We start from the raw sequence: 51741 nt of genomic DNA, 5'->3' as shown, positions 1-51741 counted from the left end.
CATGATGATATCTGGAGTTTAAGGTAGTATCTGGTTTAAGTACACTTCTTCGAGAAAGTATGTTCTGACCTTGTAAATTGTGTACCTCAGTGGGTAGGTCAAGAGAGCAGACAGGTTTTACCTGTAGGTACTGTTCAGGAAATATTTTACTTCAAGTGAATCTGTCACTAGAATTTAATTTAGCATTGCAGAGAAAGCTCATACTCAAAAATACCTCCTTGGGTGTTTCTGTACTTACAACACAAGGAGGAGTTTGCCGATTGAATTATAACCAGCTATTTATTTGAAGAACAAAAATAAAAAAGGAAAAGCAAAAGAAAAAATGAGATTAGAGTTATCCTGTGTATACAATGTTTTATACCTGAAATAACTTGGAATTTTTTATTTAGAATCAGAGTTTTGGTGCTTCTCCCCCTCTCCTAAAAAGTAATTTAGAAACAGTCATTACCTAGGCTAGTGCCGGTTGGTAATACTTCCATTTTGTCTATGAAGAGCTCTATGTTTTGTGTGAGATGCAGAATAATAAAGGGTAAAAGTAGCTTAACCTAAACCCTACCTGGTACCAAAGTTTGTCTTTGCTTTGCATTAAAATTGGTTCCAGTCCACTGGAAGAGGAAGCTTGAAATGTCCTGTGAATTAACAGATCGACAGAGTTGGAGGTTCAAATATATTCCCTGTGTGTTGTTAAAACTACAATGCACCTGTTACCTCTTGCAGCACAGTGTTAATTATTAAAAGCGCGTGTCCTAGGCTTGTCCACTCGTTTTTGTATTTGACCTCTCCAGCTCGAATTTGAGGCACTCTGGGTGCCCCGTTATGCGCAGGGGCGGAACTTGCTTTTGAACGGGCTAAACGCACCTTTCTTTGGGGGCCACAAGAAAACTCTCATCTCTTCATCTCTGCCATCCACCCCAAATGGTGAGAGGTGCCTGGGAAGGTCTGCAGGGGCTCCAGCTCCTTCCTGCTGCCGCTGCCTGGCTGCCCTGTCTCTGCTGTTAAGAACACCTGGTCGGCAGCCGCGGGGGCGAGCAGCGGGATCCATGGCCATCGGGCTTTGCCACGTGTCCTGGCACCCGGTTGGTGCTAGGACCCAGGGTGGGACCGGCAGCTACCGGGTGCTGTAACTTCGCCGCCTTCTATTTAAAGATTGCCCTGAGTCAGGAGGAGCGAGAGCTGCTGGGGATGACAGTTGCTTCAGGCAACCCTGGGGAGGACAGGGTCGGAGGTAAAAATCACCGGCGAGGGCCTGAGCTTGGAAGGGCATGGAGGGGTACCGTGGTGCCGAGTGCGACAGGGCGTCTGAGACCTCATCCTTCGTAGAGGATGAAGAAGAAGAGGAAGAAGAGGAGGAGGAGGAGGAAGAAGAAGAGGAGGAGGAGGAGGAGGCTGTGGACCCAGAGGAAGCGGAGGAGCTGACTAACAGGTACTGCCCCCCAGGGACTCGAAGCCCTGGGGAGTGGGGGGAGCCGGCAGCTCCGTCCCTCAGCACCATCCCAGGGGGATGCAGGGATTGGAGACAGGTGTTGCTTTTAGTGCCTTTCCCCTTCCCTTCCCTTCCCCTATTGCCACGGATAAAAAGGGGAATTGGGAGGGGTGGGCGTGGGGGGCTGTTATTGAGGTAGTTTCAGACTGGTATGGTGTAATTAAGTTTTATGCAGTAAACGCCTGCCCTGAGCTCCCTGAAAGCCTTTCTATTTAAAGATCCTCTGGCGTGCCAGCTCAAGTGGCATCTCCGTCTGCTCCTCCCTCTCTGGATGACTCTTTGTCACATATCAATTTTAAATGCTCTGCTGATTTGCTTGTCAGGGAGAAAATGGTCAAGGATCATAAAGGCGGATTGAATTTGTTCCTTTTTACGGCCCTTTCTTCCTTCCTGCTTGTCCCTCCCTCTCCAGTCTCTTCTTCCCCAAAAAAGGAAAAACTTGTGGTACGTGCTTGCCACCACCAGCCACGATTTGTGCAGCTGATTTTTGGGGTGCAATGAGGAATATTTTATCACTTTATTTTAATTTATTTTTTATTTATTTATTTATTCTTAATAACTCTTGCACCTAAACGGTTTGTTGTCCTAATATCGCGCTCCTACCATCAGGAAAATAACGAGCTAGGCAGTGGCCCAGCGCCCAGCACATGGCACTGGTCCCACACGGGATGCGGAGGCGTCTGCAACCCGATCCGCACGGACGGACTCCTCCGGCCATGCCAGTGCTGGTGGTTTCATAAAGAGACTGTGAGGCCCAAGAGTCCGCCGGTGTGTAACAGGTCGCGAAATTTATTCCTTGAGTAAAGCCTACCAGTTTGGGGTGGATACTGCAGGAAGAACCAAAGGTATTAATGCTGACAGCTTAAGATATTTCCAGAAACCATTTTTTTAAAGAAATTTCTGTCATACAGTTCCTAAAGCGTAAGTGCTGTGGAGCAATCCTGTGTTGACAAACCGCTCCGGGTGTATCAACAGTTCAAAGCTCTTTCTAAGGTTTCTGGTGGTCACTGGGAGACAAAAAGATGGGAGAGGAGAGATGAGGAGGCTCTGTGCAGCCTAACCCACCCAGAGTGCTGCAGGAACGAAAGTCAGGGAAACACAGCCCAGGACTTTAGGAAAACCTCCCTGCAGAGGGAATGGAGAGCTGGTTTTCCAAAGAAGTGGGGGACACTCCTGATGTGTAACGCTGCCTGTCTCCGGAGGCAGGTGTTGACTCTTCAGTCCTGTACAGGCAGAGAGAGGGCTTGCATGCTGATAAACACCAGTTGCACATGGGTGCAACCCTACGAGAAAACCATCTGAAGTCAGTGGAGTGGAGCTACTCACTGCAGACAGCTAAAATACTGGGTATTCTTTAATGCGATCTGCAATTAAATGGCTAATAACAAAACTCGAAATGTAGAACGTAAGTAGGAGTGGCTAACTTTTCCCTTAAAGGGAGGGAAATCTATGTAGCCTCGCAGTTATTCACTGCTTGTGCTGGGAGGACAGCTTCTCCACAGGTGCCTGTTGGCAGCAACCTGCAGCTGGGTCTTGCTTCTGGCTGGCAGCCTCCGCAACGCAAACTCAGGCATTGCATTTCACCGCTTAATTAAATCACAGCAAAATTCCCTTAGCTAAAGAATAGCAGAGCTAAATTCCCTTTAGGATAAGGATAAGAGTCTATCTCTATCCTTAGCCACCTTACTAGTAAGAGAGGTGGAGTCTACTGGAGAGGTTTTTAACAGCTATGCTCAGTGGTAACTGAGTATATTTAAATCCATTTGATTAGTTCAGTTAAGGTTAAAGGAGTAAAATGTTGGTTTTGTCACAGGTACGGTAACTGCACCAAGCACTCAGCAATAGCTTAGTAAAGTTAAATAAAACTGACTCTCTAACTGCTTAAATGTCGTTGTTGCAAATGTCAGCAGGGTTGTTGAGCTTAAGGACTTCTCCTGTGCCGAGTGCCTGAGCAGAGCTCCTGGGAGGTGCCAGCGAAGCAAGAACAGCCAGGCTGAGCCCCTGGGACATACTTACTCAGGCTGTGAGCTAATTATTTGTTGATAACAGGTTTTCAAGCCCGTGTTGCAGAACACATTGTGTGTGTGTGCGTGTGTGTGTCTGTGTCTCTGTGTGTGTGTCTGTGTGTCTGTCTGCATGCGCTTTGAAAATGTAGTTTAGAGGAGGTGTAACCAACATGCAAACTTGGCTGAAGACAGTCCGTCCTGGACCCTGCCGTCACTGATTTATTTTTAACAACGCCAAGCTCTCTGCTGCTTTTGTCTTCCTCCTCTGCACGTTGTTGAACAGCACCTAGTCAAGCAGCGTTCCAGTCGGTGTGAAATTCCCCATTGGCTCCTATTTCCACCTTTCAAGCACACTGAATGTCCTCATATCTATTTTATCAGAGAGTTACGCAGCAAAGTGGCTGGCCCAAGGTCAGAAACTGCCTGAGTGAAAGAAGCAGAAGAGCTGTGGTGTTCCTCCAGGACAGCAAGCCCTGAGCCCTGACTGACCCACTACACTTCCACACCCACCCCTCTGCAGCAGCCATGGTGTATAAAATCCAAAACACTGCAGCAGATCTTATGACTTGCCCCAAAATTGTGATGTGTGCACATAAAAAGCAGCAAAGTTCGGGTTTCATGTCTTTGCTACCTTTTTTAATGTAACCTTTACATAATTTGGTTTCCTAACACAGGTTTTTATGCAAGTAATGAGACCTGACCTGCAGCATCAAAACCTGTTATAAAGATGCGATAAGGCATCATATCTTTGCGGCATAAATAACCCACTGATCTTCAGAGGGTTCATGCAATACTCTTTTGCCTTTGGGTATTTTACTATCTGAGATAGACAGATTGTGGCAGATGTCTTGTTTCTAGCTCCAAGTAGAATTAATCATCTAAACAGGGAAAATATTTTGAAAGTATGTATTCTGTATTTTAAGGCAAACATGAATATAAAGTTAATAAGTTTTAATTTTTGTGTTGGTGATGGTGACGATTAAGTCTAGCTATAGGAAAATCGTTTACTGGTTAACTGATTTACACACCCACTGGAATATCCATGTCTCTAACAACTACGTGATGGGTGAGCTGCTCTGACATAGCTCTGTCTTTCGGACTATTCCCAGCTGATTTCCTCTTGCAGCAGCAAGGTCTCTGGACTTGTCTGTGTGCAGGGCTTACACAAAAATGGCTCTGCAGCTCGTTCATACATGTTTCTAAGTAGCTAGTTTGCCTGGAATGGGTATGGGTCTCGCGTTCTATCTATTAATTTAGTGGTGACCTAAGGCTGGTAAATGGGGAGAAAGTCCTGGTGTTCTGGGATTATTTCTGAAGTTTTTTTTTTTTTTTAAATGAAGCAGTTCTTCCACAAGAAGATCAGAGGTGTGGAAGCTTTAGAGCCAAGCCTAGCTTAGTATTAGTGGTGAAATGGATGAAAGGGGAAGCACAGCAGAGATGGGGAGTGCCTGCACGTGGCACTGCAGCATCCAGGACAGTGAAAAAGTGGAATGATAGGAAATAGGATGACAGGAAAGAAGAGGTAGAAAGGGAAGTGCTGGGGATCTGTCTTCCCAAGGGAAAGTTTGCTGTAGCCTCCTGAAAGCAGAGCAAGATGTGGGGAAAGGGTGTGTGATTTTAGTTTTCTAGATGAGGCAGCACTTGCTTTGGGCCAGGGTGAAAGAGGTTGGCAGGGCTGTTGCCTGCTGCTAGCTGCAGGCACCTGCATGGGGAAGGCAAGAGCAGCAGAGGGCCCAGGCTTTCCATCTGGAGCGTGGTGGGGCAAGGCTCAATGGAAAGGGCAGCGAGAGCCGCTGCGCGGGGCGAAACGCCGAGGTGGGGTGTTGCCGCGGGAGCGGTGCAGCTGCCAGCCCCACCACCCATCCCGGTCCCTGCCGGCAGCTGCGGCGGGGGGCTTTGTGTTTTGTTTCTCTTCAGCTTTTTGGATAATATTAACTGAGTTCTTGATAAAGCCTTACATAGCAGTTTGGATCTAAAATAACACTCAAACTTCAAGAAGTTCCCCATTAGGTCTCAACAAAGCGACTAAATTTCTGTGTAAAGGAAGTTCCCACCCAGACCTGAGTGTTTGTTCAGTATCTGTGCTCCCTCCATGACCTGTACGGTGGGAAATCCAGAACGCAGGAGCAAGGCAGACCTCTGTGATACCGAGGTGCTGCCATTTCTTAAGCAGCCTCTGAAGCTGCCACTGGCAATGCCACCGGGCCATGCCACCACTCCATCTCTGGAAAAGAGACGGGCACTGCAGCAGGTTGTATCTCTTACCAGACATTTGCAAATGGAACAAAATGTGTGAGACAGGCCCAGCTGCTGGCTCCCAGCTACTCTTAATAAAAAACAGCTTTGTAGCAGAGCAAGCAGCCATCTTACTACTTTTAGATAATTATTCATTTGAACTTGGAGAAGTGTGCGAGCCACACTGTCTTGCCAGAAGGGACATCGTTAACGCTGCACGAAGTTAGCAGTAGGTTAACAAGTGAAAGGCTGGTTTTAAAACAGTAACTTTCTGTAGCTGCTTATTCTCTTACCCTGAAGAAGGAGATGGACGAGCTATAGCTCTAGGGAACGCAGAGCAATAAGCAGAGACCTCGCCGAGCATACTGATCGCTGCAGGGGGAAAGGGGCAGCGTGGGAAAGGCAGAAACTACAGGAATGTACGGAACAAAAGCACAAAGACAGAAAAATAAAGCACTTCCTTCAACGGGGAAGGCAAGCTGGACAATACTGATTTTCACCCCTGCTGCGCTGTGCCTGCAGGGCTGAAGTAGGAGCCTTCTGGGAACGGGAGATCCTGTCCGTGCAGGCTACTGCTGCTGCTCGGTCATTTTGCCTGGATTGTTTTCAGCTGGCGAGGTGTTATGCAGCAAACAGCCACAAATTTTGATGATACCAGGAGTGATGAGGTCTGATGTGAAGAGGACAAAGGGAGGCTCTGGAGGATTTTAGAAGGCTGATGAGCTGGCTGTGCCTCTGCAATGGTGGTGGCACGGCACAGACAGAGAGACCTCACCCGGTGTGTCCGAATGTGACTGCTCCGGCAGCTGGGGAGGTGAAAACTCTTCCCCGTGATACATAAGGGAGCAGGCTCCCAGCCTGCAGAGCTGGGCTAGAAACTTGAAATGCCAGTGGACACAGCACGTAAGTTGTAGTGAGAAGCAGGAGGCTGTGAAGAGCTGGAGAAGGCAATAAGAAAAATCTGGGTTTGAGCTATTATGATAGGAAGCACGAAACCAGTTGTAAGTGTCTTCAGGAATTGTAAAAGGTTTGAGTCCATGTCCTAGCAGGGAAATAACAAACTGACAGCACATGTGACGACAGGGTCGGGTGTGAAATGTCTGTGTGGAAAAAAGGCAGCACTGGCTTTTGTCCCTGGATGTCAGTGGCTCTGCATCTGCATTTATGGAGCTGAAACATTGCAAATGTCTTTTTGCAGTGGCAGACACTTCCTCTGACTAGAAAGGGGCCTTTCAGCTGCTACTGTGCAGCATGCAAGTTGTATACAAAGCTTGCATACAGAGCAGCATGTGGAGGTATATTGGAAGGAAATGCTTGACTTATGTGTCTTTCATTCTGGTCTTAAAAAATCTAAAGCACTGCCTCATGGCACTGTAGACAACTATGGACTGTGACTGCAACCTTGGAAATGAGACAATAATGCGAGTAATTCAAGCTTTTTGCATAGCCAGGTCAAGGACAGCCCATTCTTATCCTCTAATATCAGCTGAAGTGGGAGTGCTGTTCCGTTCTGCATGGTTTATTTAGTAACACCAGGTAGTGCAGAAAAATAGGTTTAAAAATACATAAGGGTGATTTAGAAGTTGAAAAATCTAAAAAAAGATTAGTCATCTATTATTGTAGGCTCAAATAAGACCTGAAAGCTTCCTTAGTACTATCGCTATTGATTTATCCTTCCCTTCCCTTCCCTTCCCTTCCCGGCCAGCCCTGTCACCACAACCGGCTTTAAGCCCCAGTGCTGGACTTTAATACTGTGTTGTCCCACCACTGCTGGGTCAGACTGTTGTTCCACAGGGTGACTTCAGTCTTCAGTTTGCACCGAGGATGTCAGAGATGAGCTGGTCTGTGCATCAGGTTGCATAGACCTCAGCATGGGCCAGGCCAGGGCAGCCCTTCTTGTTGCGCGCTGTGGAGAGCAAATTCATGGAAAGGGAAGGCCAGCACTGCTAGTATCAGGATTACCTTTTTCTTTCCAATAGGTACTGAGCAGTTTTGCTTAGTGCTGTTTACAAAAACCTCATGGTGGAGAGTTTGCTTGATGGAGTGGTTATGGCTGTCCTCAGGATTTCCTCTTCTCCTCCTTTGAAGACCTCTGCCTTCTGCCAAGCGCTCGGTGCCCTCCGGAGCAATGCCAGTGGCTCTTCGGGGGTGTCCTGCAGCCTGCAGTGTCTCTGCAGCCTGCAGACCTCTCTGGCATCTGCATGGTGCTAGGTCACAGCCTGCGGCAGTTGGACAGTCAGATTCTGCTTCTCTGATCCCATGGTCAGGAGGCAGATTTCTTCACACTTACTGAAGAAGTGCTGTACCCTAATCACCTGGAAAGTGACCCTTCCCTCTGTTCAGTGGAAGTAGGGCATTGTGTGGCCGTAGGTGTGCATCCTTCCAGGGGAGTGACAGGGACTTCACCAGATAGATCATCTGCTCTGCTGAAGCCTCTGCCTTTGCCAGCAAATACTCCGCCTTCCTTTCCATCGGCTACTAATATGATTTCCCTAAATGAGCTATTGTCTACTCAAGAAATACTGGGGTTAAGTGTTTTGATTACCTTTTCTATGCTTTTTTTGGAATCACAATTGAGACCCTTTCTTTAAAAAAAAAAAAAAAAGTCTTTTAATTGTTTTACTATTATTTACGCTCGTATGTGGTTTTTTTTTTTCCTAAAGCTTCCCAGAAAACATTTCTTTGGCCTTTTTTTTTAACTGAGAGAGATTTGATTGCAGTGTATGATCGTGTACTGATTGCATGTCATATGGTTTAAAGTTAGCTTTATAAAACATTTTTATTACATCTGAGGAGGGCTTAGTATATTATTATTGTTGAGTGTATTCTAAATTACTTTGTTAAATATGTAGAGTGCTGCAAGGATGAAACATATGAGAAGACAGTAACAAACTAGTGAATAGATTCTCTACTCATTTGAGCACTGTATAATCATTTACACTTAGGCAAGGCAAGTGTGGGTGCTCTTAAGACCCCGATAGTATCTTTTAAGTGTTTAATGCAAGGTTTAAACTATACGGTGAGATAACCACACATTGAAGAATAGTCCCAGAATCAGCTCAGTCTCGCACTGGCAAAACAAGTTCAGATCAAAGACTGTTTTTCCTGCATTGTCAAGAGCATTTAAACAACTCTCCTTCATTGAACTAGCCTTTCAACATGCAGCTTTACAAAAAATGTTATCTAAAATACATTTGTCAGATGAAATATGACTTTGCTCATGCTTGTGTTTCAAAACCTATGCACATGCAGTATTTTTAGAACTTTGAAAAGTAATTTTGCTTTAATGCAAAAACTTTAGATTCTACTGCAATGATTTAATTTGTTATGTGTATTTACAGCATTTTTTTTTCTTTTGTTCTTCTTGTTTTTAGTTTAAAAGATGTTATCCAAAGTGGAGATGTGAAACCCAAGCTACAGTACATCATGACTAACCCTTCCTTTTCTATGGTAACAGTTCAAAGTGAAGACAGTGGGATAACCTGGGAAACCAGCTCAAGCAGGTGTTCTACTCCCTGGGCCTCAGAAACTAGCACAACTTCTGATCGTTACAGTATGGAAAGTTCACCGGTAGGTTCTCCTCCAGGAAAAGTGATCTTTATTTTGGATGAAGGTAAGATTGTGCGGAAAAGGAAGCGCAAATCTTCGAATAGGCTGCCGATGGCTGCAAGCCTGAAGGGAGGCCAGGGCAATAAAAAACGTGACTCTTCTGGAATGCAGAGGCAAGAATCAAGAACTGTTCTAGGAGATGTGCAGGCCTCCATGTTGAACGTTGAACAGGTGGAAGCACAAGACACAGACGAGGAAATGCTGGATGACGAAGAAGATCTAGAGAACATCGCAGAAATGCCAGTAAAACGTGCTCCCATAAGATCAATATTTAGAGAGAGCAGACTGAGAAAAGTAGGACCGATCCTTGGAGGACCAGTACAAGCTAGAATCCAGCTGTTCAACTCAATTTTTGGAGGGACCGGGCCAGCCCCTGAAACATTGGAGAAAACCAGAACGCAGAGAAGTAGCTCTGTTTCAGATGCTGAACAGTTCCTTGAAATGTCAGTAAAAGAAAGATTGCAGCAGTTCAGTTCATTTTCAGAAGCAACTCGTCCAAAACCTTTCCAGAGAGCAAGAAGTGTAACTCTTGAAACACCATCGGAGAGAAGAAGGCAGCAACGACAACGCACAGCACATACAAATCAAAGCTATTCTTCGTCAACAACACCTCTTGAAGAACAGCTTACTAATAAAGATGATGTTTCATCCGAAAATATTAAACTCATTAAAATGAAAGATCAAATAAGCAGATTTTCAAGCTTTGGTACAGAAACAACTCTTCAACACGAAGAAAGAAAAGAAAGACTGTCTCTTTCTGAGGCTCCAAATAAGGTATCGAGACATTCACTGAAGTCCTGCCCTCCTGAAGAAGTTAGGAAGCAGGAAAGTTATTCACCTGCAGCCAAGACATCAATAACAGAGCAAACAACTTCTAATTCATTAGAATCTGATGATAAATCAGAGAAACAAGTGCCGCTTCTCTCAGCTGAAAATGCCAACAAGAAACCAGATCAATCCCTGCTGACATCATCAGATCATCTAGATGAACCAAAGGTGCAGGAAATTCATCCCGATTTTGCACAACGGTCTGTTTCAGCAGATTTTGTTAATGAATTAGATAGACAAAATACCCAACCTATTTTGCCTGCAGCATCTGTGTCAGAACATGCTGAGAAGGAAGTGCAGAAGTCAGCAGTTCAGTCTTACTTACCTAGTGCTCCACCATCTAAATCCATATATTCCACTCCATCTGAAACAAGACAGGAGGATATTGCTTCTCAGTCATCAGAAACCACACAGTGTGAGTCTGAACACATGCTTTTACCACATTCTCTAGATGAAACAGAGAAGCAAGAAACTGAGTGTCACTCATCAACAGCACTTTCAGAAACTGAGCCTTCAGGTCTATTGTATTCTGCTGAAAAAAGAGAGGGTCAAAAGACCCCACCACCAGGAAGCCTAAATGTTCCTTTAGAGGAGCAAACAAAGTTCAAACAAGACTTTTCCTTCTCCCTTCAGGAAACAGAGGAGCAGCAAATTAAACTTCATTCACCTATTCCTGAAAAGATAGATTCTAAATATTTCGGCATTTCATATCCTATTCACACAGAAACAGAAGAAACTCAGAAAACTTCAGCTATAAACAAAGCAATAGATTTGGATCACCCTGGTTTTTCCATTGAAGAAACCAAAGAAGCAGAAAGTGTGCAAATGGAGATAGAGCATTCAGATTTCTCATATTGCAGCAAAGACACTGGAGAATCAGAGAGAACACAGATGAAGACAGAGCATCCAGACGTCTCTTTTTCCAGGAAAGAAACAGAGGAATCAGAGAGTGTGGAAATGGAGATGGAGCATCCAGACTTTTCTTTTTCCAGGGACAAAATGGAGGAACCAGAGGGTGCACAACTGGAGATAGAACATCCAGATTTCTCATATTCCAGGGAAGAAACAGAGGAATCAGAGAGTGCAAAACTGGAGACAGAATATGCAGAATTGCTTTTTTCCACAAAAGAAACAGAGGAATTGGAGAGTGCCCAACTGGAGACAGAGCAGCCAGATTTCTCACATTCCATGAAAGAAACAGAGGAATTGGAGAGTGCAAAACTGGAGACAGAGCATCCAGAATTTTTTTCCAAGGAAGAAACAGAAGAATCAGAGGGTGCACAGATGGAGATGGAGCATCCAGACTTTTCTTTTTCCAGGCAAGAAGTGGAGGAATCAGAAAGTACACAGGTGGAGACAGAGCATCCCGATTTCTCATATTCCATGGAAGAAACAGAGAAATCTGAGAGGGCAAAACTGGTGAAAGAGCATCCAGATTTTTTTTCCAAGGAAGAAACAGAAGAATTGGAGAGTGCACAGCTGGAGATGGTGCATCCAGATTTTTCTTTTTCCAGGCAAGAAATGGAGGAATCAGAAAGTGCACAGCTGGAGACAAAACATACAGATTTCTCATATTCCAGAAAAGAAATTGGAGAATCAGAAAATGTGCAACTGAAGATGGAACACCCAGATTTCTCATATTCTAGCAAAGAAATTGGAGAATCAGAAAATGTACAACTGAAGATGGAACACCCAGATTTCTCATATTCCAGAGAAGAAATGATACAATCAGAGAGTGCACAGTTGGAGATGGTGCATCCAGAGTTTTCTATATTCAAGGAAGAAGTGGAGAAATCAGAAAGTGCACAGCTGGAGACAGAGCATCCAGATTTCTCACATTCCATGGAAGAAAGAGAGAAATCAGAGAGGGCAAAACTGGTGAAAGAGCATCCAGATTTTTTTTCCAAGGAAGACACAGAAGAATCAGAGAGTGCACAGCTGGAGATGGTACATCCAGACTTTTCTTTTTCCAGGCAAGAAATGGAGGAATCAGAAAGTGCACAGCTGGAGACAAAACATACAGATTTCTCATATTCCAGCAAAAAAACTGGAGAATCAGAAAATGTGCAACTGGAGATAGAGCACTCAGATTTCTCATATTCCAGAGAAGAAATGGGAGAATCAGAGAGTGCACAACTGGAGATGGTGCCTCCAGAGTTTTCTATATCCAGGGAAGAAGTGGAGGAATCAGAAAGTGCACAGCTGGAAATGGAACATCAGGAGATTTTATTTACCAGGGAAGAAACAGAAGAACAAAAATCTATTCATTCTGAACTGGAACACCCTGAAGATGCAGAGCGAGAAGAAACAGCACAGCTTGGACTGGTACCTTCAGATTTATCGTGTTTGATGGAAGAAGCAGAGAAAAACACTACAGAACTCCAGTTGGTACACCCAGATATATTTGATTCCACTAGAAGAGCTGAGACACAGCAAACTGGGTATCTGGAAACAGCACGTTCAGATTTACCATATCGCACAAATGAAACAAAGCAGCAAGAATTAGTACAAGCAGATTTGGACAATTCTCTTACGTCATATTTGGGTGACAAAGGAGAACAACCGCAGCCTGTACAGCAGGACTCACAACCTGGAGATAAGCTGTATTCCCCTGCCAAGGCAGTGCCAGGAGTAACTACTCAACTGCAGTCAGAGCATCCAGTTTTGTCATATTCTACTGGAAAAGAACAGCAACATAAAACCTCACAGCTGAGGGCAGAACAGCCGGAGACATTGCATTCTACTGGCAAAACAGAACAACATGAAATACTTCAACCAAAGTTGGAACAAGCAGATTCACCATATTCCCAGGGAGAAACAGCACAAGAAGCTGTACAAAGACACTTAGATGGTACAGGGCCATCATATTTCATTAGTGAAGCAAAGCAACATGAAAATGTACAACGAGCTTCAGAAAACAGGGATTTCTCATTTACCACTGGAGAAATAATGCAAGAAGGAGTGGAGTCAGGATCTTTGAGCTCCTCACATTTGATTGACAGAGCAAAGCTCTGGGAAATGGCACAAACAGAGCCGGAGCAGTCACTTCCCTCCTCTTCCACTACTGGTAGTCAGCAACAGGAATCAACACCTCTGGATGTGACCCATCCAGATACATCATATTCCTTTAGCAGAATGGAACAACAAGATACAGTACAAAGAGAGCTGAAACAGGAAGCAGCCCAACAAAAAGTTACGCAAATGGAAATGGAGTATTCAGATTTGTCAGAAATCTGGGGGAAAGAAGAGCCACAGGTCACAGACCAAATTAATTTGTCACAGCAAGAAATAGCTCAGCCAGAGTTTGTACATCCATCTATGCCGTACTCTTTCAGTGAACAAATGCAAGAAGAAATGCAAACAGAGCCAGCATATCCAGAGCAGGCATTTTATGTAAGTACAAAAATGCGGGAGGAAATGGCACAACACAAATCAGAGCAACCATTTCTTTCATGTGTTGCTGGCAAAACAAAGCAACAAGAAACAGTACATCCAGAGCTGGAGCAAACATTTTTGCCATCTTCCAGTGGAAAAGAACCTCCACTGGAAAAGGAAATGAGTTCAGAATATCCAGAATTGTCATATTTCTTTCATGAAGCTGAACAACAAAAAAAGTTGGAACATCCAACCTTACCATTTCGTTTGAAGCAGCAAGAAACTGCACCACTGGTGATGGAACATCCAGATTTTTCACATGACAGTGGTGAAGCAAAACCAGGCAACATCACAGAGCGGGAGTCGGGACATCCACAGCACTCATACTCTGTGGGAGAAACACAACAACAATCAGAACATTTGGATTCACCAGGAACCCTGGGTGAAGCAAAACCAGGCAACATCACAGAGCGGGAGTCGGGACATCCACAGCACTCATACTCTGTGGGAGAAACACAACAACAATCAGAACTTTTGGATTCACCAGGAACCCTGGGTGAAGCAAAACCAGGCAACATCACAGAGCGGGAGTCGGGACATCCACAGCACTCATACTCTGTGGGAGAAACACAACAACAATCAGAACTTTTGGATTCACCAGGAACCCTGGGTGAAGCAAAACCAGGCAACATCACAGAGCGGGAGTCGGGACATCCACAGCACTCATACTCTGTGGGAGAAACACAACAACAATCAGAACTTTTGGATTCACCAGGAACCCTGGTTGAAGCAAAACCAGGCAACATCACAGAGCGGGAGTCGGGACATCCACAGCACTCATACTCTGTGGGAGAAACACAACAACAATCAGAACTTTTGGATTCACCAGGAACCCTGGGTGAAGCAGCGCAAGATGAAAGTATGGAAGTGGAATCTAAATACTCAAGTTTGTTATGTTCTGATGGCCAAAGAAACCAGCAAGAAACTTCACATTTGGATTCAAAATATCCAGATTTATCATTTTCCTTCGGTAAAGCCAAAGAACAAGCAATTCAAGAGTTTGAGTCTGAACATCATGAATTACCTAAAGCGGCCAGAAAAAGAGCTTTTCCAGCAACTGCACAAATAGAGTCAAAACATCCAGATTTGACATATTCCCCTGGCAAAGAAAATGAGCCGGAAATTGCAACATGGGAAATGAAGCATCCTTATGTGTCACATTCCAGTGATGAGACAATCCAACAAGAAGTAGTACTGTTGGATCAGAAACACAGAAAAATTTCTCTTGGCAGAGAAAAGCAGCAGCAAACCACAAAACAGCAGTTAAAGCAAGAAAAGTTACCACACACTCCTGGTAAAACAGAGCAATTGAAACACGCCCAAGAGGACTCGGGTCAACCAGATTTATCGTTTTCCATTGACCAGCCAGAAGATGAAATGGCCCCACCAGAGGCAGAGCACACTGATGTGATGTATCCTCTGGACAATGAAGAGGCGCAACAAAAAGTACAACAAGAAGGAGAGCAAACTTACCCCTTTGGAAAAGCAGAACAGAAAATGGTTCAGCCAGAAGTGGAAATTCCACCTTTGGCCCATTCTGTGGGTACAGCAGAGGAAGAAATGGCAGAACCAGGGCAGAGACATCCTGACTTGCCTCATTCTGTTTTCAAAGCAGGAGGACTGCAAACTGCTCAGCTGAAACCTGAACACCCTGGTCTAGCACATTCTCTTGACAAAGTGCAGGAAACCACCCAGCTGAGGATGGCACAGCCAGACGCATTGGGTGATCATGACAAAACAGAGCAACTCCCACCTGCCCAGCTGGAGCTGGGCCACACAGACCTGGCATCCCCCACCGAAAAAGTGAGGCAGCAAGGGATGGAGCACACAGCCTTGGGACATCCTGATGAGGGACAGTCTGTCAGCAGAGCAGAGCACTCACAGGCTGCAAAAAAGAAACTAGGAGCTCCAGATGCATCATCTCATAGCAGAAAAGTGGAGCAAAGAGAAATGGCAAAACCAGAGCCAGAGCATCCTGATTTGTCTTATTCCATTGATAAAAGACAAACAGAAGAAACTACACAACTGGTGTTAGGAAAACCAGATCTATCGTTTTGGCCTGGCAAAACAGAGCGAGCACAAACTGCTCAAGAGGAGCAGTCAGGCTTCTTGGATTCTTTCAAAAATGCTGCACAAGGTGAGAAAGCGCAGCCAGAATTGGGACATTCACAGTTATCTTATTCTGTTAGTGAAGCTGAACAAGAAACTGCACTTGCAAAATTTAACCATTCAGATTTATCTGCTAGCAGATTAGAACACTGTGAAATCATACAACCAGAGGCAGAAAGAATGGATTTATCATGTTCAGTTGGTGAAACACTGCAACCTCAAATTGCTGAAGTGGATTTGGAGTATCCGGATTTATTGCATTCCGCTGGCACAGTACAGCAACAAGAAAAGATTCAAACAGAGCAGGAACAGCCAAGTGATTTTTCATCATCTCTCAGCAAAGAAGAGCAAGGGGGAGGAGCAGGATTGCAAGGGGAACTCCCTGACCTGCAGTGCTCTATGGGGAAAGCAGAAGGACTGCAAAATTCCCAAGATTCCAAAGCAAAATCAGAATATGCAGATCTGTCATTCTCTGTTGACACAGCAGAACCTCAGAAAGCAACACAGCCAGAGTTGAAAGAACACGATTTGTTGCATTCTTTTATCAAAACAAAGCCATCCTGGGCTGTCTCACTGAAGTCTGAACATCCAGATGTCTCGGAGGCCATGGGCAAAGTACGAGGCCCTGATTTGTCCTCTTCTGTTAGTGAAGAAAAACAAAGTGAACAACTGGAGGTCAAACAGAGGAGGGGAAGCTATACATTTCACCCAGAGGAAACAGTACGGCTGAAATTGGAACATCCAATGTTTTCAAGTTCTCATGGCACAACAGAGCAACCAAATAGGGCCCCACTGAAAGGGGAATTCCCAGACTTCTTGCATTCCTCTGGCAAAAATGAGCAACAAGAAATGGCAAAACAAGAGTTGGAGCATTCAAATTTATCATATTCTACAGATAAAACACAGCAACAAGAAGCCACACAGCTCGGGTTAGAACAACCAGATTTACCATCTTTCCCTGGGAAGGCAGAGCAACCACAAACTGTTCAAGTGGAAGCAGAGCATCAGGACTTGCCGCATTTCACTGGCAAAAGAGAACAGCAACGAACAGCACAACCAGAGGTTGAGCATCCAGGTTTGTTGTACTCCAGTGACAAAGTAGAGCAGCCATCGGCAACACAACAGAAATCAGAGCAGCTTGTAACACCCCATCCCATTGGAAAAACAGAGCAACAAGGAATGGCGCATCCAGAGCAGGAGCTTCTCAGTTCATCATATTTCACTTGCAGAACACTGTCACAAGAAGCAACAGAAATGGACTTAGGGCAACAAGATTTAACATATGCCCTTGGTAAAGCAGAGGAAATGCAAACTGTGCAAGGTGAACTGGAACATTCAGGTTCATTGTATTCTCCTGGCAAAATAGAACAAGAAATGGTGTTGCCAGAGTTGCGACATCCACAGCTATCTTATCCTGTTAGAGAAATAGAAGAGGAAGCTACCCATGAGAAATCAAACTATCCAGATTTGTCATATTCTATTGGTCAACAAGGACACCATGAAATTGAACAACCAGAGGAGAAAGAAATGGATTTATCTTACCCAGCTGGCAAATCAGAGCACTCACAACCTGTCCAAGAAGTACTGCAACAGCAAGAGCTTTCGGAGTCCTTCAGCAAACGAGAGGAGAAGGGAATGGCTCAGCCTGGCTTTTTGCACTCCCTTGGTGAAGAAAAGCAGAAACAAGCTTCACAGTTAGACTTAGTACAACCAGGTTTATCACATTCACTTGGCAAAACAGAAGAAGAGGAAACTACACAAGCTGGGTTCATGCCTTCTGATTTTTCATATTCCACAGGAAGAGCAGAGCAGTTGCAACCAGAACAACCAAAATCGAAACGTCCAGATTTGTCATATTCTCCTGGTGAAGCAGAGACTCATGGAATGAAATCACCAGGTTTATTGTACTCTTATGGCAAAGCAGAGCAACCACAGACTGCCCAGCTGGAGCATCCAGAGACATCATATTTCCCGGGTGAAATAGAGTGGAGAGATGGGACCCAACCTGAACTGGAGTGCATTAATTTGCAGTACTCTGTTGTTGAAACAGAGCAACCAGAAACACCTTCTGTATCATACACGTTTGGCAGGACCGAGGAGCAGGGAACTGCACAACCTGATTTTGAACAATCAGATTTATTAAGTCCTACTGACAAAGCAGAAAAGCATGAAATGACCTCGCTGAGAGCAGGACTTTCAGAGAAGCAAGACCCTGGGGCTACTTCATCTCTAACTGCTCAGCTGGAAACTGAGCAACAAGATTTATCCGTTTCCATCGAGGAAGCAGAGAGCCAGAAAATTCAGCCGTATTCATCTCTTACTGAACTAACAGTGTCTGTACCTTCGAGTGTTTCCCATTCTGTCTTTGAAACAAAACCAGAAGGAAGTCCAAAGCCTTCACCTGTAACTGGAGGTGTGTCGCCCAAGCACTTAGATTCGTCTTACAGCCATTGTAAAACAGAGCTGTCAGAAACTGCCCAGCCGGAGACAGGTTTCTTCTTTGCAAGAAAAGAAGCAGAGTCTACAAAAACTCATCTACCTTTGCTGGTGAGTGCACAGTCAGAGGCTGAACATGTAGTTTTACCTGAAACAGAGAGAGAACAGAGTCCACGTTACTTCCACACAGCTATGCAATTAGAATCTGAGCAATTAAATTTATCATTTTCTACAGATAAAGCAGAAACTCTAGAAAGTCAAGATTATTCAACTGTGCCTTCGAAACTGGAGTCTGAACCTTCAGTTCCATTTTATTCAGCTGGTGAAACATGTCAGCAAGAAGTTCCACCTTACTCAAAACCAGCCTCTGAGTATTTGGTTCCCACATGGTCCTCCCTTGCTGAACAAGAAAAGCAAAGCATACAGCCACTTATTCCCCCATCTGCACAATCAGAGTGTAAACATGTAATCCCACCACATGATGAAAAAGAATTGCAAAAAATTCGGCTCTATTCACCTAAATCAGCAAGCTTGAAGACAGTCCAGTTGGAGAGTATGTCTCCAACACACACACAAGACCAAGATGAGCAAGAATCTCAAGAGCGTTTGTCGGACACAAAATATTTGTCATCAGAGCAGCTAAGTCTCCTCAAATTCCCTATTGAGCAGGATAAGCAAGAAATACAACCTGATGTGCAGACAGTGCCAAGGTCAGTGACCACAGAGTCAAAGGTGACTGCTGTAGCAGACCGGCAAGGAGCGTCCTCAGATGCGTTTGTACCTTTTCAGACTTTACCTGAAAAGTCAGTATCAGTGCTTTTCACTGATGATGAAGAGAAACAAAATATTCCATCATCTTTTTCTGATGTAGTAGGCATGCTTGGAAAGCAACCTAGCATAGTTTCAGGCATTTATCCTGAAGGAAAGGATAGACATGAAATACAACCGTATTTTGCAGACCAAAAGCACACATCCTTAGAGCATCTGGGAGCTGTTTCACCAGGTCTTGTTTACGAAACTGTGACACACAAAACTCAGCATTACTCTAGTGAACAGGGCAGCCTTTCTTCAGCAGAGATGAAGTCTGTTAGCTCTAGTTCTGATGAAAAGCAGAATCCAGATATTCCATCTTTTGGGCTATCTAGCTGGCTGGCAGAAGAGGTGAAATCTCGGTCAATTAGTCCAAGAGCTACAGAAGTAAACAGGCAAGGAATTGAACTTTCTTCAAATGAAGCTTCTGATTTTGGATTTGAAAAAATCCCATCTGGAAGTTGCACAGAACTTACAGTTCATGATACTACAAAGAATAAAAGAGATATGTTGAGAGTTGCTGATTCAGTGTCAAGTGAAATTTCCCACAGAGTGTCCTTAGAAACTAGTCACAGAGTGCAAAGGTATGATTTACTACCTCTGGGACGAGATAATCCAGACAAAGTTCCAGATCATGAAACTGGTAGTGGAAACCCTAAAAAACTGGAAGCAAAGCAACATCCAGAGGTAGACAAAGTGCCTGAAGTGCCTGAACAGTACCTGAGAGGACAAGAGGAAGAAATGGAACGTGTGAGCACTGTAGAAGAAAGTCGGCATGCTCCAGAGCCTACTGAACAAAAAGATCTATTTAATATAATTTCAGAAGGTTATGAAATACTCAATATTCATGCTCCTACACATATTTCTTCTGTAGATCAAGAAGAAAGTAAACACATGCCAGATAAACTAGAATACTTGGAAACAAATCCTTCATTTAAAAGAAAATTAGCTGAAGATGGCCATAGAGCTTTAGCTTCTGGAACAACCACAGAAATTTCAGAAAGCTCAGTGTTGGGAAAGCCTGCAAGCCATGAACTGAAAGAACTGGCCAAAAATGATGATGTTGAAGAATCTGAAGAAGCACAAGAAGAAAATTCCATGTTGCCAGAAAACAATAATAATACAGAGTTGGATCCTGATAATGGTACGGCCGATATGGATTATTTTGAAAAATATACGTTGATTGATGACAAATCCCCAATTAAGCCACATTTTGAAAGGCCTAGTTCATTGTTTCCTGTGACAGAAGAACCCAATGAACCTGCGGAAGAAGCCACATCTTTTAAAGAAAGTGCTGAGGTAGGTACTTTGGAAGAGGAGTTTTCCTTACTTGAGGATCTGGATGAAGTCTTTTATGGTACTGTGAAAGGAGAAAGCAAAACACAGTCCCATGCAGATGCCCCAAAACCTTTACCTCTGCAGAAATCAATTGATATTAGCAGTAAAAAGATTACAAATGTAGAAGATGATCAGAAGTCACCAGGGAGCCCACTCTTTGATTCAGAAGAAGGAGTGCTAGAACGATCTCTGTTATTCCCTACCACCGTTGCTGCAGTTAATCCAGAACTTCTAGAGGAACCACCTGCTCTGTCATTTTTATACAAGGACCTCTATGCAGAAGCACTAGGAGAAAAGACAAAGGACGAGACTCCTTCTGATGAGGAAAGTGGTAATTCTAATGCGTCTTTCCCTAGTAGAAATTCAGACACGGATGATGGAATGGGAATATATTTTGAAAAATACATTCTTAAAGATGAAATTCCAAGTAAGGCCATAGGGCATCAAAAGGATCAGATACCAGAGGATGAGTCCTTTAGTGGAGGAATTTCATTTCAGAGTTCGGAGGACAAACACAAGCAGGGGTCTGGAGTTGTTCAACGTGTCAGAACTGAGGTTCTGCCAGAAAGGGGTGCTGTGGAGAAAGCCCAGTTTGACAGTGACATTCAAGCAACAATTTGTAAACCAATGCATGCCATTCCTTTTGGAAGCCAAGTAATTCTTTCAGGTGCAAGAAGTGATACCACTGAACAAAGAGAAGAAGAAAATGTACCTGTAGAAACAACTGAGGAGTTGCCGGAGCAATCAAGTCATCAAGTATCTAGTCAACCAGTGGATTATCAGGGAGCTGCGTATCAAGAAGCTAGTAATAAGCAGGAAGAACAGCATGAAATAATAGCAGTTCCTGAAATGGAAAAATACGTCCCATATGTCCGAACTCCTGTTGAAGACAGTGAAGATGATCAGGAGAATCTTTCTTATGTCCCTACCATTCAGCAAACGGAGAAGCCAGACGTTCAAAGAGAGGAACGGCACCCTGATGTTTATGAAGATCTCGCTGAGTCAATGGACTATGATGTGATTACACAAGAAGAACTTTTGCAAGATGAAATATCATCTCAATTCACACATGAGGAGCTATTATTTGAAGACAGGGACTCTTTTGAGCATGTTGGTGATAGTTATGAATTTGTTAATGAGCCAGACCAAAGAACACCTGTTGAGCTTGAAGATTCAGGCTTTGTGGTGATGTATCCTGAAAAATCAGCAACAAACAGTCCTCAAGTTGAGAGCCCACAGAGAGAACTGAAGAAAGCGCAAGCAGACACATATTGTTACCACTGCAAATGCCCCATATCTGCTATTGACAAGCTTTTTGGAGACCATAAAGACCATGAAGTCACAGCACTAGGTGATGCTGCAACCAAGATGAAGGTAAGGATTAATTTGAGTGAGGGAAGGAGCTACTGAAACTAATTTCTCTGGGTCTCCTGTGTTGTCAGGAGAGAGGTTCCAGCGAGCAGCCCAGAGGCTAAATCACAATATCTATAAAATAAAAACTATTCCTAAACACCTGTTAGAGATCTTGAAGGGAGTGTATCTTATTAAGGTATTCTCTACAGTGGTAGGCTTGCTAAGCTGCTGTTTTTATTTGTTCGTAAGTTTGAATGATCTTGTTTATATGCAGCTGTTCCCAGACTTTCCATCTTTTAGCCTCCTCACCTGCATAAGTTTGTTCTGGTTTGTATGTGTAGGGTGAGAAATGGGAAGAGTGCTGTTTCTGTGAAAAGAAAATTTTAGTAACAGCAGCTCATTTCACTTGACAAGGTACAGAAACCTTCATATGTGAGGGAGACTGGTATCATCATAAAGTGTTCCCTGTCCCAGTTACATGTGTTGGTAGCTTGGAGATATTAAGCAAGTTACACGGTTTACATTACACAGGTTTGTGGAAACTCCATCCCCATTTTCTGTTCAGTTCGTGTTCATCTGTGCCGATAGTGTTTTAGCTGTAGCACAGGTAAGAGTTTAGCAAGTCTTACTTCTTTCCACTATCTCTAAACTGTACCACTTTAAAACACTTTAAAATGCCCTCCATTTCAGTAGCCTAGTCCTTTGCTATCATACTAGTGAAAATATTTCCATTTCTATGGAAGCTATTCTTCACTAAATTGCAGATCTGCTTATGAAAACAGCATGCATGTGATGTCTCACTTTTCCCATATCACATTTGTCCATGTACAAGTATACAGATGTTCCTTTCTTGGTTACCAGATATTTAATCTCACCCCGGTATCTGAAAGGCAAGGTCTCTTTCCTGGGACGTGTTCAGTTGACAGTAATACAGATTTTGTGCAGTTTCATTAAAAGTCCAGAGAGGCTTGTATCAATGGTATTTACATTATCTTTATGTCAACTCATATGCAAGAAAGAGAAATTAAAAGTAGGAGGAGTCAATGTGGCAGTTTCAAATATCAGTATTTACAAACTATCTCCATGGTGTGCAGATGTATGACAGCAAAGTTGCTTTTTTATAAGTGCCCATTCATGCTTGACTAAGAAGTGATAATTAGCCACCAGTAAGTCAGTAATAACGTCACACAGACCCCAACCATCCCTTCAATGTACCTGCATTGCAGCGGGTCAAGTTGAGCTGCAAATAAACGTCCCATGATATCACTCTCTGGCTGTGGAGCATGGACACGAAGCCAATGTTAAATCTGGCCACAACACAGGCTTGGCTTCACATTATTGCTAGCATCCAGGGCTCAAGTTACTCTGAGACAGTGTTTGTATGTTACTTGTTACTTCTGTATACTTACCAAGAAACCGTTAAGATAGCAAAATGCTCGTTGCCTGAATTTTAACTCTAGGAATGTATCTTCACAATAAATGAACTATGAATGGCACCTGCCAGATTTTATAGGTTATCTTGACGAATAGAAGTTTGCCTCTGAATCTTGGTGATTGGCCTTAAATATTTCCAAAGTGAGCCTTCAATTGTACAGTCCAATGTGACATTTATAATTAATGGAATGTCATATGCTAGTTTTCAACAGATCTAGCTGTAGTAGTTTGCCACAATAGGAAGCTATTGCCAAGGGAAGTTAACCTACCTTTTAGATTTATGCCAGCTAATTAAACCTAAATATTTTTATAAATTATAAATGGCACCTGAGCAGATGGCCAGCTTGCTTTCATGAAAGATCAAGAAAGACTAAGAAAAAGTTCTGTGTCATCCCTTATACCTGTTGTCCCTTGTTTCCATATCTAAGTCAACCAGTGATTTTGAGGAATTCCAGTTTATAGGAATTATCTTTAAAATTCTAATTAAAAAAAATAATGACATGGCATGATCTATTAGCCTCATAATTACCTGCATTATCTTCCTTTTTATGGGCTTGTTCTTATGATCCCTTGAGGACCCTCACGAGCCTCTGAGTACCCTCAGTCTCTAGCAAAACTGCACTGGAATTTGTAGTGTTCCACAACTTCCATAGACACTCAGCACCTTGTTGAACTGAGCTCACTTTTTTTGGTTTGGAAACAGTTTTGTGACTGTTCCAGTTGCTATTTCTGTGCTTGTCTTGTAGCCAGGGAGATACTTGAACTTGATTTAGCAGTTATTCCAACAGTGGCTCATGGCAAAGCAAAAATATATGCCTAAAAAAAGTTGCATGTAAAAACTTTATAAAATAATATGCTTATGCTACTGAAATATTTTAAATTTCAGGATCGCTTAGGTGAATTGCTAATAGCACTGGAAGAAAAGTCAATGAAGATTGAAGCATTTGTGAGTGATATTGAATCGCTATTTAACTCTGTTGAGGTAAGTCCAGTGTTTTATTGCACTAGTTTTCTTTCCCCTCTACAAAATCACTTCTAAGATATGCTTGTCCTTTTTTGTAGCATCATTGCTCCCATGAAAAGGGGCTGTTTCTCCAGTCTTCAGACTGACATCTCCCTCTAGAAGGTGTTAAGGGGGAGAAAAAGATTGGTTTTTTTTTCCCACATTATTGCTGAGTGGAATATGTGACTGTCAAGCACTGCAGGAAAAAGTTCTCTTAGTTTTGTTTATGCTTATAAAAAGCTCACACTGTGTCTTTGTTTGGAATGCTGTGTGAAACATCTAAATAAGTTGCCCAATGTGTTACCTTTTTAATGCCCAAGTTCTTAAGCCCTGAGGACTTGTATTAATTTCAGTTGAAAGTATGGAGTTTTAGCTATTTTGTAGTCAGACTTCCAGTCATAATGCATAAATATAGAACTTTAAACACTAACAATAAAAAAAAATAAAATCTGCCATTGTTTTTAATATATTTCTCTAGCGTTATGAACTTGCTTACAGAAATAAAGTTCTCTTGTTCTCAGGATGCCAGAAGGAGTCTGGTGGATGGCCCATGTATGGATAATTGAGAGTTTCTGTGTATTCATTAAATGTTGTAATTTTATTCTGCAGATCAATTTATATCTGTTTTATTTTGCAGGAAAACTGTAAGAAAAATGCAGAGTTATTGGAAAAGCAAAATGAAGAGATGCTTAAGAAAGTGGTAGCACAATATGATGAGAAATCAGAGAACTTTGAGGAAGTGAAGAAGATGAAAATGGAGTACCTGTATGAGCAGATGGTTAACTTCCAGCAAACTGTTGATTCAGCAAAGGAAACTTTGGAGACAACAGTAAAAGAATTGGAAGAACTCGATGGATTTGTTTTCCTAAATGTAAGTAAAAATGGCTTTCATACTGTAGCTTTTACAATACTAGTTAGGAAAGCACTTACAGGTACCCAGGCTGACAATGAGTTATTTACTTTCCTGGGTTTTTTTAAGATAGCTAGATCCTGCAAGCTACATAATTTGCTTTTGTCATATGAATGCTCAGAGAGAATTGGAAAGATGATGCATAGGATAATAGTGTGCCTTATGACATTGAAATGGTTCTGTTTTGTTTTGTCAGGAGAAGGCTAAGAGACACATAGATAATTTATCTAGAAGTAATTATCCAGCGACGAGCAAAAAATGTTATAGTAAAAGATGCTTTACTGTATGAAAACTAAAGATGAAACAAGAAAGTGTAATTGAAATTATCAAAACCTAAAGCAGAGTTGTTACTGAGTTATGGGGGTTTTGTTGTTTATTTTTTTAAATGAGCAGGCACAGACAGTAGTTACACACTCAGATTACTGAGGTTGTGATAAATGTTTACTGCTGAAAAACAGTGAGCAGCTGTGTGGTGCTTAGCTGCTAGCTGGGGATAAACGACAGCAATGGGCTAGGTTTAGGAATGTGCATGTCTGTAGTGGTCCTTTCTGGATGTAAAAAAACATCCCTTGTGAATCTGCATGAGTTGAGTGACCTGGCTCATACAGCTGTCAGTCGTAAGCTGCTGTCAGAGGGTCTTGCAGGTTAATCATTAACGGCCTGGGTCCTCCGAGATTGTTCTTGCGCAGCAAGACTTGTCTGAAAGCGAGCTGAGATGCTTTCTCCTTTACAGAAGTGTGTCAGCGGTCTTGAAGGGAATGGGATTTCTGGGACAATAATCTTGTACCGTTGTGGAACTAGCAGGTAGTCTGGAAGTTGCAGAGAAACTACCCTGGGATGTAAGAAGTGAAAAGTTCAAATTACTGTCTAAAGACTGATCATTTGTACAAAATAAAACAGATTTCTATATGCAAGCCCCCAGCCCACATACCAGCAGTTATGGAAATGGTGGAGCAGTATTTGGCTTTCTCCCTTGCTCCAAGATACGCAACCTCTTAGTATCCTGGAACCAAGTGAATGCCATGGGAGGTGGGCTATTTTGGGACAGAGGAGAAATATATCTTATTTTCCTGAACTTTGTGAGGTGCTGAATCAGTGCTTTGGCAAAAAGATAACTTTGTAATCTGAAATTCTGTTGTGGAGTGGGAAAATTACTAGCTTCCTTGCCCCTTTGTCTTGCTGATAGGGGACAGAGACTTTTCTGACCACAAGTCAGGAAGTGTTAGCTGAAGATTCATGGAGCATAGGAAAAACTCTCTCCATGAGTACAAATCTCACACAGGTTCTAGTAACCAGAAGTTATGAAGGAGATTTCAGATAGAATTTGGATTTAAGTGTTCTTAATGAGCAAGTGATTTCTTTCTGTAAAAGCCTTGGTTGAAGAAAGTGTTTGACTGTGCTCTGGCCTTTAAACCTGGATATTGAATACTGACCCCCCAGGAGTTTAAAACCAGATTTAGACTCTAAAAGCCTGCTGAGACAGAGCTTTGAAGTGGAATATTCTTAAGAAACCAAATTCTCTGCTGGTGTGAATGAGCAGCATCCCAGACAACATCAAGTCAATAAAGTCGTGTGTATTTCATGACTGTGAAGAGTAGTGACTGTGAATAGTAGTGACTTTTCAAAATTTTCAGGTTTTGAAAACTGTTAATACATTTCTTTTTTTCCTCCTTTAGTCATCTAAAGAATTGAATAAAAGGTATATGAAGTATGGGTTACGTGTACTGTAGTGTATACCGGACCTATCATGCTGGATGTTTCGTTTATATTTGCAAGCTTTGAAAACACACTGCTAATATTCGTAGCTACTTTTATAAACCTTGCAAATAATGAAATTAAGAGAAAAGGTTTTACGCTTGTTGCTGTAACTGACTGATTTTGAAGTGTTTTGCATGTGTTCTCTAATACATCAATTAAACAAGTAGCATTTTAAAATGTTAGCTCAGTTTTAAATCTCTACACAGACATTTTTAAACAGATGTTCCTTGTATTTATTGTTATACATACATACATACACTAAAAAAACCCGTTTTGTCCATGCTTCCATCTCTTAGACTTCACTGGTACGTTCTTTTCTCAGTAGTCTGGCTCTGTATTACGTGGTCTCTGAAAGGTCATAATGTAAAGCCTCGCTCACACGGCTGAGGTTGTTGGACTATCTTTCTGAATACAATTCCAGAAAAAAATGAGATTAAGTAGCTTTCAAAAGCTTAGCAGGAGACCATGGGCTGATGTTTTTCCATGTCTCTTCATTGGCACCCCCTGATTCAGGATATTTCAGAGGGCTGTTGCCTCATCACAGTTGCATCCTGGCCCACCTGCACATACTGGTAAATACCTGCTATCGCAAACAGTTTCAAATCACTGAGGAAACAGTGATTTCCTCAAGGGAATCGTTTTGGTGAGACCCATCATTTATGAGAGAAGTGTTCAATTACAAGCCCGTATTCCCCCAGTAAATTTTCCAAGGTAAACTACAAATATTCAGACAGGCTGGCTGCAGGCTTCTCCTACGTGAGCCCCCAAACCTGCCTTGCCCGCACTACCACCTCTGACTTTGCCCAAAGGGCCCGGGCATTATGTGGTGTGTATCAAACATACCCTTGTCAGCGCTGCCTCAGCCATCCCAGCAATATGCATGCTGACACATATTCAGGGACTGGGGTATTACAATGACACGAGGGTTCCAGTTTGTGGTCAAATTACAACCACAGGAGAATGACCTGAAGAGAATGTGCCAAACACTCCTTCATAGTTCCCATTAATCTGCAGAATTAGGACTATATGTTTGGACTCCCCTGTTCTAAATCAAAAAGTGACAGTTCAGCCACATATCTGCATGTAGTTTATCGCAGAAGAAGAGGGCAGGTATCATGTGATGAAACAATTTTCCAAGACTTTCTGTATACTTGGTCTTTGTTTGTTAACTTACACACTAAATTTATTCTGTTTTGTGCATGGGTTTGGTTGTTACTTTGATAATACCTGATTGCTAAAAAAGTTAGGAACAAGTCTATATAAGAGTGCATGTTTTTCTAAAGAAAGTATGGTTTATATTTGTTGTACTTTGTTAAGATAATTATGCATAATTAACTAATTTGGTGACTGAAAAAAAAGAAGGGGAGAAAGGTAAAATTCAGTTGCCTCGAAAAAAAACTAATCTTTCACTTCCTTGAAGCTGTTTCTGCCTCAGAGTTAAAAATATGTTGGTTTTTTTTCCTATAATGAACTCAGCAAGTATGGGCTAATTAAGTGGAATCCATCTTCCTTCTTGTGCTTTTTTTGCTTGCCACAAGCAGCTGCTTTACATTATGTCTCTGGAGTCAGCTGCTGTAATTTAGCTCTAAGGTTTGTAACCTTTAAAGGCACTGCGCTAGTAAGTCCGAACTCCTGTGCTCTTGGGAGTCTTGCTGTGAACTTCAAATCCTCATGTTCTCACGAGTCAAGTCTATACAGACCGTGTGCCCTCTGTCTGCACTCCTGATCCGAAATCACAGTGTGCTCTAAACATTCAAAATCAGGGAAACAGCTTCTTCTCGCATGTTGTCCTCAAATTCATGGGAAATATTTAGAGAAGCATACATTGCATGGTATTTTCTTCTGGCCTTTGGAAAATCTGTGATGCCACAAGGGACTTTTATGGCTCTGTGTTTTCTTCCAAATAGGTTACTTTCTGCGATGGATACTACTCTCTCTTTAGAAAAGGTGCCCAGTGCTTTTTCACTGTTTGAGCACTATGCGGACAGTCCAGGACAAAGCAACCAGCACTCCTTAAAACACGTGGCTGGTAAGCATCTCTGAACATCATCTTTACAAAAGCTAACGTTTCGGCAATACTTTGGAAATTTTATGAAGCTAAAAACAGAATCTATTTGAGAAGTATAAATTTGCAAACCATGTAATTAGCAATCAGAGCTGAATGTAAAATGAAGTCTAATTGTGCACAAGTGTTTGGCTTATAGTAGGACACTAAGATGAGCAACAGAGGGAAAGTGATAATGTGGGGGATTCTTGCATCGTATCTGTACCCCAGACTAGGAGAAGGTCTCTGTCTGTAAACCTCCTAGGGCTAAAGAAGCTGCTGTTCTCTTGCAGGCAGGGACAGAAGAGGCAATCAAAGTGTCTCCTGAGCTCTCTTCCTCCAAGGGGGGCAGCCCCAACATTGCTGGCGTGAGGAGGAGAGCAGGGGGTCTGGCTGACGGTCAGGGGTCCTGGGTTTGTGCCAAGCAAACAGAGACACCTGAAACCCACATGAGACGTGAATGGAAAGTGGTTAACTGTAGCTGAAAAAAGCCTCTGCTTCAGAGGGCGGTGGTGAAAATTGCACGTGATAAAGGGGTTTATTCATCTCTATCTGATATTTCATATCCTGTATGATATTTCATACCCTGTCTGTGGGGGCTTTCTGCTCTGCCTGTACATATACCTATAGAAATTATTTGGATCTGGACAGCTGTCAATGAAGAGTTTGTCAGCACCGAAACCCAGGTTTGTTTTGAAAGTTTGCATCTCACTGTCACGCTTTGTAACCTCCCACCCACCATCACATACACCACCGCTGTTGTTGTCACTCTGGCTTCTCAAGCCATGCCTCTTTCTCCTGTGTTTGGTCTCTCAGCAATGCAACTAGGGTGTCGGTTTCTGTTTACCTAAGATGCTTTGTTTCCTTGCTGGATTTTCAGGTGTCTAATGGGACATTGGAGAAGTGCTGTCCTGCGCAGACTTTCTGGTGTCTAGTAAAGAGCTGAGCTTGCTCAGCAGTGTCACTGTGGGGAAATCGTTTCTCTCCTCCAGATCACTGCTTTTATTAGACCTAGAGGAACTAAATATCTCTGAGACCTTAACATCCTTGTCAGATTTGTACGAATTTGCCTGTGCCATTCAAAGCTTCTCAGGTGAGGCTGGACAGGCACTTGTGCATGCGACGCTATGTCAGCCCCATTTCTTTAAGAAATCAGATAAAAATACCTTTTTTGTAACCCGCTCTAAGCCAGAGTTAGCTTAGTGGTGCAAATGTGCTGTGTGTGCCTTGGTTTAGTTCCTAACCTCCCGCTTGCAGTCCCATGGGTGCAACCGTTCTTTCCTCCGGGGCTGCCACCTGCTGGCAAGGTTATCCAGGAAGTCATCCAGGAAGTCATCCAGGAAGACTCAGGCTGTGTCACTAGAAGAGCGGGTAAAATTTAAAAACTGAAAAATCACTATTTCCAAACTCTGCTGTGAGTCCTGCCCTTTTATATCTGAAGGTGAGGACTTTTGCTGATTGCAACAATCTTCCATTAAAGTCACAGAGAAATGTAACCACTCTCCTCCTTCAAGTCCACAAAGCCAAGGAAATGTTACTTCTTATTACATTGGATAAAATATTTGGGATTATTATTTTTTCTCCTGGAGGCCATGGAGGTTAGGTGACATAAAGGAAAAGGTTCCTTACACCACAGCACTTCAATGAAAGCTGAACTGATGAGAAACTGTCACTTTTCTGTTGAAAAATATGATTTAGTCAAACTTGTGGTACAAATATCTCATTTCTTTGACTAAAGTTCATTTTAAAAGAGACCAGCACTTTGATAACATGTAAATTCTGTTTCTGAAGAGAATAGTTCAACTTCTTGCTTTTAAATTACTTTCTTTCAAAAGCTTGTTTCGTATTATACTACAAGAAATTAGAAATCAAATGTTTCTCAATGTTAACAAACTGAATTTTCATCTATAACATTTTTTTTCAGAGGTTTCATTTATTAAGCTAGCTTCTGTTCAGGTTTGGCATAATAATAAATCTTGCAGTTGTGGGGTTTCTGTGATCATAAATAGCAGTTTCTAGGCAACTTCACAGGGAAAAAAAAGTTGGTTTTCCCACTGGGTCGACTGAAGGGAAGTCTTTGCCTAAAGATGATAAATTTTTAAATTGACCAACTCTAGATGCAGTCAAAAGACAAAATGCAGATTGTTTTTAGCAATGAGAAGGACAATTTTTTTCAATGAGAAGCAGATGTAATCCTACTGTAGTGGTAGCTCTCTGTATAAATCATAAGGAAACAGCCAGCATCTGCATTTGCCTTGTTCATGCCACAGGGGATTATCATCATTACTGTGAAGATAACTGAAAAAAAAGCAAAAGCTTTCTGCTGAGATTCTAAGAGAATTCATGCAATATGGAAATTTACTGGGTGAAGAAATAGAACCATGTATTTTCGTTCCCTGCAATCATGTTAACAATGAACATCTTTTGGGGCTTTTTGCTTCTTTCTTTCCTCTCCCTTTTAAGCTATAATCGTAGAGGAGGAACAATATCTCATCAGGGATGGATCTGTGCCAATCAGGAGACAAATTTTTATCAAATTTAGGGAACCTTGGAGCTCTTGGAAGCATTCTTTCTGAACGATGCTCTTGGTTGTCTGTCTTGGTTTCAACTGGGACAGAGAGAGTTTTTCTTTTCAGTAGATAGAATAGCTCTGTGTTTTGAATTTACTATGGGATTTGTTACAAAAAGAATGTTGATAGGACACTGATGTTTGTAGTTGGTGCTGAGGCATCCAAGACCTTTCAGCTTCCTGTGTTCTTGCCAGTGTGCAGGAGCACAACAGTCTGGAGGGAGCATGGCCGCGACAAAGGGCCCACAACTTCCCTTGTGATTTGAACTTAGACTTGGATTGAGGGCGAAATTGACCAACTCCACATCACGCAACGTCATGCCTGGTATATAGATGAGAGTTGACCAGGAAGTTAGGTTTGTTCTCTCTCTCGGGGGACTGTCTTGATCTCTTCTTGGACTCTTTGTCTCTCGGAGTCCTATCTTTTTCTCTTGCTCTCTTTTGGGCCTCTCACTCATCCAGGATTGCAGTATCAGGACTTATCTGTTTCAAGATCACTTGCCAGGACGGGGCAGACGTTGGTCACTGGGTGGTGAGCAGTTAACACTGTGCATCACTTGTTTGTATATATGATTATCATTTTATATATATATATTCATTTATCATTATTATTTTATAATTATTACTTTATTATTATTATTATTGTTGTTACTACTACTACTACTACTACTATTAAATTGTTCTTATCTCAACTCACAAGTCTCATTCCCTTTTCCCCTTTAATTCCCTTCCCCATTCTCCAGGAGGTGGGGGAGGTTGCTTTGGCAGAGCTCAGGGTCACCTGTGCACTAAGCATCTTCTGTCCAGTGGGTCTGTGGGGAAAATGACCATGCCAGGCAGGGACACCTGGTAGTGCACCTGCAGCAGGAGTCCACTTCTGGGCAGGGGTGGACTTAATCATAGAATCATAGAATCATAGAATGGTTAGGGTTGGAAGGGACCTCAAAAATCATGTAGTTCCAACCGCCCTGCCATGGGCAGGGAAATCCTCCACTACACCAGGTTGCCCAAAGCCTCATCCAACCTGGCCTTGAACACTGCCAGGGATGGGGCATCCACAACTTCTCTGGACAACCTGCTCCAGCACCTCACCACCCTCTGAGTGAAAAATTTCTTCCTTAGATCTAATCTAAATCTGCCCTCTTTCAGTTTAAATCCATTGCCCCTTGTCCTATCACTTCACGCCCTTGGAAAAAGTCCCTTTCCAGCTTTCCTGTAGCACCTCTTTAGGTGCTGGAAAGCTGCTATAAGGTCACCCCGGAGCCTTCTCTTCTCCAGGCTGAACAGCCCCAACTCTCTCAGCCTATCTTCATAGCAGAGGTGCTCCAGCCCTCTGATCATCTTCGTGGCCCTCCTCTGGACTCGTTCCAGTAGCTCCATGTCCTTCTTGTGTTGGAGACTCCAGAGCTGAATGCAGTATTCCAGGTGGGGTCTCACGAGAGCTGAGTAGAGGGGCAGAATCACTTCCTTCAACCTGCTGGCCACGCTCCTTTTGATACAGCCCAGGATGTGGTTGGCTTTCTGGGCTGCCAGTGCACATTGCCGGCTCATGTTGAGCTTCTCATCCACCAGCACTCCCAAGTCCTTTTCCTCAGGGCTGCTCTCAATTCATTCTCCACCCAGCCTGTACTTGTGCATGGGATTGCCCCGACCCACGTGCAGGACCTTGCACTTGGCCTGGTTGAACTTCATGAGGTTCTCACAGGCTCATCTCTCCAGCCTGTCAAGGTCCCTCTGGATGGCATCCCTTCCCTCCAGTGTGTCCACAACACCACACAACTTGATGTCATCTGCAGACTTACTGAGGGTGCACTCAATCCCACTGTTCATGTCTCCATCAAAGATGTTAAATAGCACTGGTCCCAGTACCAACCCCTGAGGAACACCACTCGTCACTGGCCTTCACGTGGACATTGAACCGTTGACCACAACTCTTTGAGAGCAACCATCCAGCCAATTCCTTATCCACTGAGTGGTCCATCCATCAAGACCATGTCTTTCCAGTTTAGAGATAAGGATGTCATGTGGGACAGTATCAAATGCATTGGATAAATCCAGGTAGACAATGTCAGTTGCTCTTCCCCTATCCATCAATGCTGTAACCTCATCATAGAAGGCCACCAAATTAGTCAGGCAGGATTTGCCCTTAGTGAAGCCATGTTGGCTGTCACCAATCACCTCCTTGTTTTCTATGTGCCTTAGCATAGTCGCCAGGAGGATCTGCTCCATGATCTTGCCAGGCACAGAGGTGAGACTGACTGGCCTGTAGTTCCCTGGGTCTTCTTTTTTCCCCTTTTTAAAGATGGAGGCTATGTTTCCCCTTTTCCAGTCATTGGGAACTTCACCAGATTGCCACGACTTCTGAAATATGATGGATAGTGGCTCAAGGCTGCAAGGAGCCTCCTGCTCCCCAGGCTAGTAGTGCGGGAGCTCCAAAGCTTCCTTTACCTAAAGCGTATCCCAGCTGCTGTTGATCTCAGTGGATTCGACACACTGCATGAATTCCTTCCTGGCGTGGTAGATCCTTTCCCCTGCCACCTTTCTGAGCTCAGCTACATACATGTGTCTCTGGAGGAAACTTCCTTCTTCTGCAAGCTCCCTCTCCCCACCAGTGAGCTAAGCTGTGTTGTTTGCTACAAACGAGTGCTTTCAGTCTTTGCTTTCATGGGCATCTTCTTCATAGGGTGTCCTCTTCTCTGGTGCTTGTGCTGCAGGGCAAGGTCAGGTAATGGAGAATGCAGTCACCCAAAGGTGCCTGTGTTAGGCTCTAGGGACTTCTGGCCTTTCTGAGGAGGCAGCCTGAAGTTATCAGGAGTCTCTTGGGGTGTAATCAGTACGTGTGCCTCAAAGTGGAGTGCAGAGCTGGAGAGCTCTCCCTATGACTGAAGGGAGCAAGTCCCTTGGGGAAAGGAGAAAGATCGCTGGAGCTATATGGCAGCTCTATGAGTCTGGGATTGTCACAGCCCTGGCAGCCTCCCTGCTGGAGTTTGGACAGCTGTGCCATGACCCAACTGTGTGATGGTCCTGCCCCATGGGCAAAGACCCCAAGAGGTGGGCATGGCATCGGCATGGCATAGGCACACACTTTGCACTGGGTTCCGATGATCCCAGTACTGGGACTGGATCTAATTTTGTCCAGACTGATGAGGGAAATGGACGGATACCAACACTGAGCAATTACTCTTTTCTATTCTCATTTAGGAGGACCTATTGCTCTAAAACTGCACCAGTATTCCATACGTCATGTACTTGGTGTACTATTCTGTGGAAATTAGCAACCTGAGTGAAAATAAGCAACTGAGCTGCTTCATGCACCTGCAGGTAATTTGGCTGAAAATACAGGAGTGTGAATAACAATGTGGGACTTTGCTCTCAGTCCCGCAGACCCCAACTGTCATACCTCAGGAGCTAAACTCGGCCACCAGTACCTCCATTGCTGTCTATTGGGCTGTGAATGATGGAGACGCCATCGACTGCTTCCAGGTCTACTGTATGGAGGAGCTGCAAGCCAGCAAAGATGCAGGGGGTGAGTAAGGTCTTGCCTTCATGACAGCAGGAGTCCTTTCTGCTCTGGTCTGGTGTCAGCAGAGAGGAGGCCAAGCTGCAGGGGAGGACTCAGGACGCAGAGAGAAGAGGGTCTGTAAGGACATCATGAGTAGGACTAAGGGTGGGTAATGGTGGAGGAGAGAGGGAGGTAGATGCTGTTCCTTCTCCTGCCCTTTGTCCCCCACAATGCAAGATAAGTATCATGGTCTTTAGTGAACTTGAACAAAGCACAGGGCAGTTGTTTGCAGAGAAGCAGCAATATCCCTGTTGAGGTGCCGTCTTATGAAGTGGCTTGACCTTCAGATAGGATGTGTCCGTGCTGCCCCATCGGTGCTCATGCAGACTGCAGATAGTGGTCCCAAAGGGACAAGCTTCGTTAGGTTTTTAGGCCCCTGCATATACTTTGGAAATGTGTTTTAGTCCAAAAAATTCACAGGAAAAGATCATCAGTAGTTCCACAGTATTTCCACATGTAGACAAAGATTTTTTTGAAAATAGCATTAAAATATTTCAGAAGTTAATGGTGAAATTGAGAAAAGAGGATTGAAATGCTCATTCATTAAAAAGCTCAGACTGATCATAAAGTCACTTGAAGCAACTGAGCTCTGCACAAATCTGTGTGTGCATGTGTGTATGTGGGTTCCTGTGTGCATGCTAAAGGATGCTAAGGGCTTTTTGTAATAGCTAATTTATAGCTAAGGGCTATGAAGTGCATTATGAGAAATTGTTATGTTACAGAATGATGAAGCCAGAGTTGATAATTGCTGAGTCTATGTCTCAAATTTGCAGTCTAGTCCTCAGTAGGACTGAGGGCCATAATCTCCCCTTGCCATCAATGGGGTTTGAGCGCACTCAACTCAAGGGCACATCAGAAACTTTCTATCAAAGCTGAATCAGAGTGAAATACAGAGATCTTGGCTAGTAATGCCACCTAGATTTTTTAATTGACTGTTTTTGACATGTTAGTGCAACACATGAGCGTGACTTCCGCACTGTGTGTGTGTTCCTCCTAGCTTTGGTGGAAGAGTACAGAGTGACGGTGAAGGAGAGCCACTGCATTTTGGAGGACCTGGAGCCAGATCGCTGCTACAGCGTGTGGGTCATGGCTGTGAACGGCACAGGCTGTAGCTTACCCAGTGAAAAAGCCATTTTTAAAACAGGTATGTATATATTTTGGCATGAGATCATTATTTTGTCATTTGATTGTTATAAGCTTCAGGTCCTTAGACCAACTCTAGTCTATTGCGTTACTGAAGCAGAAAAAACTGCTTCATTTAGCCCATCTGGCAGATAGCAGGCAACTCGCAGTCGTTTCCCTTTCTGCTAAGAAACAGCAGCATAATTGCTCCTGGGAGGGAACTTGAAGGCATTCAGATTTGAAGATGTTTTCCAGTCTCAGGGCTCGTGACTGGAGTGCTGGGGCAGCACATTATGAATTTCCCTTCTGAACATGCTGCAGCGCTCCAGGGCAGCTTTGGGGAAGCCACCCAGCTGCTCCCTGCTGCTGCTGCTTCTCCTGTGGGAAATAGAGGTGACGGATGCATTTTTTTTGCCTCTCTGCCATCCTCCCAAATACATATATGTTGCATTGATTTAAATCTCTAACTTTTCAAGGGAAGGCCTGCTTTACTGAGGTTACACGCTGCGTCTAGCTCAGTGGGACGTAAATCTCAGGTGTGGCTGAGAGGCTCTGCTGCTGTTTAAGTGGTATAAATTAAGATGAGTTATTAGACAAGTATTGTTTATGAGCTTCATTTAACTGATTAATTTTTCTGAGCTTTAATTTCTTTAATAATTTGTATTGACAAAACTATTGCTTCTTGAATTACGAGCAAAGTGAATCATCTCGTGTCTGAGACCCTCTTGCCAGACAATGTTTTTAAAGCTACAGGATAAAAACACTCATTCCGTTCTTGCAGTCATAAATTACAGGCAAGGGTATTTAAAAATTTTGTAATGAAATAACTCCATACAACACTGAGTGTATTGTTGAAATCACTTCACAGCAACCACAGCTTCAAGCCTTTTGCTTAATACACAGGACTTCAAATTTGTCAATAATTCTCCTTGATATTCAATTTCCTGTTCATATTCTTAGCAAAGATTATTTTCCAGAGAATTCAAAGAAGAAATTCAAATTTTGTGGCATCAACAGTGTAATCGTGAGCATGGTGCAGAATTCCTGCAAAATGGTCAAAAAATAGTCATTCATTACTAGCTGTTAAATCGCAGTTTTAAAAGGGGTTCTCAAAGCCATTGTTTTTAGGAACTGCCTTTTCCTTTTGGCGTCAGGCTCACCTTTGAAGCCTTCTTAAGAAGTTAATTTCCTCGAGTCTTTGATGCCTTCCTTTGGCCTATTTCTTTAAGAAAATAAATAAACTAGACCAAATAAGGGCTCATTAAAGACCTTCCCTCAAGCTGAGGTGAACTCCTTTTGGAGTGCACTGAGCCCCGGATGGACTTGTAGAGACACTGCTGAGCACTGACTGATGCAAAAACTCTGCATCCGCTTAACACCAAAGGCAGAAAGATGAGCACTGGTGATGGAAAGAAGTTCTTCAGAGTGAGCCCAGCTGCTCTGATATAAAGCTAGAATACTTTGATTCTTCAAGTAGCTCAATAAATTCGGAAGCAAGAATTTAGACTTTCTTTTTAGTAATTCAGATTAAAAGTTGGCACGTACAAGAAAATAATTTTCTGGTACATGCAGTTACGGGAACATACACATTAATAGTGGATCAAAGCGGTGCCTCTTCCAGGTTTTGGGAACCCCCACAGGTTTCTCTGTTGGGATTGCACCCGCGAAGGCGGCAGTGTGCCTGGGGAGGTGTGGGGAATGCAGGCAGGTCCTGCTGCAGCATCCCCCCAGCACCTTCTGTCTCCTGATCCTCCACCTCCTAATCTCACAGCTTGTCCTCCCCTCCCCTGGGGAACACACTGTTTCCAAGCAGTATTTTCTGTGAGGGAACGATACTAAAGGGCAAGCATCCTCTCTATTCCCCCTCCTCCCTGTCCGTCTCAATTTGTTCTCCGGATGAAGGCTCTTCGAAAGTCCTAAAGACACAGGGGTAAGTGCAGCTTCCTCTGTTGTTCAAAACTGAGGTGATTCTCACCCTACATCTGAGGGACAAAGTAAGATCTTACTCTTTTTGGCTCTTCATCTCTTATAGGATCACTTAAAAGAGTGCTGGAATATTATAAGGAAATCAGATATATATTCTAATTGCAGTTAATTTGTTAAAACAATCTCAAAATCACAGCAAAAACTTTTTCTGGTATGCTCACTCCATCTACCCTTTAAACAGATGTTTTCAAATTAAAAAAAAGCTTGATGTCTTGTGACTGTTTGCACATACATAAATGTGAGTATGTATGTGTGCCAGTTGCTGAATGCGGGTATTAGGGGATTCAGCTATTAATTTTTCATTCTTTAAGAACAGGTGCATTTAAAAAGAGACAATAAACAAATATGTCAGAAGAGAATTAAGGGATTATTGCTAAGGGAGCTACACAGATGTATTACCAGATAAGAATCTATCCCACTCATCGTTCTGCTGAATACCTAGATTAGTAATCCCTGTAGTAAAACATCAAGTACGTCTTAACCTGAACTGCTGACCTCCTGGTTGTCACTAAACCAGGAAATCAATACGTACTCATAGATGTTTTTCTTTCCTTTTCTACTGAAAACAAATTATTTTTCTTACAAAACAGAATGCATCTGGAATGCTTGTTGCAGTTCTGTAACATTATTTTGTCATAAAATTGTCTAATTTCCACTTTTGTCTTAGACCTCCTGTTTGGCACTCGATTCCTTTAAAAGAAAAATAACTTTCTACAACTTTTTTTTAATTAATATCCTTTCATTTAAGGATTGGTATTGAGGCTGTTTATATGAGTTTCACCAACAGATTATAAGGTTCGTTTATGTTGCTGTTCCCTGGAAAGGGAAAGAACAAGTGAATACAACTAATCCATTTTCAGCCTATGATGTCGGATGTGCAATTTCACACAACAGCTTTTGATTACTTGCATTCAGTGCGCGATTTTACATTCCGTTTTCTATCTTGCAGTTCAGCCTGTAGTTATTAAGCTGAGGCTCTAAAAAAGAGAAATTACAGGACCAAATTTTGGCATTGCAAAAATAAACAGAACATAAATAAGCAGAAAGTCATCATTTCCCCATCAGTTCTGCAGCAGCACATTTTTCTGGTGCAGTTCATGCAGGGACTGCTGAGGACAGGATTGAGGTGATGCCTTGGTGCTCTGCTCCTTGAAGATCGGCAGAAATGAGGAAAAGGTGCTTGAGGAAAGGCATAAAAATCTACACGGGCATTCTAAGGCTGCGCAAAAATGCACAAATAGTCACAATGACTATCCCAGCGTGGATTTTTTGCCCCATAATGTAGCCCTCTGCCATTGAAATACAAACAAATGAAAGATCACTGCTGGACAGGCAAACTAACTATCCTGTGGGTTTCTGGGGAGGTGACTCTTCCTTTTCCTTGTGAGCATCCCCCTCCAGCTGCTGGCTCCCTCCTCACAGTACTGCTAACGTGTCCCTGTGTCCCCAGCACCTGCCATCCCCACCATCAACGCTGAGGACTGCACAGTGTGTTGGGACACGGCCACTGTCCGCTGGCACACCAGCTCGGCATCAGCGGAGTCCTTCACCCTGGAGTACTGCCGACAGCATTCACCGGAAGGAGAGGGTCTCAGGTCAGTACCGTGGTCGCAGGTGCCGCTTGGTCAGATTAGGCAGCTGCTAACGAGCATCCCCTAGACCGCGGGTCATTATGCAAGAGATTATTCTGCTTTCCACCGTGTGAGGAAGAAATCTGCTTCTGCGTGCTGAGGAATTTACAGAATGGACACTAATCTATGAGATTAGGCTGAGACATAAAAACACTTCCTTTTTATTCTGCTTAACTGGGCAATCCCTTTCTTCTGGGGCCAAAACCCTGAAGACATTGTGCTGTCTGCAGTCAACCAGAAGTTGCAGGGCTCTGCTGGTCAGGGAAGCAATCGCTGCTCAGCAGCTGCCACAACCCCGGGCAGGGTAGGGGAAGGCAGCTGAGCTCCACGGGAAGGAGTGAGGTGGAGGAGCCTGGCCCAGTTTGCTCTCTGCTTTGTTGTGAACAACATAGGAGCCAGTTTGGAGCATAGTGAGTGTGACACCAGTGACCCAGTGATACTGGTGACCCACCTGCACTGTCTGGATCCGCTGGCAGATCCCTCCCAAAGCACAACCGAACTCAGCATTGTCTGGCTGTTCAGGTGTGACACAAGGGCCAAAGAGCATCCCAAAGAGCAGCTTTGAAATTGGGGATGTTGTCTGCTTGTGCCACAGCCTCTCTGGTTTCCCTGATGCTAAGTCTGTGCTTGCGTAGAGGAGACGGCAAAGAGGGACATAGACATCACTGAGCCATGAAACCATGCACTGTGTTGAAATGCAGAGAAAATTATGTGATGCTTTGTATGTCCTTGGTGCTTGGCATTTTTTGTTTGTTTTTTAAAAACAATGACAATAATATTCCAGTAGATTCAGTAGAAAGTGAGAGCCCTGAAAGAGCAAAGGCCCTTTTTTCTGGCTGACCCTCATTTTTATACTGGGCATGACGCTGCATGATATGGAATACTTCATTGTCCAGTTTGGCCCTCAATCCTAAGTCTAAGTACAAATCATAAGGAGAGTCGTGGACCCTCTGTCCCAGCCATGCTCCCCCCTATCCTGTTGTGCTCCTGCACACTGGCAAGAACACGGCAGCTGAGAAGTTTTTGAGGCCTCAGTGCCAACTATAAACACCAGTGCGCTGTCAGCGTTCTTCTCAGAACAAGTCTCAGACTAACACCAAAACACGGAGCTCTTCTGGCTGCTGAAAAGAAGAGCTGACTGTGTTCCAGCTGAAACCAGGACGGGGTGACTCGCCATACAGCACCCTGTGGAAGAGCCCCAGCCCAGCTGAGTTTGTCTTCTTCATCTCCCAGGGAGACTTGACTAGGGTCTTCACCCAGGAACTAGTTCACATGGACTTCATGGAGCCGTGGCAGAGAGGGAAGAGCTCCACCCGCTGCACTCAAAATTAATTAAATGGATTAAAATGCTCACAGGTTTCTAGTAATGACAGTGAAATTTTGTGTGCCTTGCTCCTTACAAAAGTAGGCTAAGACTTGAAATTAAAAAAATCTGCAGGTTTGGAGACCTTATTTTCACACAGTAGCAGGGTGCTGCATTAATTCAATGAAGGAGAGGTTTTGCCCAGCTCTCCTGCCTCTCGGAGGGCAACCACAACCTGCTCCATTTCGTACTTATTTCATGAGACCGTCAGGTCCCTGTCAACCTGCTAAAGCCACTGTTTGGTCAGGATAAATCTGCTCCCAAAACCTGTGCTATGTGTTTGCCCTTGAGTTTCTTTGCTGTTAACTTGCCCCTTTTTCTCAAAACTGAACCAGAAAGTGTGCCAGTTTCTGAAATCCATGAGCAAGGTGTCAATAACACCAAGCAGTTTGCTTGTGTGTTGATAACTGTGGCAAAAAGCTGCCAGAACTGACCCATTCTCTTTCTCAAGTGACCTTGTGCAAAATATAACATGTTTATAATTATACTGGGTCGCATTTGACTTTTTGGTCTCCCTGTGGGCAGAATCTGGCCTTTTACTGTGACAAATGTGAAAAATGCCCACAGGACAAAATCATGAATTTTCTCCAAATTGCTGTAGTTTAAATTTCTGCATTCATAGAAGGGCTCTGACCTCTTTTTACAGTGTCACAGACCATCTTTTACCACTTATTTTCCCCCAAAGCAATGTGCCTCTTTCCTTTTCCAAAAGCAACTCCCAGAGATTAACCTGGAAGTCTTTTGTAACGGCACAAGATGTTTCAGTGATGGAGAAATTTTTTTTAAGATTTCTATTTAAATTTTTGCATAAAGCCAGGGAAAAAAGACCCCACTGGTAGACGGAGCATACTGCCTGTATTGCTTCTATCCAAGGCTCCGAAGGTGCAAGTTAGGACCAGAAATCAATTCCTGATGTAGCTGATAGAGTGAGAAACTACCTTTCGGAAGTACCTGTAGAGAGCTTACAGTTCCTATGTCAAATACCTATATCAGGAGGAATAAAACTGTGTCTTTATGCACACCTAGCATTTGGGCCTGGAAATGCTGTAGTTTCTTCTGGTTGCTTTCCTTGAAAGCTTGGAATTTGTCAGAGAATTATAGAATCATAGAATCATAGAATGGTTAGGGTTGGAAGGGACCTCAAAGATCATCTGGTTCCAATCCCTCTGCCATGAGCAGGGAAACCCTCCACTACACCAGGTTGCCCAAAGCATCATCCAACCTGCCCTTCTCAGGTTTCCTGACCAACACTCATCTTGAGGACCATTCAAATGTGGAGCCGTTTGACAGCCTGTGCCTCTCGTGCTTGCAGCAGCATTGAAGTTCTCAGCAATCCTAGAAAGTTCATACAGCAGCTGCTGACAGCATAGCATGAAAGCAGAGGTTGGGGATGGACATCCAGGGGAAGTCCTGGAGAAAGCAGTATGGTCCCATCCCACAAGGCTGCTTTCACAGATGTCATCCTGGGAGCCCATCCAGGGAAGGGACACTGCCAAGGGAGCAGGGAGGGAGAAATGCCCCGTCAAACAGCCAGAGACGAGTCTGGAGCCCCTAGTCTAGACCAACCTCCTGTAGCCTTTGGCATGCCACAGAATCACAGGATGGTTGAGGTTAGAAAGATCCTTTGGAGGTCATCTGGTCCAACACCCCTGCTCAAGCAGGGCCACCTAGAGCCAGTTGCCCAGACGGCTTTTGAATATCTCCAAGGAGGGCCTCGGAAAAGTCCTGGAGCAGTTCCAGCTTCCCTGGGAGAGAATTTGAAGAACATCTGGAAATAAATCCTCATTAAATGTTTCCTTCTAAATACCATTTAAAACCTCTATGTTTTCCCCTCTGGGTTCTCTCCTTGCCAGCTTGCCATCTGAGGGACGTGGTTTCATATAGAACCATCTTAAATCTTCTACAACAGCGAGTCCCTGGCCTGCTGCTGTGATTTTAAAGCTCCTTCCTGGGCTGATTCTTTTTCCAGAATCTTTATGAGGCTTTGAAATCTTTCTATCAGCTTCCTGAGCTCTGCTATTTTCTTACCGTTCAGCCTCTTTGTGTTGAGAAGTCAATGGAGCTGTGGGTGGAAGATGGAAAACTGCAAGAAATGTAGTCCAGGGATTAGGTGTGTGGGCTGTTCAGATGGAAACCATGTATCACATCATGAGATATCTGTAAGACTCAGGGAGGCAGAAATTAGTACAGTATGCGGTGAGTTTGTAAAAGTGGAAGTGACTGAGTGTCATCCTCTCCGCCAATGTGAGACTGGCACTGCTAGTGAACGAAATTTTCCATCTACTTATACAGCAGGTCTAATGCTGGAAAAAGGAGAGTAAGCCTCCCTCCGATTGCATTGCCCACATGACTGTCCTGCCAGCTCAAGAAACAAGGTGTGAAAAACAGGGACTCTTTATCCCCTCCAGCTGTGCTGGGCTTGCCATCTCAGACAGCAGTGAGGACCACTGCAGGTGGTGCTTTGGTGATCTAACCCCAGAACAGCCAGAGCTGGGACAGAGGAGAGGAAAGGAAGAATGTGGCACAGCTGGAAGAAAACTCAGAGTTATTTGTTCTTTATTTTTAGCTTCAAGAGCTTTTTTTCCCTCTCATGGTGCACCTCTTCTATGTGCTTCTATGGGTATCTTGAGAAGCTTGCATACTTTCAGCTCTAACTCTGCATCAGTGGTACCAGCACAGACCAGGAGGGGCTGTTTCAGTGGGATCTTGGGGGTAGAAATGACAATTACAGCACAGAGGGTGTTCTGAATCACTGTGAGGCATATCATTTTTTGGGTTCATGCAATATTAAAAAAATACCCTCTAGACATTGTTTCCTTGAAATAAATGAGGATGTTGATGAGAGAAACATGCATTAAAACACAGCATTAGATTTCCCCCAAATCAGGGAAATCACAAATGTAATAGGCAACTGCTACTCTAATATTCTGTGGCAATTCAAAAGTGAAGAAATGCGTAACTCCTTTCTGTTCTGCTTTGAATAGCATGTACCTGAAATTTGGAGACTGGATTTTGAGATGTAAAGATTCCTCTTATAAAGAGATGTATGAAGAGGAGATACTTAAAATATTTAACTTCAAATGCTGCTTGAATTTCTGTGTACTGAATTTTGTATCATGATACCAAGACATTGTGGGGACAGTGCAGGTATGATAACATTTAGGCTAAAGTCCAGGGTGCCTCATGCTTTGATAAAATGTTATTACGTTTCGAATCGTCTATAAAGTGGGCAAGTGTATTTAAAGTAGAAAATAGCTGACATTGAAAAATGTAGGTGAATTTCTCTTTCTTTCATGGCCAAAATTACACAATTCAATACCTAAGGTGAGCTTGAAGATCTACCTGCAATGCTTGTTACAAGAGCTTGGAAATGAAACAGGCTTCCCCCAACAGTCAGGATGCATTTTCCCTTCCCTTCTCCTATGCATGACCTGGATGCTGTAAACTAAGCAGTAATCGTACCTTCTCCTCATCCTTGCTTTTTCATCACTGTTTGCAGGGTTACCCTGAAGCATGACAAACTACAGTGATTGCTGGGGAGACCTCAGTACTCACTTTCTCCCTTCACCCTACCCTTTAGACAGAAGGAGAGGAGACAGCAAGACCTATTTCTTCTTTGCACGCAGCCTCTTGTGAGCTTGGACCTGGCTCAGACTGTTGCAAATGAAATTCCTTCTTGTTGGCACATTCTGTTTCATTAGTTGGCAGCAGCGGGACTGTTTTTTAAACATTAATTGTAGCTAAAATGGATAGGCTCTTATTCTTAGCTTAAAGCTGACTAAAATAGATTACCAAGCAGAGAATGCTATTTGAAAATCTGATCACTGTTTTACTGACCAGATCTGCTTAAAGTTCAGACTGTTCTATCTCGCTATTAAAACTGAAAAGAGGCGTGCTATTGCTCTCAGATTCAAACATGCAATCAAATTCTAATTTGGAGAATTTCAGATTTGAAAGAGAAACAAGTCTGGACTTTGATGGCTGACCCTATTCTGCAATTGACTGGACCCAAACCATCTCTGAATACCCAGGCTCTGGGATCCGGACTCCAGAATATGACAGCTCCAGGACTACTCATTACTCCAGAATGTACCTGCCTACTTGGATTTAGTAAAGATTTTATGTTTTATTAACTAATCATCAGTTAAATAGCACATAGTGAAAATGATGATCTCCTAATTTCTTTGGAAGGATACTGACTTACATGTCATTTTCTAGAAGACAAGAAGCAGCATATAGAGGGCATCACAGTGCTTAAGACATGTTGATCTATGTGTTGCCACAGACTCTACCAACAAATAGCTTAGCATATCCTCCCTTCTCTCACTTGTAACTATTTGCTCAAAACTTCATTCTGGTGTTCTGAGCTTCAGATTCACATTAAAGATGTCAGGATGGTGCTTTTAAGGAACAGATTGAACAGATTGGGTGGGACTTGTCTAGGAAGCATGGACAAATTTCTTCAAAGCTTAGGTACCTGCTTCTTTTCCCCTGCCTCTGCTTCTATCCCGGTTTTATTTTCTCTCACTTTTATATTTGCCTGCCTGCTCAGTTCCCATCTTGTATTTTTCTTCAACTCATCTTTCCTTTTTTGATTGTCCCTTATAACTCAGGTGAGTCTTTTTCCTCTTTCAAGTCTAAAGATCTCAGGTTCTCATCAGGCAACTCATCAGGTTGCACCTCTCCCCTAAACTTTTCAGTAAGAACCCATCAGCCTGCCAAACTCCCAGTGCCTTGCTGAAGTGCCCTCATGGTTGGGGCTCTGGTTAGTCACAGGGATGAAGCAAACCTTGTTTGGACAACCCACTTCTGTTTACTGCATCAGTTGTAACATTAATGTAACGTATTCCTAAAAGATGGCATGCCCCCATGCTGACCACACAAGATCCCCAAACTGTCTGAAATTCTTTCAAATTGAAAAAAAAAAAACCAGGCCACAGGAGCACCCAGTACTTTTTCTCAATGTTTTCAATCACTTTTAGTGCAGCTGTCAGTACAAAATAGCTGTTACAGACTAGTAAGGGTGAGGCACCGGTTTCCCCAGGATGTCATCCTCCTAGACACAGAGCTCTATGTGGTGCTAGTAGGAATTTGGTGTGTGTAGGGCTGTGGGATTTTACCTGTACGTGATAAATGCAGCAGAGGCAGGCATGTGAAAAATCCTGATGGACGAGCACTGATTATCCTTCAGGTTGTACTGCTCTCTGGTGGGATGTATGCAGAAAAACAGTCACTACAGATGATAGCAACAGTTTGATCTGACTGCTGACTTGCCTGCCTTACCTCCTCTGGGGTCACAGTAATTAGTGCTGGAAACAGGAATTTGTTTAATCTAGCTTCATATAGAGACATTATCTGCAGGAGGGAGACCATCCTGGCCTCTGCTCTTGAACCTGAGGTGAAAGAGAAAGTGCCTTGCATGCTCTCCAAAGCCACATCTCCTGTTCGTGAATTTAGATACTTGCCTTGAAGATTCCTATAAACATTTCTGGGAGGAAATTGTCTACTTTATGCAAATGAACAGTCTTTACCTGCAGGCATACAATGCAGTGGATATATACTGTCTGGCTTTGCCATTATCATAGAATCACGGAATTCTGTGCAGCCCAGGATGGTCTCCCTCCTATAGGTAATATGAGGCATCATTTTTGTCTCATATGATCATACTATATATTTATATATGACATGTAATATATATATGCCTCATATAATCATATGAGGAAAAATGAGGAAAATCAGGACCCAGTGTATAAGAATTTGTTAAGCCAATCTTCCATACTCCTGACAACATAGAAAATAAAATTAGCATCTTTCTATCCATCCAAAGTACTTTTTCACTGGCACTTCAAAGCGCCTGCGAAGTAGATTGAGTGGGTGCTGACTCTCACTTTCTGGCATAGTGTCAAGACATCAGTGGCTGAGGATGCGAGGGCTGGAGCTGTTGAGACACCACAAAGGGGAGACTTAGTCAAAGCAACTCCACAGTGCAAAAGCAGTCCCCCTGCTGCTGCCTCTTGTGAAACCAGCCTGTTAGACTGCATGACACCATGAGGGGGACAGACCCAAGACTTTGTTAATGAACAGTTTGTGAGCCTGGAGTTCATAATAAGAAGTGCATGGTTTCTCTGAGGTCTTGGATAAGAATATCCATTAATTTGGACCTGGGGCATGTGCCCAGACAGTACAAACGAAACGAGTGTATTCACTGTCATGCAACTGAATTAATTAAAACATTTCTTTTTCTTCAAAATCTTGTTCATTTTGTAAAGCAGACTTTTCACAGGAGGCAGAAGAGAATTTGATTCTGTGCTGCTTGCGTTTTATGTGATGACTTACGCTGCAAAATGAACACAAAGTGAGCATCGCACCAAATGACTGTCCCAAGTGAGAAGGTGGTACAGGGACAAAGGTTTGAAAATTTGTCAGACAAAATAAGGAGAATCCCTCGAGTAAAATGACAAAGCTCCTACATTACCCAGTTGTTTGTGAAAACAGTGTTCACCTGTCCAATTTGGAGTTTCTCTAGGATGCCTGTTGTTTCCGTAGTCAATAATACTGTGAGGTGGCTCAGCTGTTTGCACAAATTAGTCTTTCCTGGTTTGGATATCTGCATACATTTTAATGTATGAAAATCTTCAAATTTTGCAGATCTTTTGCTGGTATAAAGAGACCTGAACTGAAAGTATCCCTGGAACCTAATGTGAACTATTTCTTCTACTTGAGGACTGTCAACCCATTTGGGACAAGTGAACAAAGTGAAGCAGCTCTCATCTCAACTAAAGGTAGATCACCACCTTCTAATGCTAAAACAACGGGATGGAGGGGCAAAGCAGCCAAAGATGGCATTTTCTTCTGGAAATCACCTGAACTTTCTGATACAGAAGTGAGCAAGTCATTGAGATAAAAAGGACTTAAAACTATCAAAATCAGGGACTACTTCAGTTGAAGTTTGTATATTTATGTCAATGTAAAACTGATGTGACCTCAGAAGCAAAAATGTTGAATTCTGTCAGAGATATGAAATGATTAAATATTCTTCAGGGATCTGTTTGCTTGAGTTTGGCAAAGCACATTCCGATAAAAGATGCCGTGACCTTAAAAAAGACTGTCACAATTAAAACCTTACGGACTTTGGGTTTCAGGGATGAGGAAGCATGCAGGACAGTTTTAAAATGTAATGGATTATTTAAACTTTAAGTTTTCCAGCTTAATAGTGTTAAATCATGCATGGTTCTTCGCAATCAGCCTCAAAATTCAAATTTGCTATTTTGAAAAAGCAATTGATTGAAAATTATTTAGCCTTCTTAAATACTGAAGACTTCTTTATCACCTAGCTACATTTCTGAATATTAGACTGCCGTCCCAATTGGGCACAGCTTGGAAGACTCCTTGCATTTACACCCAATTTTCTATCCCTTCTACCTGCCAGCAAGCACAACTCTGTCCAGTTAAGATAGCCATAATTGTTGTTTAACATTTTATGATTCACCTCATGTTAATGTTGCCAGCCTCTCAGAACTGGTGTTTCTTTGTCATGAATTGTACCAGGAACTCGATTTCACCTGCTGAGCGACACAGCCCATCCTGCTTTGCAAATCTCCTCCAAAGCAACGGTGATCCACCTTCCTGAGAAAACCAAATTCACTGGGTGAGTGGCAGCATGACGAACACGATCACCCTGCGGGGTTCAGGATGGGTCCTTCACTCTTATTTTTGCCTATAGGTAGCTTTCACATGGCGCTAACTAATTTTGTAGAAGAACTGAATTGTTTCAGTCATGCAGCCCCAGGACTTTTCACTGAACCCTCTTTCAAGCACTGCAATATGTCAATAAAGCCAGCATCGATGCAAGTGTTGGGAAGAGTCCGGTGTTGCACAGAGGAACAGACAGAAAGTTAAAGGCAGCGGTACCTACTGGGACTGCTGGGTTTGCCTCAGTCCATGGTCACTGCTTAATCCTTCAGAGCACTTCAGTCTCAAAGCAATCTGTTGCTGCCCCAAGAAGACCAGATTTTTGGGCTTATTTTTTAATATATTGTGGCTAGTAATTCATCTTCCATACTTTGCTCCTCTACTGAGGGCATTATTGGTAACCATCCTGATGTCAGCCAGGATAGAGTTAATTTTCTTCTCAGTAGCTTGAATACGGCTGTGGTTTGGATTTAGTATAGGATTTGGTATAAGAAGAATCTTGATTATACACTGATGATTTTAGTTGTTACTAAGAAATCAATGAGTTTTCAACTTCCTATGCTTTGCCAGTGTGCAGGTGCACAACAAGTAGGAAGGAGCATAGCCAGAGCAATGGACCCACTTACTTTATTTCAATTATACCAAATTATTTTATTTCAAATATTAAATTGCTCTTATCTCAGCCCACGAGTCTCCTTCCCTTTACCCCTTCAATTCTTTCCCCTGTTCCCCTGGGATGGGGGAGAGTGAGCAAGCTGCTGCTTGGTGTTTGGTTGCCAGCTGGGTTAAAGCACAACAATAACGTTTTCCGTAGTGTCTGTGGCTTTGGAGAACTAGGAAGTGCTCCTAGGATATGTTCGAATGGTTGTACCCGGCTAGCTTCATCCATTGCAAACATGATTTTTTTTTTGCATACTGATACTGGTCCCATCACAAGCACAGGTCTACTTGTGTAAGTTGTGCCATACTGATACAACTTCTTAAATGGTAATGAGGTGTTACTGGTTTAAGCACTTTTTTTACTGTACAGCTGAACAAGATGTTTGTCACTGTGTTTATTTAAAACAGTCATACTTTCCAGTTTGAACAAACCTTCCAAATTTGAAGTCCATTTTTTTTGCCTCCAAAGTCACCTTTTCCACCTTTTGGTAGCTTCATATAATTTTGGGTAAAATTTCGTTATTTTTACTCTTTAAGATTAGTCCATCCCAGTGCAAAGATGAAATGACTCTCAGAGACAACATTCAAATCTTTGTGAAAACCTTGCAGTTAGAAGAACAGAGTGCAATCCATTAGTAATTTTAGATGCTGCTGCATGACATGACTATAAGAAATATCACAATATGGTTGGTCTACCACCGCACTCACTCTACTGTATGCATCTTCCACAAACAGGTTTCCTTCAGTCCTGGGTGAACTGCTGCCTGCTCGGGGATGTCATTACTGGGAAATCATTGTCTCTGCCTGCAGAAGCTACAGGATTGGGATTTGCTATGAGGCAATATCACAGAGCAGTGTCCTGGGGCTGAGTGATACCTCCTGGTGCATGCGGTGCTGTCCTACACAAACCAGGTAAAGCTGAGTCAGTCTAGTTCCTTGAGAAGTTAGTTGCCCTTCATGTAAATACAGCTGGCCAGCTTCAAGAGAAGATCCATCTGCTTTCTTTCTGCAAATTTAAGTAATAAGAAAAGGACAACTGCAAAGGAGCTTTAGACCTCCTCTTAATTAAAAAATCTTATAAAGCATCTTAAAAAATAAAATTAATCTCAAAAGATTTGTTTACTGCCCTTCATCCAGCAAAAAACTAATTTGCCACTGCCTTGTGATTCCAGGCTCACATCCCGAACTGCTTCACAAAATCCCAGCAAGTGTGTTTAATCCCATAAATGCAGTCTTTTTAGAATCTTCTTCCATCTGCAGGAGGTGTCAAGCCCCCATAGGGAATGTCTTTTCCTGCCTTGTCCTTCACAGTGATAGGCACCCACCTACGACTGTGCCAGGACTGCAGGGTGTTGGGGTAGTCTTTAGCAGGCCGGTACCAGGCTGCTTGGAAGTTTGTAAGGGGTAACCCTGTTAATGGTGTAAAGGTGCTCTTGGTCTAAGTCTGTTTTTTTTAGTGTGAAATCATATAGATGCATGAACATAACTAGCTAAATGAAACATCTGAGATGCAAAGGGTTTTGCCAAAGCAGAGCTCATGCTTAAATCCCCACAAAGACATATAATAAGAAAGACGTAGATGAATATGATTACAGCAAGTCTGCTTTTATCCTGAGAGACGAAAGACATCAAGTGAAAGGGATCATCAGCACGCCAGGCAGGGCTTTGAAGTGATGCCACATTCACTTTACTTACATACTGAGAAAAATGCTGTTGCCACATGATGTGCTGCTGTATGCAGCCACCTGTTAATAGGAGAGAATTAAGCCATAGGTTATTTTTGGTAAATCACCATAAGGAGGCTCACAGTATTCTGGTTACCATTTTCCTGCAGCTCTCTTTACCGATTTCTTCACACCGGTGTGATGAGCGATGTCTGTGTGACAGAACACCCAGCCAGGATCGGCATCCTGTTGGATTACAGTGGTGGCAGACTGCTGTTCTTCAATGCAGAGAGAGGACTGGTGCTGTTCTCCATCAGGCACAAATTCACTGATGCTGCTCACCCGGCCTTTGCCCTGGAGAAGGCTGGAGTGCTTACCCTGCGCACGGGAATGGAGCTACCGGAGTTCGTGAAGCACAGCTAGTCCCCTGCTTCACCCTCTCAGGAAAATTGGCAATTATTAACAGCTTCAGGGGACAGGGAGGGGAGGCGGGGTGCCAGGGAGGTATGTCTGGTCATCACCAATGAATGCTACGCACACAGCTCTCCCCATCATCGTCAGTAATTGTAGTTAGTGCTCAACCATGTAATCACCGTGAGCCTGGAGAGAAAATCAGCTCCTTCAGATGGAGCGTGCACGTAGTGATATACACAGCAGTGTTTTTGAGGGGATAAAGATGTTTTGTTAGACATGAACATTAA

At 43.2% G+C, this 51741-nt stretch overlaps 1 protein-coding gene across 3 annotated transcripts; it reads left to right on the top strand.

Annotated features, from left to right (window-relative positions):
* Positions 1-1262: 1262 nt before the first annotated feature.
* CMYA5 (cardiomyopathy associated 5) lies at positions 1263-51463 on the top strand. 3 transcript variants are annotated; one of them, XM_086629602.1, is made up of 17 exons: positions 1263-1423; positions 9099-11487; positions 11590-11675; positions 12333-13978; positions 14426-16649; positions 17253-21663; positions 23963-24058; positions 24717-24950; positions 26666-26688; positions 28655-28776; positions 34737-34886; positions 35920-36066; positions 39481-39625; positions 47673-47806; positions 48573-48672; positions 50112-50288; positions 51211-51463. In XM_086629602.1, the coding sequence occupies exons 1-17, from the start codon at positions 1263-1265 to the stop codon at positions 51461-51463; spliced, it is 12498 nt and encodes a 4165-aa protein (XP_086485728.1). The 3 variants fall into 3 exon arrangements, with proteins under 3 accessions (XP_086485728.1, XP_086485730.1, XP_086485727.1); XM_086629604.1 differs by lacking the exon at positions 11590-11675 and having other exon boundaries at positions 9099-11342; positions 12063-13978; positions 14426-16525; positions 17429-21663; XM_086629601.1 differs by adding an exon at positions 11852-12003 and having other exon boundaries at positions 9099-11719; positions 12445-13978; positions 14426-21663.
* The last annotated feature ends 278 nt before the right edge of the window (positions 51464-51741 follow it).

Source organism: Tauraco erythrolophus, chromosome Z, assembly GCF_009769465.1.
Source record: "Tauraco erythrolophus isolate bTauEry1 chromosome Z, bTauEry1.pri, whole genome shotgun sequence".
Lineage (NCBI taxonomy): Eukaryota > Metazoa > Chordata > Aves > Musophagiformes > Musophagidae > Tauraco > Tauraco erythrolophus.
This window is presented reverse-complemented; position numbering and strand designations above follow the sequence as displayed.

Bases quoted from the DNA above. Each gene is read 5' to 3' on its own strand.
- CMYA5 (XM_086629601.1), top strand. From the start codon at position 1,263: ATGGAGGGGTACCGTGGTGCCGAGTGCGACAGGGCGTCTGAGACCTCA. The intron at 13,979-14,425 runs GTGAAGCAAAAC...TGGATTCACCAG, and splicing joins GGATTCACCAGGAACCCTGG to GAACCCTGGGTGAAGCAGCG. The intron at 24,059-24,716 runs GTAAGTCCAGTG...TTTATTTTGCAG, and splicing joins CGCTATTTAACTCTGTTGAG to GAAAACTGTAAGAAAAATGC.